Raw genomic sequence first — 63,059 nt, forward strand, 5'->3', positions numbered from 1 at the left:
AGTGCTGCATTTTTTTCCGCAATGATAATCCGCAGCGGAAATTTCCGCAGCATGTGTATTTTAAGCGTTTCTGCAGCGTTTTTGCCGCTGCGGAAACGCTTAAAAAAAAAAGCATCGTGGACACAAAGCCCAAGAAGCATTTGTGGTTCCTAACATTTTCTTTCTTTAGAGTTAACCATACCGGATTACGCTATCAGGTATTTTGCCTTCAAGCAGCGCATCATCAGAATGATACGCCACACCAACTGGTTCTTTGGGAGAAAAAAAATATATAAATACACTGCTCAAAACAATAAAGGAAACACTTAAACAACAGAATATAACTTCACGTAAATCAAACTTCTGTGAAATCAAACTGTCCACTTAGGAAGCAACACTGATTGACAATCAATTTCACATGCTGTTGTGCAAATGTAATAGTCAACAGATGGAAGTTATTGGCAATTATCAAGACACCCTCAATAAAGGAGTGGTTCTGCAGGTGGGGACCACAGACCACATCTCAGTACCAATGCTTTCTGGCTGATGTTTTGGTCACTTTTGAATGTTGGTTGTGCTTTCACACTCGTGGTAGCATGAGACGTACTCTACAACCCACAGAAGTTGCTCAGGTAGTGCAGCTCATCCAGGATGGCACATCAATGCGAGCTGTGGCAAGAAGGTTTGCTGTGTCTGTCAGTGTAGTGTCCAGAGGCTGGAGGCACTACCAGGAGACAGGCCAGTACACCAGGAGACGTGGAGGGGGCCTTAGGAGGGCAACAACCCAGCAGCAGGACCGCTACCTCCACCTTTTTGCAAGGAGGAACAGGAGGAGCACTGCCAGAGCCCTGCAAAATGACCTCCAGCAGGCCACAAATGTGCATGTGTCTGCACAAACGGTTAGAAACCGACTCCATGAGGGGGGTATGAGGGCCCGACGGCCACAGGTGGGGGTTGTGCTCACAGCCCAACACCGTGCCGGATGCTTGCCATTTGCCACAGAACACCAGGATTGGCAAAGTCGCCACTGGCGAGCTGTGCTATTCACAGATGAAAGCAGGTTCACGTTGAGCACATGTGACGTGACAGAGTCTGGAGACGCCGTGGAGAGCGATCTGCTGCCTGTAACATCCTTCAGCATGGCCGGTTTGGCAGTGGGTCAGTAATGGTGTGGGGTGGCATTTCTTTGGAGGGCCGCACAGCCCTCCATGTGCTCGCCAGAGGTAGCCTGACTGCCATTAGGTACCGAGATGAGATCCTCAGACCCCTTGTGAGACCATATGCTGGTGCGGTTGGCCCTGGGTTCCTCCTAATGCAGGACAATGCCAGACCTCATGTGGCTGGAGTGTCAGCAGTTCCTGCAAGATGAATGCATTGAAGCTATGGACTGGTCCGCCCGTTCCCCGGACCTGAATCCGATTGAGCATATCTGCATATCTGGGACATCACGTCTCGCTCCATCCACAATGTCACGTTGCACCACAGACTGACCAGGAGTTGGCGGATGCTTTAGTCCAGGTCTGGGAGGAGATCCCACAGGAGACCATCCGCAACCTCATCAGGAGCATGCCCAGGCGTTGTAGGGAGGTCATACAGGCACGTGGAGGCCACACACAATACTGAGACTCATTTTGACTTGTTTTAAGGACATTACATCAAAGTTGGATCAGCCTGTAATGTGTTTTTCCACTTTAATTTTGGGGGTGACTCCAAATCCAGGCCTCCATTGGTTAATAAATTTGATTTCCATTGATTATTTTTGTGTGATTTTGTTGTCAGCACATTCAACTTTGTACAAAACAAAGTATTCAATGAGAATATTTCATTCATTCAGATCTAGGATGTGTTATTTGAGTGCTCCCTTAATTTTTTTGAGCAGTATGTATGTATATATATTAGTCTGATTTGCCAAAGTTCACATTTTCTTCTGATGGACTTTGACTGTAAGATGACTCAGAATGTCCTCTGCCGAAGCTGCTTTTCCGTTGGCTGAATGTCAAATCCGTGTAAATAGCCAAACTTTTATCATTCCCAAGCATTTAAATTTTTTTCCAAGTAGTGGACAACTGCTTTAAGTCAAGTGAGGCTAAAGCTTTAAATGTTTTTATGGATCCAAAGTGGAGTGCTGGACTTTTCCACTACTAAAATAGGTTACATGGGCGCCTCACATGGCAGTGGAGCTTTCAGAACAGCAGCCGGGCAGTTTTAAGATGCGATTAACCAAAGATTAATCTCATATCTGCAGGTTAATAGTGTTTTTTTTACATGGCAGGTTCCCTTTAAAACAAAGTGTAAGATAGCATATGGAGCCATAGAAATCGTTGCTTTAGGATCATACTGATAGACGTTGCCCCCAAAACCACAGATGTATAAGCAAAGATGCAGATAGTAAGTAAAGAGACGTATAGTCCAACTTGCAGTTCTGCACTTACTAGCCTTTATCTGTATGATAAAAATGGTGTTGCATGCATAGAGTAGCAAAGACTTTTTTTTTTAAATACATATTAACAGCAGCATTCATACATATAAACATATTCACCCACATTTATAGTACATGTATTCACAAAGGGAAAGTGAAAGTATTAAATTAAAGAAGCTCTAGCCCAAATAAAATTTTTACTATGCATAGTATAGGTATAGACAACATACATCCGTTCTGGTCCCTTTCTTTCATCATCATAAAATTGCTACTACTATGGACTTTTCTACGGAGAGATGTTGACGCCCGTCAATCTAGCCGAACGGCACTGGTAGAAGACTCTGCGGCCGATCTTCTGAGTTACCTCATTTCCAAATGTTTTCTCTGAAACATGACAGAATTTCAAAGTAAGGGTATGTGCACACGATGCAGAAAATTTCTGCATCATTTCTGCATCTCCCTGGCAGAAAAAACGCATGCAGATTGTGCATGCGTTTTTCCTGCAGAATACATGAGGATCCACATGCGGATTCACATGCGTTTCCGCATGCAGATTGACAAGCACTTTCCAGGCGATAGCATCACTTGGAAAGTGCTTGACAACTAGGTCACACTGTATAAATCCATGCAACCGGCATGGATTTATATAGTGTGACCCGAGAGAATGGTTAAAAATAAAAAATAAATGTATACTTACCCTCCGATGGCCCGCGCTGTCCTGCTCAATCTGTTCTCCCTCGCCGTCAACTTTGAATTGAAAGACCTGCCGACGTCAGCGTCACGTGACCCGTCACATGACTCTGACGTCAGCGCAGGTCCTTCAACTCACTGCAAAGTGTCGGGAACCAAGAAGGAGCGGTGCGCGGGCCGACAGAAGGTAAATATACATTTATTTTTTATTTTATTCTTTTTTTACAGCTTTTTTAACGGTACCTAGGTGTGGATGAGACTCTCCTCTCATCCAGACCCGGGTACCATCCGCACATTAGAACGCGCCAATAACGCAAGTACAGATGCAGTCTTGCAGAATTGGCGCGTTCTAATGCAAGTCAATGGCGGCGAAAACGCCGCGTTTACGCAAAATTAATTGACATGCTGCGGATTTTTGAGCGCAGCGTTTACACTGCGGAAAACTCAGCATCATGGGCACAGCACATGCGGATTTCAATTGGGGAACATTGCTGCCCTTCTACCATGCGTTTTTTAATGCGTTTCCGCGGCATTTACGCAACTGCAAAAACGCCACGGAAACGCATTAAAAACGCATCGTGTGAACTCAGCTTAAAACATACATGTTTGTAATCAGGTGGTCCGTCTGTGATTAATACTGCCCGTGGTTAAGGCAGCATGAATCACTTGACAGGTTCCCTTTAAAGCATGCTTTAAAAAAAAAAAGTTAGGCTTCTTTTAGGTGAAAACCCATTAAGCAATTTATATTTTACCCTCATGTTAAATAATGTTTCTATGAACATTTTTATTTATTCAAAATATTTTTGCTGAAGCCATTGAAAACAAATGTATTTTTTATAATTTAAAGGAGTAGTCCACTACTTGGACAAAGACTCAAAATTCATATGCTTTTTCCCCTGTAAAGTAATAACACCTATACTCTGGTGCTAGCGCCATTCCAGCGTTGTGGGCACTGGCTTTCCCGGGGACTGCGTGACGTTATGTCAGGCAATCCTTGTGGCCAGTTAGCACTGGCTTCACTCTCCCTGCCGTCGCACAAATCACATAAATCTAGGGGAAGTCAGAGCTGCTGCTCTCTCACTTCCTCCAAATGTATATGATAATCCAAAGGAGAGGAGAGTGAAGCCAGCACTGACTGGCCACAGGGATCTCCTGACATAAAGTCACGCAGTCCCCGGGAAAGCCAGTGCCGACACCGCTAGAACGGCTACAGCACCGGAGGTAAGGATAGGTGTTATTATTTTACAAGAGGGAAATATAGGGGTTGTCCAAGTAGTGGAGAACTACTTTAATTCATTGGGGGGGGGGGGGTATTTCACCTTTCTAATTACTGTACTGAGAAATTATTCATTTGGAATACATATACTGTATATTACAAATGATACAAACATTGAAATGCATAATCATGAAGATGATGTCCATTCCTTCTATGTCAGCGGCAGTGGAAGTTGTTAGCCTATTATTTCTGAAAGAATGCTGTCCCCAGAGAAGTCATTGATTATGGTGGTAATTTTGTGAAGATGCAAAAGGAATGGTGGCAGGGTCGGGTGATACGCCGGGTATGTTTACTGTACATATGCAATGTTTAGTCAAATTTTCAGTTCGGACTGGAAGGCTTTACTGTTACGGCACAATTATACTAGATAATCTAATAAAATCAATAAATGAACTACGAAAAGTTCTACATAAGCAGTAACATAAATTATACTCAGGCCTCATTCAGATGTCCGATTTCCACGTATGAGTGCTGTGTTTTTCACAGACAGGTGAACGACCCCATAGGCTATTTTTTGTCTCGGTTCACGGAAAATATTGTAGACATGTCCGATTTTCATCTGATGGTTGGATCAAAGTCAGCAATGCAAATCAATGGGTTTAAAGAAAAAAAAAAAAACGGATTGCACTCGGATGACAACTTTGATCAAATTCTGATCAAAATGAATCGGTCTGGTTTAATCGTATGAGAAAAAAAATCGTCCATCTGAATGAAGCCTCAGTCATAGCAGTTGGGAAAAATTATTTCCATAGGACTTTTAAGCATTAGTGCAACTTGAGGGTTGTTTGTTTTTTTTTTCAACTAACTTCTAGATTCGTAACCTTATTGGTAACTCTGGACCGTCGAGGAATACATTCCAAATCAAATCGGCTTTCATAGATAGTGGGGCATATCTGCCAATGATTGTTTCTGTAAATGCCTAAATAGGTGTACACATCAGGCTTGTATGTCAGTAAACATTTTACACCTGAACTTCGAATGACAGCATCGGTTTGCATGATACTTTCTTCATCGGTGAAGTCTTGAGTATACACACATATCACGTGCTTACTTTCAGGATGGTGAGGACTCACTTTAGCAACGTTGAGCCGACCTTCTACTACGGCAGTAGCTATTCCACGCCAGGCGTGGTCAACTTTAAATCCAGTATCTAAATGCATAAGCCATTTTCCAGAAGTTACTCCGTAATTAAGTGCTAACTCGCGAACAAGTTCATAATTAACTGTGCGTCCTGTACTTTGGAGTTTTTCCCAAGCATCCTGAAGGTTCTTGCCACCTTCAACCTGTGGACAGTAGCCTGGGCCATAAACAGCAATCCACCCTACTGGACCAGATCCTTCTTCAGAATCTCCAAAACGTGGAACCCTGGAAGGGCGATATGTTTCTAACCACTCATGAAATTCTGCTCGTGGAGTTTTGCGGGCATCAAAGATTACCCAGGGATCCATATCTGCAGCCATGGACTCAGCAGCATGGTCTTCTGCTCCTTTTGATACTCGCTCACCCTCCTCACAATTTAACATGTTTGCACAACTGCAAGGATAAAAGATATAAAAAAATAATATTAATATATTTATAAAAGCTAATCATGCAAGAATACGAACGATCCTTTGTTTTTTTTTTCTTGAGGTGGGGACCAAACCTCATTGTTGGGCATGCCGGAGACCACTGGAGCGGAAGTCACGGTGACTCCAATCGCCTGCGCACTGGAGCAGACAAGTAAAATAGCGCAGGGAGGAAAAAAATGCGCCTTAAGCTATAGGCACATGGGCGGGATGTGACGTGCAGGGGAGGAATATTTTAATTAAGCATATAGGCGGTCATTTCTTGGCATCCCCCGGACACCAAGCCCAGGAAAAAGGATTTTATAAAAAGCAATTTCACAGCCACAAGACCGCTAATATGGGACATACAGGTAAGTATAGATTTACACTTCTATCACCTGTGCCCATATTAGCGCTCTGATGGGTGACAGATTCCCATTAAAGTGCTTCTGCAGAAAGACTGGAGTCAAAAATGTCACTATGTAGGAGTAAATCAGGAGCAAATACAAAGCAGGTGATGGCTGTATTATACTGCAGGACTGGCCCACAGGGGAAAAGGAGAATCCTCCGGTGGGCCACCACCCACATATATGAGCAGTACTTGGCATAATGTAATTGAATCACTATGTACAAAGGCAGCATCTTATTCATTTAACCCCTTTCTAACGTCGAGTGTAATAATACGTATCTACGCCCTGGGCCTATTGGACCAGATACCTATTATTACACCCTGGTGATCGCCGCCGGGTGTCAGCTGATTCTAGCAGTTGCTCTCACTTATTAATGCTGCCGCCAATCACTGAGCTCAGAGGCTCATGCCATCTACCTTGTTAGAGCCGTTGATCTCACTTATTAATACTGCAGCCAATCACTGAGCTCAGAGGCTCATGCCATCTACCTTGTGAGAGCCGCTGATCTCACTTATTATTGCTGCAGCCAATCACTGAGCTCAGAGGCTCATGCCATCTACTTTGTGAGAGCCGCTGATCTCACTTATTAACGCTACAGCCAATCACTGAGTCAGAGGCTCATGCCATCTACCTTGTGAGAGCCGTTGATCTCACTTATTAATGCTGCAGCCAATCACTGAGCTCAGAGGCTCATGCCATCTACCTTGTGAGAGCCGTTGATCTCACTTATTAATGCTGCAGCCAATCACTGAGCTCAGAGGCTCATGCCATGTATCTTGTGAGAGCCGTTGATCTCACTTATTAATGCTGCAGCCAGTCACTGAGCTCAGAGGTTCATGCCTTGTATCTTGTGAGAGCCGTTGCTCTCACTGATTAACTGCAGCGTTATCATCGAGACGTCAGAGCTGGAGACAATAAGAGACACTGGGAGCAGAAGTGGAGATTCAGCGCTGGACCCGGGGAGAGTAAGTAAAGCATATATATATATTTTTGTTTGTTTTTAAACAAATAGCAGTTTTCTTAAACCAGTAAACCCCGTTGAGCCACCTGCGGCTTTCTGATCTTTCTACACTTACAGCGCAGTCACGCGGTTAGGCAGCGCAATTTCTTTTAAGCGAAAACAAGTTGCAAGACAAAACACAAGCAGATCGGAGGCAGCGGTCATGTGACTGACAGCAGCGGTTACTGACAGTAAACAAAACTGTAAACGTCAACTTATAGGCGCATTGTGTGATCTTTCTATTGACAGCGCATCTCTGTTCATAAAAATGGCAAAAAAAACGTCCCCGAGCCCGGTCATTAATTAGTAGGGGGCAGGTGGCCCCTCACTGCTGGGGGGATGTCTGCCCCTTTACCTCCTTCTGTATCACTCCCCAGCCCCTCACACCAATACAACAGCAGTAGCAATAACACCATGAGCGCAGACATGACAGGAGAGAAGTCACACAAGTCTTACTAGAGGCGAGACTCCGCTGTAGCCGGTCCTCAATATTACACTTCCGGTACTAGGCCCTGTTGCCTAGACGACGTTAGCCATCTTTGTGGGGCGGAGCTTCTACAGGTTTGTGTTATTGTAAACTTTATTAACAAGCGAAATTCAGTGCCGCAAAGGAAGTCCCCTCCTACTTTACGCCTCACGAATACAGAACTTTTTTTTTTCTTCAATAACTTTAATAACAGCTACTTCGCGAACAACCTACTGCAGTCACCAGGAAGCATCTTTTTTTTTTTCTTTTTTTTTTGACAATAGAACAAAACTTTATTAAACCACTCCCGGCGAACATCGCTTGCTAGTATTCTCGGCGGTTGCGGTGTGTGGCTCGTTCTCGGGTCTCGCTGCCCCCGGTGGGTCACAGTCGTCCTCCTCACTCGACGATGCCGAGCAAGAAGAAGAAGTACAACGCCCGCTTCCCGCCGGTGGGTCTGCGGCCTAGTTCTTCATTACCTGTCGCATTTCCCAGGAGGGGGAGGGGACATGTTTATGTCCTCCACGGGTTAATTGTGTTTGTAACTATCGCACCGTGTGACTGCGCGCCTCCTGTGTGTTGTGTGGAGCGCCCCAGCCTTTCTCTATGGCCGCTGCTGCCTGCGACTTTCTGTCCTGCTGTTGTGTGTCTCTCATTGGCTGGACTTTGCGTCCATCTTTGTGTTCTGTCCCCCCCCCAGCTCGAGCACTGGATCTCCTACCTCCTCCATTACTGATCTGGTCACTTTCTGGCCTGTGTATTAACCTCTTCATGACTGGAGGATGAATCATTTTGGTGCTTTTTGCCTCTTCTTCTTCCTAGAGCCGCTACTTTTTTTTTTCTTTCTTCTTTTTTTCACCCACATGGGTGTGAGGGAATATTTTTATTTATTTTTTGTAGCTTAGGTATGTTTAGGTTGTAGTTTTTTGATGACGCTGTTCATTTTAACATATAATGGACTGAAAAAAAAAGAGAAAATTCCAAATGCGGGGAGGAAATAATGTAATTCTGACATTTTGATTTCATGGGTCTCGTATGTTCAGCACTTATTGTGCCATGGCCGCATGATTCTCCAGGTCAGTATGCTTAAAGGGATTGTCCACTACTAGGACAGCCTCCTTCTTGGACTAAATGTTTGGACCCGCTAAAATAAAAAAGCCTATAATCAGGGCCAAACATTTTGTTCAAGAAGGGGTTGTCCTAGTACTGGACAACCTTTTTAAAGGGGTGGACCAGTTAAATTTAAAGAGGTTGCCCACTACTTTTACACTGATGTCCTGTCCTTAGTATAGGTCATCAATGTCTGATTGGCGAGGGTAAGACCCTCGCCGATCAGCTGCTGTTAGTGGTGGCTGCCAGTACTCCCTTACCGAGCTGCTCCATCTACTTGTAGTGGCCGCCGCAGGGTACTGCACATCCGCCTCCTATTGATTTGAATAGGAGATGGATGTGTAGTACCCTGCGGCGACCACTACAGGTAGATGGAGCAGTTCCTTAACTGAGTTCTGGCCGACACGAATAGCAGCTAGGGTGCTGGGTGTCGGACCTCGGCCGATCAGACATTGATGACCTATCCTAAGGACAGGACATCAGTGTAAAAGCAGTTGACAAGGGTTGTCTGGGACTAACATTGATGGCTTATCCTTACGATAGGTCATCAATGTCTGATTGGTGGGGGTGCGACACCTGGCACCTGCGCCGATCAGTTGTTACTGGTTTCAGCCGGAGCTGCACAGTTCCATCAACTGAATAGTACTGCACATCCGCCCCTTATTCAAATCAATAGGGGGGATGTGCAGTACCCAGCCGCGGCCACTATTCCATCGATGGAGCTGTGCAGCTCCGTAACTGAGTACTTCCGGCCGCCGCCGACATCCAAAACAGCTGATTAGCTGAGGTGCCGGGTTTTGCACACCCACCGATCAGACATTGATGACGTATCCTAAGGATGAATAAAATAGTGCCAGACAACCCCTTTAATGTAATAGTCTGTTTCTGGGGTTGATCACTGCTCTCCCTGCTCACCACGTTCTCTACTTTTCAATGCACATTGACAGTGCTCGCTGTTGTTGGCTTGTCACTTCTCATTTGAGATGGCGAGGGAGTGCATTGTCCCTGCATTCAAAAGAAATATAGCAACCGCTGCATGCTCAGTACAGCAGGAACTAGACCGACCTCTGAAACAGACATCACTGATGACTCTTCGTTTCAGGGTGGGGAAAGCAGGCTCTGCCCCCTGATGATGTCCAGTTTGAATAGCCCAGCATGCACTAGGGATTCTCAGACAAAATGCCACCAAAAGCAGGGAGGAGTCGGTAATCCAAACCTCCGACTCCTCAATTTCCATGGCTCTGACTCCCTCATACACGGCTTATGTTTAAGTGATACATTTACTGCAGCACAGATTCATCTCAGCTAAAAGTCCAGATCAGGAATAGGACAGACATTTATTTATTTATTTTATTCACTTATATAGCGCCATTAATTCCACAGCGCTTTACAGACATCATCACTGTCCCCATTGGGGCTCATAATCTAAATTCCCTATCAGTATGTCTTTGGAGTGTGGGAGGAAACCAGAGAACCCGGAGGAAACCCACACAAACACAGGGAGAACATACAAACTCCTTTCAGATGTCGTCCTTGGTGGGATTTGAACCCAGGCCCCCAGCGGTGCAAGGCTGCAGTGCTAACCACTGAGCCACCGTGCTGCCCTTATTTATAGAACATTTCATAACTTTCCCAAATTCTTAAGAAAAAATATTCCCCACAAACTGCATTGAACTACTGTACTCAATTTAGGAGTTGGTCCATTTTATACCGCCTCCGACTCCACAGCCCTGACCAAAAGGAAGTGGAAAAAAAGGGGAAGCGGTAGTGAATTTTTAACTAAACTATTTTAGAAAAGTGATTACATTGCATTAAATAGAAACATTTAGGATACAATTTTGGTTTTGGACCACCCCTTTAAGTGTGTGTGTGTGTGTATATGTATGTGTCTATGTCTATGGAGCCCTTCTCAATGGTTGTCCCTGGGAGATCTAGCACCCGCAGGCTGCATTAGTATTTCTTTGGAATATGTGATATATATATATATTATATTATATTATATTATATTTTTCTTTATTATCTGTTAGAGCACTGTAGCTGCATTATGTGTATGTATAATATATATACAAACTCATACACAACCCCAATACAAAAAAAGTTGTGACTGTGTAAAATGTAATGGAAACAAGAACACAATGATATGGAAATCTCTTACCACTATATTTTATTCACAGTTGAACATGTGGACACAGATCAGAAGTTGAACATCGGACATTCTTCCGTGTCATTTGACAAAAAATAATTAGTTTAGTAATTGATGACATTCCAAAAATGTTGGGACAGGGTTAACAAAAGGCTGAAAAAGTAAGTGGTACTAATGACAAATAGATGAAAGGTCAGTTTTCAATTAAGTCACTTGACTGTGTATAAAGTGCATGATAGAGAGGCAGAGTCTCTTCTCAGGAGTAAAGATGGTTGGAGGTTCATTCATATGTGGATCAATTTCAGGAAAATGTTCAAGTTAAAATTGCAAAGTCTTTGATTATTCCACCACCTACAGTGCATAATAACATCAGATATTCTGGAGAAATCCATGTGGACAAGGCCAACAGTGAATATTGGATGCTCATGATCTCCGGGCCCTCAGGCGGCCCAGCATTATAAACAGGCATGATTCGGTCATGCAAATCATTGCTTGGGCTCAGGAACACGTCCAGAAATCATGGTCTGTGAACACAGGCTGCCAAGCAATCTACAAATGTAAGGTAAAGCTCCGTCATGCAAAGAAGAAACCGCATAGCTCAATCCAGAAACGCTGCCGTGTCTTCTGGGTTTTAGCTCATTTCTAATAGACTGAGGCAAAATGGAAAGTTGTTCTGTGGTCGGATGAATCAAAATGGGAAATTCTTAATGGAAACCACAGACGCTGAGTCCTGTGGATAAGGCAAAGTTTTAATTCTTTTGTTCTTGCAGATTTTCCCCGGGATGTTATTCTCTATGATTTCAATGTCCCTTATTATGTTGTGGGGCCAGATAGGAGAGCGGAGAGATATTGGGACCTCCCCACATCTTCTGATCACTGCCTCTCATTCCAAAATCACTAGCGTGGAAGGTTAAAAAAAAAAAAAAAATTGGGGAATACCGGTTTTTGGAAAATTCGAGTAGAATTCTATTCTTTCTACTGTGGACGCAAGAGGAGAGGGACCCGCACTTTCAGCATCTTTGATGGTATGGAGGCTGCATTAGTGCCTATGGCATCGGCATTGCACACTTGAAAGGCGCCATCAATGCTGAGCATTATATAGAGGTGCTAGAATAACATATACGCCATCCAGACAATGTCTATTTCAGAAAAGACAGTGTATATTTCAGCAAGACAATGATAACCCCAAACTGCATCTATCACAACAGCATGGCTCGGCCGAATAAGAGTTCAGGGGATAAACTGGCTGCAGACAGTCCGGACCTTTCACCTATAGAAAACATTTGGCGCATTATGAAATGAAACAAACTCCTGTTGCGACTCCCGGAGTGTGGGAATCCAAAATCGGTCAAGAACGGGACAACGTTACTCTCCCAAAACTCCTTCGACTTGTCTCCTCACTTCCCAGACGTTTACAAACTTGTAAAAATAAGGAAGAGAGGAAGCTGCACGATGGTGGACACGGCCGGGGCACAGCTTTTTTGGGATCTGTCGCCATCAATTTTTTTAAGGCTATGTGCCCACGATGCAGAAATGCTCTGGATTTTTCCTGAGCTTTTCAGCATCTCCCTGGCAGAAAAAAACGCATGTGGATTGTACATGCGGATTGTACATGCGTTTTTCCTGCCAGGGACATGTGGATGTGAATCGTTCTTCACTGGCATTTCCACATGCGGGTTGACAAGCGCTTTCCAAGCGATTTTAGCATCACTTGGAAAGTGCTTGACAACTTGGTCACATTATATAAATCCATGCAAACGGCATGGATTTATATAGTGTGACCGAAAGAATGGTAAAAAATAAAAAAAATAAATCTATACTTGCCTTCTGATGGCCCCCGCAGTCTTGCTTCGCTCCGTCCTGGCTTGCCGGCAGCTTGCGGTACACTGAAGGACCTGCCGTCACATGACTATGACGTCAGCGCAGGTCCTTCAGTCCACCGCGATCTGCCGGTAAGGGAGGACAAGCGCATCGGGGGCCATCAGAAGGTAAATATAATATTTATTTTTTATTTTATTTATTTTTTTTACAGGTTCTATGGTATCCGGGTCCGGAGGAGAGTCTCCTGTCCTCCACACCCGGGTACCATCCGCACATTGCAACGCTCCGCATGTACAGATCCAGTGATGCGGAATCCATGCGTTCCAATGCAAGTCAATGGCGGCGAAAACGCAGCACTTCTGCAAAATAATTGGTCGTGCTGCGCTTTTTTCCACAATGATAATCCGCAGCGGAAATTTCTGCAGCATGTGCACAGCACATGCGGATTATCATTGGGAACATGGCAGGCCTTCTACCATGCGGTTTTTACGCGTTTCTGCAGCGTTTTTGCCGCTGCGGAAACGCTTAAAAAACGCATCGTGGGCACAAAGCCTTAATGTGTTATTTTTTTTTCAAATGAAATGGTAAAGTGTCCAACGTTCTACTTCTGATCTGTGATCTATGTTCTCTTGTGAATCAGTACGGACGGCTGCTGGTCTGTGCTGCGATTCAGAGCAAAAACCGGGAATGCAAGTAATAAAGCCAAACAATAATTTTTTTTTTTTTACATTTTGACAACCATATAAGTATTATATATTTATGTGAATGTGGTGGCAATGAACCTAATTTAAAAGTAGTTTTAAATTGGTTAATAAATATTGAAGATATATACACACACACACACACACACACACACACACACACACACACACACACACACACACTTATATATACTATTATTATTTTTTTTAATTTTGGATTATAGGCAAGGATCAAGAAGATTATGCAGACTGATGAAGAAATAGGCAAAGTTGCGGCAGCTGTTCCTGTCATAATTTGTATCCTTTGAGTATATTAATGCATGCCTTTATGTATTATTAATGTTCTTTTTATTTTTTTACTTGTACAATATACACGTGCAACTCCCAGTTTGCAAAAAGTCTTTAGCTTTAATGTCTAAGTAAATGTTAAAAAGTTGATAAAATTCCAGCGCCACCTTCTTTATCTACATAGTGAAAAGATGACTTTAATGAATTAATAATTTTAACTGTAATCCGACAAATACATACAACCCCAAAGTCATTAATGCTTTATTATCTGCCTTGTTCCTGGGTGCCGTAATACACTGAGATCCGCACTGAATCTTTTGATGATTGGAAGTTATTTTCCCCATGCATTCCTATGAGCTCCTCAAAGAATGGACTAATTGGGGGGGGGGGAGGAGAAAAAAGCTGTATAACTCTATGCAAAATTTCTAAATATCTTCATTTTTTCTTTCACTTGCTTAACTCTGAGAACGGACTGCTTGCATTGAAGAATCATTCTTGATTATGTAATGTACAATTTTATTGAAGGACTTTTTTTTTGTTTTTAAAGGGTTGTCCCATTTCATATTTTTACCTATAAATATGCATAGTGTAGCCATCCCCAATCTGTGGCTGCCCTTTTTATTTATTTCTGCATTTTTATTATTTCTGATTTGGTGGTTTTATAAATTAACATTTATTAAAAAATCTGTTAAAATGCTGACGTGTGTCTCTAATGGCCCTCTCTAGCAAAAATCGGGTCCAAACTTGTAGATTTTGGAATCCCTGCATGCAAAGCGGGATTCTCCCACACTCTGCAGCCCCTCAGTGTAAGCATGAGATCTCATGCTTTCCTTGCAAGAAGGGCCACGTTCTGCATGATTGAATCCCACAACCTGGACTTTCGGACTTGACTTTTGCTATAAACTCTGGACCTTTTTAGGAGGCCATTAGGGACATTTACCAGCATTTTTTTTATTTGGCAGTTTCACTAATTAACATCCATCTGAAGCTGCCATTGTTTTCTTAAATATGAAGGGTACCCCCCCTCCGTATTGGTGATTTTTACTCTTTAAGTTCACGTAATACAAAATAATGCCTAATTTATAGGTTTTGGGTTTTCTTTGAGAATTTATTCCCTTTAAGGGGAGTTTTAGAAGCACCAGGTCCCTGGGGAGTGATCTTGGCAGCCCCGGGTGGTTGATCTTGGCAGCACCGGGTCCCCGGGTGGTTGATCTTGCTCCGGGTCCCTGGGTGGTTGATCTTGGCAGCTCCGGGTCCCTGGGTGGTTGATCTTGGCAGCACTGGGTCCCTGGGTGGTTGATCTTGGCAGCTCCGGGTCCCTGGGTGGTTGATCTTGGCAGCTCCGGGTCCCTGGGTGGTTGATCTTGGCAGCACTGGGTCCCTGGGTGGGTGATCTTGCACTTATGGAAGTCATATCGTTGCTTTAGAAACCTGCTGGATAGGTGTGAATAACATTTTTCTTTATGTTCACATACTAAAGATGTGCGCGGAGAACCTCGGTTATGGCTTCTCTTAGCAGAAGGTCCCCACACAAGGACCTGCTCTTACTTTGTTACAGATTTCGGAACTGACAGCTGCCCCATATAAATGATTAAACTCCTTGACGTTTCATTAGCCCGTGCACTTGAGCTATTCCTGGAGTCGCTATTGAAAAAAGCTTGTCAGGTGACACAGTCTCGAAGTGCAAAGACCATGACTACTTCACACCTGTGAGTTTTTCTTCTACTATACGAAAATCTTGACTTTGTTGATTGTCAGTGTAATTAAAGAGGTTGTCCACTACTTTATCATTGATTAGGTCATGAATGTCTGATCGGTCGGGGTCTGACACCCAGCACCCTCGCCGGAGACCCTGATTCCAGTGATGTATGACTTACTTATTGGCAGCTTCCTGTGTACACTGTGAGCAAGCTACCAATCAGTGGTGGGGATGGGGTTACACAGCTCATGAGTATGGAGGACTAAATGGCAGCAGGTTACTAGTCCTCTATTGATAATCTCCTGCTGATAAAACATTGATTTCATCAAAATTACAACAAGCAGCCCAGTAAGTGACACATCGCTAGAATCAGAGTCTCTATTTTCACATACTGCTCAGATTAGGGGGCAAAAAACGTGGTGACAGCCACTATCCCTTTAATTAAGGGTTCACATCTTTTTATAATATTTTAGATAATAAATTATAAGCCCTATTTATATTAAAAGGATGTGCTCATCTTCATTCTTCAGGAGCGCACCGCTCCTCTGCCTCCCTATTTCCTGCTTGCTGGGCGGTACACTCCTGAGATTGATAGTTCAGACCGGCAATGTGATCGCAGGTACAAATTCCCAAAGGGTGATCAAACAAACAAAAATTTTTTTAAAAAAAAAACAAAACAAACTTTAGCCCCATTAAAAATAAAGGAAATAAGAGGGAAAATAAATATATTATGGTATTGGTGTGTCCGTAAACGTCCGATCTATCAATACATAATAACAATTGACCCATAAAGTGTAAAGCCGTAAAAAGAAAAAAAATCAAAAGGCAGAATTGCGGTTCTACAGTCATCACTCTCCGCTCTCAGATTTTCCCCTCATGACCCAAAAAAAAAATGCAATAACAAACTATCAAAATAGTACCCCAAATTAGTATCAATTAAAGCGGCCTCTTGCCACGCAAAAAAATCGGAATTAGTCTTACTGGTAATTATGTTTCCAGGAGTCCACATGACAGCACCATAGGAGCAGTAATCCCATATCCTCTGTAGGGACAGGAAGCACAAGAGGTTAAAAGCCCTCCCACCCCCAACCTCCTCAGTGATTTTCCAAGAACCACATTGGCTGGGTACAACAAAATTTTATTCTAGACTGCTTAGACATATGTTAAAGTCACCTACAGTAGCAATATAGGGAGGGAAATAAGGGTGCTGTCATGTGGACTCCTGTAAGACTAATTCCGGTTTTTCAGTACGTCCCCATGACGGCACCATAGGAGTATACCCAAGAACTCCATAGCTTAGGGTGGGATAATTGCCTGAAGTACCTTCCTACCAAACGCAGATCTCTGCTGTGAGAGAACATCTAGCTTGCAGTGTTTGCAGAAAGTAGTATGTGCTGACCATGTGGCTGCGGTACATATTTGTTCAATGGTAGCCCCTGCTCTAGTTGCCCATGAGGTGGAAATTGCTCTGGTGGAATGGGCTTTGATAGTTTCAGGGGGAGGCTGTCCTTCTGAAAGGTATGCTAGATTAATCATGGATGTGACCCATCTAGCTAAGGATGGTTTTGAAGCCTTCCTACCTCTATTTTTCCCCCCCGAACTGTATGAAAAGATTAGAGTCTAATCTCCAGTTCTGAGTGGCTTCCAAATAGGCCAACACTGCTCTGCGGACATCGAGATGGTGGAACTCTTCCTCCCTCGGATTTCTAAGGTTTTTGCAGAATGATGGAAGGGAAGAACCACTTCTTGGTTTAAGGTCATCGATGACACCACCTTCGGGGAGAAACTTGGATCCAGTTTGAGAATGATGCAATCATCCCAAATCTGCATATATGGCTCGACAACAGAGAGAGCCTGGATTTCACCCAACCTTTTAGCCTTGGTAATTGCCACCAAGAAGACCCTTTTCAGAGTCAAGTTATTTATTTCTAATTCATGAACTAGGCCGAAGGCAGGTTTGCAAAGGACTCTGAGGACAAGATTCAGATCCCACGGAGGGGAAGAAATTCTCTGGGTAGGCTTAAGTCTCTGGATTGCCTTGACAAATCTGATTATCCAGGGATGCGAGGAAAATGTGTCGAAGAAAGCACTTAGTGCTGCAGTCTGCACCTTCAAGGTACTGGGTCTAAGACCTGTGTCAAATCCCGCCTGCTAGAAATCCAGGATCGCAGGGATGTCTGGTTGAGAGGTGTCTACCGTCCTGTTGAACTGACAAAAAGTCCTCCAGACCTTTTTAATATATGGCTTAGGTTACAAGTTTTCTACTAGCCTGCATAGTCTGGATCACTCTGGCGGATACGCCTTTGGTCTTCAGGATCTCCCTTTCAGAAGCCAGGCTGAAAGCTGGAGTTTTTGAAGATTCCAATGCAACAGTGGACCTTGCGTCAGAAGATCTTCCTGTAATGGTAAAATGATTGGGTCTTCCAACGCTAGATGACGTAGAAGGGAGAACCAACTTCTCCTTGGCCAGAATGGGACAATTGCCATGACTGTCGCCCGATCTTCCTGAATCTTCCGCAGCACTCTCTGAATTAGGGGAGCAGGTGGGAAGGCATATGTTAGACCCTCTCCCCAATACTGAGAGGGCATCCACTGACAGAGGATGATCTCCTGGGTCGAGAGAGAAGAAAGATGTCGTCTTTGCATTTGTTCTGGATGCAAACATGTCTATGTGAGGCTGACACCATCTGCAAGTCAGTTGGAACACCTCTTCATTCAGTTCTAATTCCAAAGCCTTCATTTGTCGCCTGCTGAGGTAGTCTGCCTCTTGATTGTCAGATCCCCGAAGGTGAACTGCTGAAATGTAGCTCACCATCTTCTCTATACCTAAGAATATCCTGTTGGCCAGAGACTGGAGAAGTGGATGTCTTGGTCCGCCCTGATGTGTGATGAAGGAGACTGCCGTGATGTTGTCCGACAAGATCTTCACATGTCTGTCTCTCAAGACAGCCCGGCTTCTCTGTAGGGCTTCCCAAATCACCTGTAGTTCCCGAAAATTCGATGATCGGGTCCGAATTTCTGTGGACCATGTTCCTTGAAGATAACACTCTCCCACTCAAGCTCCCCATCCTGAGAGACTTGCGTCTGTGGTCACTAAAAGACATGTTTCCAGAATACACTGCACTCCCTTCTGTAGATTCTTCTGGTCGAGCCACCTGTGTAGAGAGTCCTGGACGTCTCTGGACAAAGACATCTTCATGTCTAGGTAATTCTAATGTCTGTCTGTCACTTCCAGGATGCATTTCTGTAGAGGCCTGGAATGGAACTGGCTCCATCTGACGCAGGTGATGTATGATGTCATGATTCCCAAAATACTCATTGCCTTTCGAATTGAAAGGTTTTTTTTTTCTCTCTTGCAAAAGAACGAATCCTTTGTAGGATTGAGATCATCTTGTCTTCCGGGAGAGAAGACGTTCGTATTTGCGTATTTGGGAGTCGAGATAGACTCCCAGGAATATGCGTGAAGTACTTGGGACAAGATTGTGAACAAAGAAAAATCCAATTAAACCCAGGCTGGTTAATGTCTGTAGGACAAATTCCAGATGTTGCGTCATACCTAGAGGGGATCCTGCCACCAACAGGAAGTCGTCCAAGTACGGAATGATGGTAATATCCCTGAGTCGGATATAGGCTACCACCTCTGCCATGATCTTCGTAAAGATTCTGGGAGCACATGAGAGGTCGAAGGGAAGACATAGGAACTGGTAGTGTAGAATCTGACTGCCTGATGGTAGTGCAAACCTCAGATATTGCTGACTTGAGGAATGTATCGGCAGGTGGTAATATGCATCCCTGAGGTCCAGGGTGCACATTACCGCATCTGTGTTTATTAGAGGAATGGCTGATCTCACTGATTCCATGCGGAATTTTTTGTAGTGGACCCATCGGTTTAGGGGCTTCAGATTGATAATTGTATGGAATTCCCCTGATGTGTTTTTTTACTGAAAATAGAGAGGAGTAATGGCCCCGATGTTGGTCGTGTTCTGGAACTGGAACAATAACCTTCTATTGTAGAAGCTTCTCTATGTCTGCATGTAGATGGGAAAGTGAGGTAGGGGAACCCTCTGTCAGGTGGAATTTTTGAGGGGGATTTGAGAAAACTCTATCTTGTAACCCTGCGCTATAGTTGTTGGCATCGGGTCACTCAAAATCCCTGGATACTAACTGTTTTAGAAAAACCTTAATAGCCATTGCCGTTTTGGACGGGAACTAGTACTGGGCTGGTATTTTTTTTATCTTTGTTCCCCTTATTAAAACTCCAGTTTGTAGACCCCCCCCCCCCCCTTTTTCTGAGTGTTATATTTACGGGAGGGGAAAGGTTTGCGAAAGGGCCGCTCCTTCTTTTTCTCCTCAGGGAAGCCCTTTTTTTTTTTTTTATCGGAGGCTTTTTCTAGTATGTTATCCAACACTGGTCTGAATACTGTGATCCCTGAAAATGGAATGGAGCACAGCTTGTTCTTAGAAGCTGTATCCTCAGACCATGTCTTTAACCAAACAACTCTTCGGGCTGAGTTGGAAAATGCATTATTTCTGGCCGCAAATCTGACCGATTCGTTATAAATAAAAATAAAATACGTTGCCATTTTTAATAGGGGCAAATGATTGAAGGAGAGATTCCCTCTGGCTGCCATCCCGTATGTGACCCTCTAGCTCCTCTAGCCAGACTTTCATGGATCGGGCAATAGATGTAGCAGCGACATTCGACTTAACTGCCACCGAGGCTTCCCAGGCTTTTTTCAAAAGTCCATCCGCCTTCCGATCCATAGGATCTTTAAGTCCTGATGAATCCTCAAAGGGGATAGAGGTTTTCTTGACCACCTTGGTCACTGGGACGTCAATCTTAGGAATAGTGTCCCAAACATTGGTGTCTTCTGGATCAAAGGAGAGTCGGGCGCGGAAGTCTCGTGGAATAGAGTCTCTTCTCTGCATCCTCCCATTCCTCCAGTATCATGTCTTTCACATGAGCATTAACAGGAAAAACCATGGATCTCTGGGTTCTAAGACCACCAAACATCTCATCCTGAATGTTACTGCTCTTCTCCGTCTCTTCTACCTGCTTCGTGTTTCGGACAGCTCGTAGAAGAATATCCATGCCATCTGAGTGGAACATATACTTTTTCCGTTCCCTGCCCTGAGGTGGACTGATGGTCTCACTGTTGTCTGAGTCGCCGGATGGGTCGATTTCACCCTCAGAAGATGGTGCTATATCTTCTCTGGGTCTTTTGGGTTCCTGGACATCCTGGACCCCTGAACCTGGGGGCTGCAGAGACTTAATAGAAGCCTGAACTTCTTCTTTGATTATACTACGCATCTCATTTAATAAAGCCCCGTGCTCCTCCTTTAGCATGGAGGCTCTACATTCAGCACATAGACACTTTTGTATATGAGTCGGGAGGTTTGATGTTACAATCCAGGCACCTCATGGATTTCACTGTGGCCTTTTTCCCTGCATCCTTCTTTTTTTCAGAAGGAGGTGGTAACTGCACAGAGATATCCTATAAAAAAAAAATATGGAGGGCCTGGTAAGGACAAGTTCCATTAACCATCTGAAATGTAATGGTACACTTACATGACTGTGGGTCGATACAGGGAGGGTATCGGGGTGTGACACATCAGCCATTGTGCTGCCAGGGGAGCCGAAGCTGTAAGCCTGCCTTTGATGCTCCCCAGCCCCCCTTTTTATACCTTACCTGGTCATCCTGTCATGTTCTCCTGCTCCACTGGCGTCTGGTCGAACCGCGCTTGAATCTCCCGCGCGACCGCCGACCAGAAGTCGTCATCCCCGAACTTCCGGTGTCGACGCCGGGCGGTCCTGAAGCCAGGAGAAGCCAGACCCGCCCAATGCAGGACGCCGAGAGCCCCAGCCATAGGGAAGCGGCACCCGGAGGCTCCAGCACACCGGATGGCTGAGGGACTCTCGACAGGGAGTGTCGGCCCAGGACCCACTGGGCGGCGGGAGGGAGAGAGCCGCGGCCCCCCCGATCCCCCGGGGCCCTTGTGAGTAATACGTATTTCCGCACCAGTGCTCCCTGCACCAGCGCTCCTCCTGTACTCCCTGTCCTGTGTAGGGACAGGAAAAACACTGAGGAGGTTGGGGGTGGGAGGGCTTTTAACCTCTTGTGCTTCCTGTCCCTACAGAGCATATGGGATTACTCCTCCTATGGTGCTGTCATGGGGACGTACTGGAAAATACATCGACAGAAAAATAAAAGTTACCAGGTCTCGGAAAATGGTGACGCAAAGCAAAAACTTTATTTTTACAAACTTCTGAATTTTTGTTTTCTTTATTTCGATGGAAAAAAAAAATCTATGCAAGTTTAGTAGCGGCACAATCGTACGGACCTGGAGAATGACGACATTTCAGAGTTATTTTTAATTAAGAACGAACATAGTAAAAACAAAACTCCCAAAAAATCTTTTCAGACTTTGTATTTTGATTTATTTATTTTTGCAATTTTTCCCATTTCAGCCCATTGAATTGGTGTCATTCTAAATTGCAAAAGCGAATCTTCATACGGCTGTGTCGACAGAAAAAGCTATGAAATATTCTGCATGATTAGATCTCAATCTAGTGCTATCGGCGGCATGCTGCTTAGTATTGAGCGAGAATAAATCCGCACACTGCTGGGGTTTTAAATAGCACTTTAATTGAGCTTGTTGTGCACACAATATTTTTATCACGATGTAGAGAGAAGTTCCTCGTGCTGTAGAGCATATGTTAAAGTGGATCTGTCACCATATTTCACCGTGCAAACTGTATATATTATTAATCTGATTTTAGACCTGATGAGACTGCTGTACTTACCTTATAAAAATTCTGAGATGTATTTTTTTTTTATCATTCTCCTAGCAGTCCTGCTGAAGAGTGAGTCCAAGCGTGTTCCGTCTCTGCCCACCCAGCCTGATTGACAGCTGCAGCTTCTTCTGAGCAGTGTGAGATCTCAGCAGGAAGGAGGTACACTGAGGAGCTGTCCATCAGGCTAGGTGGGCAGAGACTGAGTTTAATATTTCAAAAAGCTGTTGTGCCATGGAGTTTCCAAGAAAGTACACCAGCCTCATCAGATCTAAGGGATCCATGTAATAATACATAGGCGTTGAATTTGCTTTGGTAGACTAAAGTTCATCAGAGTGTACCGGATTATAGAGGGAGGTGCTGTTATCACCCATGCTGTGGATAGACGATATATTGTTTTCGTGTCCAAAACCCCATAGTTAAGGCAAAAAAAAAATGCTCTTTACCTGTAGTTATATGGAAGAGTGTCTAAAGGGAGAAATGAAGATTTATTCTCCTTGCAGCTCCTCGCTTCCAATCATCACGGCGGTGCTGCAGAGCCGACTGTCGCTCAAAGGGCAGGAGAGTGATAACTGCGCACCCACTATGTAGTGAGCAGTGACTGTGATTGCTCCAGGCACCATCCCTGATGACTGCAAGCAGCTGCAGGGAGAATAAAACTAAATTTTCTCCCTGTACCTGAGCTTCAATTAACCAGCCTAACATGGTTTAAATGCCCTTTACCAGCAGGTAAAAAGCATTTTTGTAGCTGACCTGTTTGCTTTAAGTGTACGGTATCAACTTGTATCGATACTTTGTCAACTATATTTGTTCTTGACATAACGGCACGCTTTTTTACTTATTGTTTTTTATTTTTTGACAATGATTTAATGCCAAGCTATCGCTTTCCATGAGTTGCTCTATTTGCAAAGGGTTTGTTGGAAAAGGATTGCTATTATTCCTGACTTTTTATTTCCTAATCACCTCTGTCTTCATCTTTACAGGAAACAGTGTATAGAACTCGAGCAGCAGTTTGACTTCTTAAAGGATCTGGTCGCCACTGTCCCAGATATGCAGGGAGAGAATGAAGACAATCACACGGAAGGGGAAAGGGTGTCGCGGAGGTAGCAAGTTCTTTTCTTTTAGTAATAATAGTAATTGCCATTATTATCTTTTACAGTACAAACAGAAGGAAAGGTTTCTGCTTACAATCTATGAGACTTTACTAGCCACCACCTAGGTTTTGCAGCTCCTCCTGCATTTGGGGACACTGCACTCAATATCAGCTCTGTAAATTAATTTAGGAAACCAATTCTTTCAGTTTCAAATGACCGCGCTCTTGTCGATGGCAGGAGCAATGTCATCAGAGGCAACACGTAAAACAGGCTGATGGCACACGAACAGGAAATTAGCAGGGGAACAAGGAAGTTGTTGCACAAGGTACCTTTATAGTTCCCCCTCTAAATTCCGTTAGGGTATGTTCACATGTTGCCTTTTTTTTTTTTTTACACGCGTTTTTGTTGGGGGAAAAAAACGTAGCGTTTTACTGTAAAGCTGTTTAAATACTGGCGAAGTACCACTGGAAACCTGTGGCCGAAGGAGCACGAGCAGGAACAGCAAGCGGTAGTAGAAGTTCTCGAAGTTGTAGGAAACAATCCGTAGATAGGTGAGAACAGTCTGGGTAAGAATGTTCAAGAACTGGAGACTGAAACAAGACTAAACAGCTAGACACCATACTCAAGCAATGAGTGAGATCCATGCGGCTTTAAGTAGGCCCAAACAGGAAACAAGATGGATCCCACAGGTTCAAAATCTTCTTAGTAAAGGGCAATTGCAGAATACAACAGCAGCCTCCAGTGGTAAGGAGTGGGATTGCAGCACAATTAAGGTGAACAATAGCAGCCACAAGTGGTCAAATTGTAAAAGGACAACAGGAATCCTGACAAAAGCAAAGTGAATGAGATTTTTGAAATCTCATCCACACATTGCTTATTCTTTCCTTGCAGATTGAAAGCTGCATCATATCAATTCTTGCAGCATTTTTGCAGCAAATTACACCCATACTAATAAAGGGGGAAAAATATGCAACCAAAAAAATGCCTTTTTTATGTAATATTTTTCCTGTAAAAACGTCCGTGTTTGCAGCAGGTTTTTCTGTGTGCTCATAGTTTTATGGCACTTCCTCAACCTAAACCATTTGTGCTTTGCAATTGCGTTTTAGCTTTTAATCGTAAAAACTGATTTATATTTTTATCTAAGGGGTCGAAAACCAGGAAGCAGTCGGAAAAATGGAGGTACGGCAATGAAAGGAAAAGATAAAAAGCAATCAGAAACGGACTCTGAGCAAGAGGTGAGCATATGTTTTTTTTTCAAACAAATGTTTTGGGGATAAATGGGTACTTTACGGCTATTTTTTAGAAACCTTGTATAAAAATAAAAAAAAAAATTCTTTTTTCAAATGTTTAATAATGGTTTTTTTTTTGTTTTTTTTTATCAACATTTGTGATTTTTGGGGGTATTTTGTTCATGTATTTTTCCCATAGGTGTCTCTGTAAGACATTAAGATATTACATATTTTAATGAAATATTTATCCCAAAAACTATTTTGAGCTAAAATTCTGTGAAAATGGCAATCTAAGAAGTATTTGTATGAAACCAGCCTTAAAGGGATTATTTGCTTTAAAAAAATATTGAAGATCCAACTTTGGGAAATGTCATCAATATCAGATCGGTGGGGGAGAGGGGGTCAGGACATCTGGCACCTACTAATTAGCTGTTATAAGTCCTATTCAAGAACTCTGATCGGTGGGGATGTCATATGTCCGACACCCTCCGATGTGGTATCCATGAGCTATAGATCATCAGCTTCTTTGGACTGCACGATCCCTTTTAAGGGCTATGTATTCTATGGGTTAATCAGAAGTTTAATTTTAACAGGAGGACTCGGAAGGCACAGAGTCGGAAGTCGAAGAAGAAATTTGTCCTGCCCCACCTGCAAATATTCAATCCCAAGTCTCATTTCAAAGGTAACGTATGTGACGTGACCTGTACAACCCTTATTACATGAAATGTCACCGACCTGCATTGGTGACCACTGGGTACATATTTTTGGGCATTAGAGTTATACATGAATGTTGGGGGTGGGGGGGGTATATATTTATATCTAATATTAGTATTATTAGTATTAATATGATGGTATATTAATATATTTAATAATGAGATAGAGAGATATGTTTAGGTGTTTCACCACACTTTAACTCCTTTTCATCTTTTATTTCTTGATTCTATTATTTTTTTTTTTTTTTTTTTTTTTTTTAGTCCCCCTCCCGCTCCAACCTTCCGACATTTTCAGTCCGTACCGGTCATGCCCTCGGCACCTGCTGCTTTGCCCACTATGCCAGCCCCATCGCTGCCCGCTGGCTGTGACGAGGAGGAAGATTATGATTCGTAGCCTCCGGACAAAACAATTCAAATTCCGTTTTCATTTATTTGCTTATTTTGTTTTTTTTTTTTTTTTTGGTTTTTAAATTTGGGCCCAAGGGCCCCTGGGTGGGGTTGGGGGTGGGGGGGTGGGGTAAATGTGTTCTTAAGTTTATTAAAAAAGGAGGTGGAGGAAACAGACTTTTGTTGTTATTTCACAAGACTTGGTTGTCATTCACATATCATGATGATGCTTCAAAAAGGATAACTATCAGAAGAGACCAGGGAAAGGTAAATGTACACTAGGATTGTGAATACAGATTTTAATGTCCTTTCATACGAAGACTTGATATTTTGAAATTACAAGACAAGTGAATAATGCTACATTTTTTTACCCATCCACTTCTGATTCTACTCGGATTCATTCTTGTCTTGAAAAATTTGTGTGTATTTAACAGAGTTAATTTTTCTGTTCATTCAGTTCAATTTTTGGCTATTGAATGACTGATTTAGAGTCTTGGCTTGCAAAATAGGATGAGACTTAACAATCGGTGTTTCCTAATGCAGAGGTGGGGGGAGGCTCCTGCTGCAGCCATTGTATTACAGCCACACGCTATCTATTGGGGCATCTTTCTCTTATACAGCACATACTTCAAACAGAAACCTACTTGATTAAGCAAAGTATTATGTTTTGTTTTTTTTTATCTTCCAGTATGCACTCCTGAAGAACCTTGCTAAGGCGAAACGTGTCGAGTGTGATATTCTGAGTACTTGTGACAAATTGAATATAAAGCTATTATGTTATTATTTACCTGCAGTGTATTTGTCCTCTTGGAGTTTTTCTATTGATCTATTGGATCAAGGTGCTGATCAGTGGGCACATTAATAAGTCTTTTAAGGTGTAACACAACCAGCCTGTGCTGAGTCGGGGAGCCGTTTGCGACTTTAGGGTGCCATCCTTTGCGGCAAGGCAGGGGCAGAACTAGGGTTGTAATAGGGTACTCTGACATCAACTAGTTTATCCCCTTGGTGGTATTTTCTCCCCTCTTGGACTTTGGTTATTTTATGAAAATACGTTTGATGGGCTTGATATACATTCAGACTAAATAAATATTGGATAGATCTTTTTGCAATGTCATTATTTAATTTCTATTTGTGGATCTTGACGTCTATTTCGCTATCACTAATTTGTGCTTTTAATTAATATTTAATAAAAGTAATGTTTTAATAGGTATATATTTCTGGGAGCCCTTTTCAAAAATATATACAAGTATACTCTGTATATTACAGCCACAGCCAGGATGGTGAGGAAGAATAGATGGAACATGGCTGAACTTCACAATTTCTTTATTTTTCTAATAGCAATCAACAAAACATGCTCAATTAAGGGAAAAAAAAATTTATGGGGGGGAAAAAAAAAAATCAGTTTAACAATTTTTATCCATTTAAGGATCTCTCCAGTTTTTCTTACTATGTTTTTTTTTTTTGTGTGTGCGTTTAACATGTGAATGTACATACCTATGTCACTATGTAAATGCAAGCCTATGAGACTTGCATAGGACTGCATTGGTAAAAACAACTTCTGGCCTACACAGAAGATGCAATGTGATCTGGCTGTTCACATTGGTGGTCAATTGGTCCAGAAGAGGAGCAGAAGAAGGTAGCGATCGATAAGTGCACCATGCACGTAAAAAATATATATATATATATATATATATATATATATATATATATATATATATATATATATATATATATATATATATATATTTCAGACCCCTTTAAATTTTTTACTCTTTGTTTCATTGCAGCCACTTGGTAAATTCTAAGAAGTTCATTTTTTTTCTCATTAAAGTACACTCTGCACCCCATCTTGACTGAAAAAAAACCCAGAAATGTAGAAATTTTTGCAAATTTATTAAAAAAGAAAAACTGAAATATCACTCAACTACTCTGTCAAAGAGTGGATCAACAAAAAAATATATACTTACACTGTCCATTTTAATGGTAAAGGAAAATTCCTTTCAATTCCTATCGGGGGCTTTGGTGCACCCTTGGTGTGGCTAAGGACTCTCCTGCTTCTGACTGAGCAAGTACTGACTAAAAGTTGCCCTCATGTATACATTTGTGCACTGACATTGCCCTGTAGCTCACACAGTGTAGTTGGGCACATTCTTGCCAAGGCTCCAATCTGAAGCTGCTCACTCTTACACCTACGAGTTTAGCGAGTTGTGGCCGCAGGAAGGCGAATGTGCTCACCCACACTGAGGAGGGGGCATAGCGGTGCATTTTTAAGTCCTTTGTGGTGCCTAGAGTGCACCGAGGCCCTTCATTTGCATTTAAAGCAATTTTCTTAGACACTGTACCATTAAGATGTACAGTATTAGTATGACAGTTTACCTTTTAGGCTTTTCTTAAACATTGTAAGGTTCTCCTCTATCCCTTGGCTGTCTTCACATTCACACAGCTAGCAAATGAACCGTCTGAGCTACAGATATGCATCCTTGTTTAAGTTTGGTTACCTTGAAATTAGGGGAAGTCTGAGTTGCTGTAATTTGCTCTTCTTGGACAGACTCGGTTTAAGACCACATTAGAAGGGTTTTCCAGGCTACACATGCAGGTTTGACTGCAGATTGCAATATGCACACTGTAAGGACTCCGCTTTTTCTCCAGCTTAAAGTGAATTTGTCAGCAGGTTTTTGCTATGTAATGTGAGAGTAGCATGATGTAGGGTCAGAGACCCTGATTTCAGCAATGTGTCACTTACTGGGCTGTGTTTTTCTCTCTCAATATAATCCAGTGTTTTATCAGCAGGAGATTATCACTACAGGACTAGGTGTGTCCTGCCTCCTAGTCCAACCATGCCCCCACCACCAGTTTTCTCCCAATGCACAGTATACACAGAAAGCAGCCAATCAGTGTGGGTGGGTTTATACAGGGCTCATCATTCTGAGCTCTGATAGATCTGCAGTAGAAAAAACTGTGATTCGATTACAACTGCTGCACCCAGTAACCTAAGTGACACATCGCTGGAATCAGGATCTCTGTCCCTGCATCATGCTGCTTTCAGATTATATAACAGAAACCTGCTGATTGATTCCCTTTAAGTCATTGCAGGACCACAAGTATGCGATTTGCATACTTGTGGTCACCTGCTAACTATCACCTTTTCATACGTCTCTCAATATACTGATGAGAGGCTAGGCGGGACGTGACCGCAACAATACAAATCATATACTTGTGGTCCTGATGACCTCTCAATCTGGAAAAAGAGCAGTGCCCTGACAGTGTACACTTTGGTTAATCTTGATGGCTTGCAATCTCCAGTCTCCTAGAGTGACTGCAGAAATGTGTGTAGCCCGGAAAACACTTTTAAAGGGAACCTGTCACCAGCTTTTCCAAATACAAAAGTACTGTATGTAAGTCCCCAATCCCCTCTGCATAGCACAAATGACCTTTAATTATACAACTGTGCAGTCCGATAGGCATCTCTGGTCTTGATCCAGCACCTCCTCTCTTCTTGCAGTTGTCGTCCTCCTTCCCTGCTTCATGTGGTTGTTGTGTCCTATGTCAGTCACACAGTGTCCTCCATCGCTCTCCTGCGCATGCGCACTTCTCTCTGTCCTGTCGAGGGCAGAGCAAAGTACTGTAGTACGCATGCTCCGGCTTTACTTCTGGGTCATTGTCGCTTTTTGGTCTTGTTCCAGCACATGCGCACTACAGTTCTTTGCACTACCCTCAGCAGGTGACCGGTTCCCTTTAAGGATGATCATCAATCTTTTTGAGATTGTGTAACATATTTAGCGCCCACTTTGCTGGCATTATTTAAGGCTGACGATAGAAAAATCTATGTAGCATTTGTTTAAAAAAATTGCTGGTTTTTATTACAGTTGAAAACGTATGAACTGAAATGCAGCAAGCAAATTATTGTCTGTTCTCCATGAGAAGCCGTTAAAATGCAAAGAAAAAAAGTAGCATTCATGCACAGTGTTGCGATATGGAGGCTTCGGATACCTCTTGAATAGTTTTTTTTTTAAGCTTGTTGTAAACAAATGCTTTAGAGTTTTACAAAGACGAGTGTCAATCGCTCCCAGTCAGTAGCAGCGGCAGCAGCATACACCACAGAGATTCTTTTGGTCACTGTCTATATTGCTGTTTTTGTTTTTTTTTTGGGATCATTTCGATGATCAGCCATGCTAAACACAGCGTTATACTTTTGTTGGTGCCACGTGAAATCATCCCCAGTAGATTAGCAGGATTGCTGCCTTGTTATATGAAATTTCAGCCCTTCGAAATAGTTGAAATGGCTTTTTAATGCGTTTTTTTTTTTTTTTTAACCGTATTCAGATTTAATCCCATATTCTTCTGATGTTCAGCCTATTCTCAATCCTCTGGTATAGGTCTATTCCAGAATTTAGTATCAAAATGTGACAAGTTTGACTTAATCCAGTTTCTTCCGTTCTTTTGCCTTTTAACCATTGACAGCTAAACAAGCCCACAACATGATGCAAAAAAAGCAGCAGTAGATGACCGATGCCAAAAATGCGATCGCTAGCCCAATGTATTGTACAATAAGGGTCCAAAATGCAAAGAGGTACACAACATGATGGCACTGTCCCTGGTACGAGAGATAGTGACGGAAAACCCAAATGCTTCCTAGAAGAAGAATTCACAGTTAGATGCAATATAACACTTTCAGGACAAAAAAAAACATTGCAATAACGGCGTAGTAATCAACATCTGTCTGGCTAATATCTGCTCTAAAGGCTAATATAGCCATTTAACTTTTGTTAATAGTTTTATAATACAATACCATACACTTCTCCTTTTCTAGCTAATCCCTAAATGTGTATTTTTCTTTTTTACATCACTTCCTGTGATGTTTTATTTGACAGGAGTCTCAAACAGGAGGCTGGGGCTGCACTCACTCCCTTCCATCGTCTCCTGGAACAGGACTTCATCAAGGGGCAGCATTGCAGTTACTTTCTACAGTTTCTTGCATCAACGCCTCCTCTGAAGATGTCCTGGATCCATGGTCATGTTCATAGAATCTGTGGGAAAGGTGAGTGCAGCGCCGGCTCTCCTCTTCCTTGTACTGGCCGATACTGATGCTGAGGAGTATGTGATCATCCTCTTCAGTCTACTGTAAGTTCTGTCCCCTCTATGCACCGTGATACACAGATTAAGTTTGAAACGTATCCCCTATACCGATCACTGGGGGTCCAACTACTGAAACCGCCACCAATCCTGAGAACCAGGGCTCTTAAAAGGTTGACGATGCTCACTTCTGCTCCATTCTTCCTCAATAGGTCCTCCAGAGGTAGCCAAGCACTACATTCAGCTGATCTTCAGCACTCCTATTAGAACGAATGGAGTGGAAGTACACCTGATCAGCCACTTCTCCATCCACACAGTGCTCTTGAGAGCCCTAGTTTTCAAGATCAGTTAGCCCCCCATCAATTGGGAAGTTATTCCCAGTCCCACAGACACAGATAGGGGATAACTTTCAAGCTTGAGAATACCCCTTTTAAGCTTTTCTTCCAATCTACACTCTAATAAAGCTCACCCAGCCATTTCCCCTCTTAAAACTTAGAAGCAGATGCTTTCCCCTCTGTACACTCTGATCTGCCATATACATCTTCCTCTCCTCCCTACTGGGATCTCTAACACTGATGTGAAGGAGCGCAGGAAGAGGTAATACTGTCGGTTGTGCTATGCTTACCCGTTATCAGCCAACAGAACCAGAAGATGGACAGCGTGGAGAAGAACAAGAAAAACAAGATTAACTTGTCACTTGACAGTAGCGTCACAAGTGCGCATCCAATTAAGAGGAATAGTACTCCTTGCACCAGCACGTAGACAGGGATGTGTTTCTCCAGCGCACACTCACCCAAGTAGAATGTCCCTGTGTGAAGGCAAATCATTAATCCCACTCCACGTACAACATATCCTAAAAACGTAACTAATTGGTGCTCTGAAAAAGGCTATTACTATTAAATATTGCACGGAATGTATATTAAGGTAGGCGAGTGTTTCCTAACCAGTGGTTCTCTCGCTCCCAACTATTGATAATTGCAGATACTATTTTGCAATATTAGCACTAGTGAGTTTTTACGATTCCGAGAACTTGGTACTCGCCCAAGTAGAACTAGAGGAAAAGTGATACAATGGCCTTATGTTTATTAAGCGTCTTCCCTTTAATCATTTATAAGCTTCATCTACATGTCGACAGCTGGCTGGTCTGTTTCAATGACTTTACGTTGATTCCAGACGATTTTTCTTGGCAGATTCTTTTTATAGGGGTTGTCCAATTTGGACCGTTCCTACTTGTTAGAAGTGTCCCTTGACAATCAGATCATAACAAAGTGTCCTCTAGATAAAACCATCTATCATCTTATATCTATGAGGAAACCAGGCAGAAGATGTTCAATTTAATTGCGCTGCCAACAAGGGAGAAATTAAAGGGGTTGGCCACTTTATCCTTAGGTTAACCAATGTATTGTGTGGCACTTACTAATATATAAGTATTACAAGTAAGTGCATCCTTCCTCATAGACTGCACTGCTCTCCAGGACTCACAATGGCTGCAGATGGAGGAACAAGTGACCAGATGTGTCCACCAGCATTCAGCTTTCCCATGTACTGTGTTTTTCAATTGAAAGAGATTGATGGAGAGGTCTGTAGGGGTCGACCCTGCTAAGGGTCGGATCAAGACTCCTCAGCCCGTGCGACCCTTGCACTCCTCCATCAGCGGCCAGGACCGATGTGCGGAGGATGCCACTACTAAGTGACTAGGTCAATCTAAAATATTAATTGGGTTTCCCTGTTTTTTTTTTAAATACTAAAGCAAGTCCTACACTTTAGATTGCTATCAGTCAAATAACAGCGGGAACATTTCTTCCAACAGATTGAGCAAAAGAATAAGCCACTGCCAGACTCCTCGCTCACAGGAACAAAGACATAAAGGGGCTGTCCGGTTTTAGGACACAAGTCTGCAGTCACATTATGCGACTGCAGACTTGTGAATCGTCACAGCGCTCTATCAGCATTCCCTGGTTCCAGCGCCGATCATGTGACCAAAAGTATGTGTTTTGCATGCTTCCAGCCACATTCCGACTAGACGTTTCTGGCCTCACTCAATACACTGCACTCAGAGAGGCCATTCAAGTCTAGTTGGCACGGGACCGCATGTATGCAAATCACATACTTGGGGTCACACGCCCGCCGCTTCCGTAGTGACTGCAGACCTATAGCCTAAGGCTGGACAATCCCTTTAAGCATGTTGAAGTCCAAAATGTCCAAAATATTATTTTGGGGCAACTCTTCCTTCATGCTGTGAAAGGATCCAATCTCTCTCAGCCAGAGTCTAATTAGAAAGGTGCTAAGAAGCCCCAAGTCTTACTAAAGGCCCCGTCACACTAAGCGATGCAGCAGCGATCCCGACAACGATACGACCTGTCAGGGATCGTTGCTGCATCGCTAATACATCGCTGGTGAGCTGTCAAACAGGCAGGCTCACCAGCGATGAGGGGAGCAGCGATATCGTGGAAAGAATCGTTCCACGATGTCCTGCTCCCGTTCCAGCCTGCTGCTTAAGCAGGAGCAGGCTGGTAACTATGGTAAACATCGGGTTACTAAGTGCGCGTGTGCCCCTAGTAACCAGCTGTTTACCATGGATACCACTCTGCTACCGTGCGCGGGAGCCTCCACTCACCGTAGCAGAGTGGTATCTATGGTAAACAGCGGGTTACTAAGTGCGCGCGTGCCCCTAGTAACCCGATGTTTACCATAGTTACCAGCCAGATCGTTGGTCCCGCTGGTCACACACAGCGATGTGTGCTGGCCAGCGGGAGGCCAACGACCAAAAAATGGTCCAGGACACTTTGCAACGATCAGCGACCTCACAGCAGGGGCCTGATAGTTGCAAAGTGTCACACATAGCGACAGCGCTGGTGAGGTCGCTGGTGAGTCACCAAAACCGTGACACAGCAGCGATCTCGCTAGCGATATCGCTTAGTGTGACGGGGCCTTAAGAGATACAGTTGAAACCAGTTTCCATACACTATATAAAAAGACACATATGGATGTTTTTCTCAATATCTGACATGAAATCAGAATAAACCTTTCCCGTTTTAGGTCAATTAGGATTACAATAATTTTTAATATTTGCAAAATGCCAGAATAATGAGAGAGAGAGAATGATTTAAGGCATTTTTATTACTTACTGCAAAGTCAAAAGTTTATATACACTAAGATTACTATGCCTTTAAACAATTCTGGACTGCCCATATGATGATGTCGTGTTTAGAAGCAACATCTGAGTTAATTAGAGACACAACTGTGGATGTATTTTAATGCACACCTTAAAATCACTGCTTCTTTGTGTAGCATCATGGGAAAGTCCAAAGAAATCAGCCAAGATATCAGGAAGAGAATTGTGGACTTGCACAAGAACAAAGACCTTAATTTTTGGAGACATGTCCTGTGGTCTGATGAAACTAAAATTGAACTTTTTGGCCATAATGACCATCATTATGTTTGGAGGAAAAAGAGAGAATCTTGGAAGCCTAAAAACACCATCCCAACTGTGAAACACAGGGGTGGCAGCATCATGTTGTGGGGTAGTTTTCCTGCAGGAGGGGCTGGTGCACTTCACAAAATAGATGATATCATGAGAAAAGAAGATTATGTGGCAATACTAAAGCAAAATCTCAATACATCAGCCAGGAAGTTAAAGCTTGGGCAGAAATGGGTCTTCCAAATGGACAATGACCAGAAGCATACTGCCAAAATGGTAACAAAGTGGCTTAAGGATAACAAAGTCCATGTTTTGAAGTGGCCATCACAAAGCCCTGATCTCAATCCTATTGAAAATTTATGGGCAAAGCTGAAAAGGCTGCGAGCAAGGCGACCTACAAACCTGGATCAGTTACACCAGTTTTGGAGGAATGGGCCCAAATTCCGACCAACTATTGTGAGAAGCTTGTGGAAGGATATCCCAAACGTTTGACCCAAGTCATTCAGTTTAAGGTACCAAGTACTAATGAAATGTATGTAAACTTTTGACTTTGGAGTAAGTAATAAAAATGCCTTAAAATATTCTCTCTCTCATTATTCTGGCATTTGAAAATATTAAAAATGATGATAATCCTAATTTAAAACGGGAAAGGTTTATTCTGATTTCATGTCAGATATTGAGAAAAACATCATATGTGTCTTTTTATATAGTGTATGGAAACTTCTGGTTTGAACTGTATATAATGAAATGTGGGAAAAGTAAATAAATGGTGCAGTGTGGCTAAATCAATGCAGGTATAAATCCTCGGGTGCTTACTCGGGATTGTTTTTGTCTAATAATTTTGTTCAAACTTTCAAAACCAATATATTTGAAGATAAAAAAAAACAGGCAGGAATGGAAGACATCTGAAAGGGGATAATACTTTTCCAGAGAACAAAAGTTTTTTTTAAATAAAGTAAAATGCAGATAAAACAGTAACTTTCCCCATCTTGTAGCAAAGCAATCGATTCTTTTCTAAATTTGCATTTCCTTTTAAAATTGGTCATATGGTTACAAAACAAATTGCAATCAACATGATACCATTAGTCTGAAAAGTGATCTAAACCCCCCCCCCCCACGCTCCCCAAAAAAAAATATGTCCATTTTTCCATAAGAGAAAGGATGCAGATCTTGGACGTTATGATACAATGGATCTAGGCAGTTCCCTATTTAATTTCAGACCTTCATGGAAAAGGATCTTACGCAATAGGTGATAACAGAGAGTAACGGATAGGTGTTAAGTATTGGTTGTTAAAGAAAGACCTTTTAGTATTAACACCTTGAATCATAAAATTCAATCTCTTTATGATGATCATTGGCTCATAAAAGTTTATAAAGTTAAAATAGCGCATTTAAGGAGTAGTCATAAGTGGGTCAGATTGCAAAAAGACTGATTTCTACTGCGACCATTAAGGAGATGCTTATACGGCCTATAGTTTTTCCTCCCAAATCCCCCATGTTCGAACGAGTTTAGGAAAAGGTGAATATTTTGGAAGTTTTATCTCCTAGAAGAGAAAATTATCAACATGTTAAAATCTATCCATAGACATCTGTCCAGTAGGGAATGGTTGGGACACCCCAATACCTCTGATTAGGCGTTTATTCTATACTGCCGAAGCTGTAAATACCGTACAGGGTTATATGGATAGGCTTGCCAGCAATGCTGCACAACCAGGGGCGTAATGATTGTGGTTGCATAGGGAGTGACTGGGCCCATGCGTTAAGGGGGCACGCTGACACCAGCGCCTATTTCAGCTGGATGTGCTTCCAAAGATGCATAATTATACCAGAAAGGGGTTCAGAATAGAGGACATTATTACAGGAAGGAGCCTGGGAGGGGGACATTATTATAGGAAGGGCCCCAGGATGGGGGCACATTGTTACTCAATGGGAAACATTATACCAGAAGGGGCACAGGATGGGGGATATTATACCAGGAAAGGGACCAGGATGAGCATAATTATATCAAGAAGGGGCACAGGACAGGGGGCATTATTACGGGAAGGGGCCTGTGATGGGACATTATTACAGGAGGGGGCCCATGATGTGAGCATATTATTACATGATGGGGGATATTATTCTAGGAAGGGGCCCAGGATGAGCATAATTATACCAAGAAGAGGCACAGAACAGGGGCATTATTACAGGTAGGGGCTTGGGATGGGGGCATTATTACAGGAAGGGGCCTGGGATGGGGGCATTAGTGGACATTACTATAGTAAGGGGTCCAGGATAGGGGGTATTATTATGGGAGGGTGCCCAGGATGGAGGTCATTATTACAGGAAGGGGCTCAGGATGGGGGATATTATTACTGGAAGGGGGCCAAGATGTAAGACATTATTACAGGAAGGGGCCCAGTATGGCGGACATTATTACAAGAAGGGGCACTGGGATAAGGGACTTTATTTCTTGAAGGGGCCCAGGATTGGGGACATTATTATATTACAGGAAGGAACCCATGATGGGGGATATTATTCCAGGATGGGGCCCATGATGGGAGACATTATTATGTGGGGGTGAACATGTATGTCTTTACAGGATCGAGATTTTGCATCACTGTGCACAATGATAGATGGGGTTCAATTTAGACAAGAATACAGTTATAAATATTAGGGCAAAAAAATAAATATACTGTTTGTACCCGAGTCTGCAATGGTTAGGAATTTGGGCATAATAATAACAAAATAAAGCATTCAATGCTACATCAAAAGCTAAAAAGATATAGTCTCATATTAGCAAAGGAATAACTCAGATAGAGAAATGTATTTTTACACCTTTTATAAAGCACTGGCACTGATACATTTTGAATGTGAAGTCTTAAGAAAAGTCATAAGAAAGATAACAAAGAGACGGAGAGAAGCCAAAGAATGGAGAACTAAATTAAGGTAAAGAAGTTAAAAAGCTGAGTTGTGATAATGATATCTAAATACGAATATGATAATAAGAAAAATAAAACAATAAATTAATCTTTTTGCAGGCAACTCTGATAACGTGAGGACACTGTTTGCAGTAAAAAAAAAAAAGTGATTTTATCGCAACGTATGATTGCATTAAATTACTGCCAAAGTCTTTAAAGCTACAGAATATGTTTTTGGAGGGATGTGGAAATAACCAAAAATATAGATAGATTTAAACAATCTATTTGTCCATTTCCAAAAATTAAACAACAGAAAAAAAGTTTCTAAAAACACTCAGACATTTCAGTCTTAGGACTCACAAGCTTTAAGGAAAGTTGGCTTCTGTAAGGAATAAAAGACATTCCCTCCAGGCGGGAGCCGAATGGACGAAAGAATGAAAAGAACAAATTTATAAAGTTACAATGTTTCCAAACTCCACACAGTACACGTTCTTTTGGATCCTTTTATGGATAAGGATAAGGAAGCAATAGCTGTTGCATCTCAGCTGTGGATATGAGTTTATTAAAAATAAAAAAAATACTCCACCCTCCTGTTTTACCATTTGCATTTCCAGCCTTAGAGACAACATGTTTGTGTCCTACAAGACTATGAGTCTCTGCTTTGGCAAATATCATTTCACTCTGTGCTGTGCCAGATTATGATCGTTCTCATGGGTTGAGAAGTAACAAGCATCTGTTTCTTCTGTGCTAATTCCTCCTTTAGATCCCTAGTTTTCCATCCAATATCCTGTGTATATCTTGAAATGATCTTTATCAGGATCTCGGTCAGGACTTCCTTGCCCTTCGTGCATATCTCTAGTTGTAGTCTATATTAAAGGGGTTTTATCAAACTGCAAATACTTGTAAAAACAAACAACTTTACAATTTCCTCTTTTCAAGAATGGAAGGATTTTTAATTTTATTGTTATTTATTATGTATTACTGTTATTCATTTTATTGTTTGCTGCTACGTTACCGGCCACCTCTGCAGTCTATCAGCGGTGGCCGGTCTCCTAGGCAAGGAGGCAAGCTGCTCTGAATTTGCCATTTTTACACTTTTATCATCTTATTATGTCCCCCCTCCCCATCTCTTCTCATATAGACTTCTTATAAATTAAGAACTCAGTAACTTACCAATGATGATGAAAGAAATCCCGGCTATGCACAGCACGGCAATCCCAAGACACACACCCACTGCAAAAAAAAGAAAAAAAATCAGAAATGAGTGTTTAATACTTAATCTCCTACAATATAAGGCTGATAGAATTATATTAAGATATATATAATCCTGCATAAACGCTAACAAAATAAATAACTGATTTATTGACCTGTTTACGCAGCGCAGAACGGAGTGTGGGCTGCTGCTGTTGGAGCTTATGTGTGGCACGCATGGCAGAAACCTACGCAATGCTAAACAGAAAAGGGCAGTGCGTGCTAATTTCTATACTGACTAATTATCTAAATGATGTGGGAAAAGGAAAGCCGGGGATGGAAAGCAAAACTTGTGACTACAGCTGCGTCTAAACACAATGCAGGTAGTCATTGAAGTCGTTACAAAGAGTAATTTTAATGAATTACGAATTATGTCTTGCTGATAAAATACGAGGCTCTATTCACATTGCTGTTTTCTTTTGTTCAGTGCTTTCTCTCGGTGGGGGAATATTTTAGCAGAGGATCCAAATGTATTTTATGCACGAGGCACAACTTGCTTGGCTTTGACTATTCCACTACTTTTCCTACTAAAGTCAATTCGGTAAAAAAAAACAAAACAAAAAAAGTCACTGCTTCCAATCCAAGTCTACTTGTTAAAAATAGCCTCTTTATTTCCTTGGAAGAAAAAAATTAAATGATGGTGACTCTTTAAATCTTTATATTGGGTGAAGCATAGTGGGTATTTAAACCATTAGGTGTCACGCTGGTGGGTGTGGACCCACATTCACGGACCAGGGAGAGTCTGGAGGGGAGTAACCAAGCGAACTCTTGGGTTTTCACTAGAGCACCCAATGGTGGGGTTAGACCTGAGCCACAGATGGACGCCAGGTAACACTCAAGGACAGATCCTGGTACCGCAGCAGCTGATCCCAAGGGTCAGGACAGTAGACACGAACTCGGAGTCCAAAGCTGGACCGGATTCTGATGTAACAGATATTGGAGCTGGTTCAGACGGGACCGACTCTGGTGCTGGTACAGATAATGCGAGTCTCAAGCACAGGTCCTGGTTCAGGTACCGCCAGAGCGATTTCAGGATCAGGTACTGCAGGAGCGGATTCAGGTTCAGGTACCGCAGATGGGGCTTCAGGTTCAGGTACCGCCGGAGCAGATTCAGGTTCAGGAACCGAAGGAGCGGATTCAGGTCGAGGTACCGCAGGTACCGCAGGTGGGGCTTCAGGTTCAGGTACCGCAGATGGGGCTTCAGGTTCAGATACCGCCAGGGCGGATTCAGGTTCATGTACTGCCGGCGCGGGTTCAGGTTCATGCCCGCAAGTGTGGCTTCTGATTCAGGTACTGCTGGAGCAGATTCAGGTTCAGGAGCGCCGGAGCGGATTCAGGTTCAGGACCGCAGGAGGGGCTTCAGGTTCAGGTACCGCCAGAGCGGATTCAGGTTCATTTACCGTAGGTGGGGCTTCAAGTTCAAGTACTGCTGGAGCAGATTCAGGTTCAGGACCGCAGGTGAGGCTTCAGGTTCAGGTATCGCCGGAGGTGCTGGGCTGTCTCCAGGTGATCATTGTCCCAGGTGATTACTCAGCTACTTAGCTGGGCTGTTAGTCCCAGACCTCTGCCAGCTGTAGCTTCAGATAAGTGTGTTTGGTTTTCTCTGTGCCTAGTGTTTTGCTTGATGATCTTTCGTTGCCTGACCTTGGACCTCGTTCTGACCATCTGTCTGTTTAACCCCTTTGTTCTGATCCGCTACCTTCCTGGTATTTTAACTTTGGACCATTACCTGACTACGCCTTTGCCTCTTCCTTCTGTTTATGATGTACCCCCTGGCTTTTGACCTCGGACTCCTTGACTATCCCAATTCACGGCTTGTCCGTGAGAAGTGACTCAGCGTCACAGGCAGTACTCAATGTGAACTGCAAAATGATGAACATTGCAGTCATGGACCTAAAATGAATGAGTTTTTGCCAGAATTCTGGAGTAAAATCTTGATAATTTGCCCAAGTGCATTCAGAGAGGCAGAACATTCCTCAGACGACCATTAATAATCTCAGCGATGGCAGCCAAGGTTGTAAGTGCAGGTATTTCTGCATGTGGCACTCATACTCCATACTGAATAAATCGAGATGTTTTGAAAATGTTGTTTCCATTTTTGCATCATTTCCATATTATTAACTTGTTTATCGATCCTGCAATTTCCATAACCCCACGACTTTTCCTTCTTGGTGTTGCAATTTCAATGTTGTGGAGTGTATATTAGTGAAATCTTTACTTTTGGATTCATTGGAATATTTTAGGAATTCATTCCTAGCAAACCTGGAATCATACTTAGAAGGTCCACTATATTTTGGAATATTCTTCTTACGCCCATCTCATAAAAAGGTTGTCTAAAGAATTCTTGTGAGGAGCTCACCGTTCTGCCGTCTCCTGGCTTCCTGATTGCCAGCAGTGGTGCTCTTCTTACGACTGATATTTAAAACCAGCGGTTGCGTTGCCAACACAAACTGTGCACTGTCTCATGCTGTAGCTTTACTTCTGCATCATTAAAGGATAGCAGGGGCACTGAAGCTAGCTGATCTAATAATCCAGACAGTTTACGAGCAGCACTTGCAAGCTCTATAACAAATAGCTTGTAAGCACTGCACTCCTTGCCTAGGAGACCAGCCACCTCTAATAGATTGCAACAATGGCCACAGGGGTCGACATACAGTGCAGACCAAAAGTTTGGACACACCTTCTCATTTAACGATTTTTCTGTATTTTCATGACTATGAAAATTGTACATTCACACTGAAGGCATCAAAACTATGAATTAACACATGTGGAATTATATACTTAACAAAAAAGTGTGAAACAACTGAAAATATGTCTTATATTCTAGGTTCTTCAAAGTAGCCACCTTTTGCTTTGATGACTGTTTTGCACACTCTTGGCATTCTCTTGATGAGCTTCAAGAGGTAGTCACTGGAAATGGTTTTCACTTCACAGGTGTGCCCTGTCGGGTTTAATAAGTGGGATTTCTTGCCTTATAAATGGGGTTGGGACCATCAGTTGTGTTGTGCAGAAGTCTGGTGGATACACAGCTGATAGTCCTACTGAATAGACTGTTAGAATTTGTATTATGGCAAGAAAAAAGCAGCTAAGTAAAGAAAAACGAGTGGCCATCATTACTTTAAGAAATGAAGGTCAGTCAGTCCGAAAATTCACCCTACACTTATAGGAAGGACCTATAAGACAGCTGTTCGTTGAGGCCGTGAGGAGCCATTGTCCGCAGCCTAAAGATCCACTTCATCTCCCTTTGCAGAATCAGTTTGTCCCAGTCGCCCCCTCTTGGCGGGACCATTACTGGTGATGGACAGCTCAGCCGCCCAATCGGAGACTGGGATGTGCTGAGCTGTCAGAGTGTTGAGTGACAGTTCAGCCGTCCAATCAGGGTCAGGATGTGCCGGGGCTTCCTCCATGTGTCTGTTATTGGAGTGATTACCTGGCTATTTAGCTGGGTCTCTGCCTCCAACTACTGCCAGTCATAGCTTTGCCCAAATGCTGTGCGCTTGCTCTGTTCTCTGTGTTCCTGTATTTGATCTTTGCTGCCCAACCCTGGACCTTGCCTTTGATCATCCTTTTGCCTAGCCCTTTTGTCTTGATCCGCTACCTTCCCGGAATTCTGACCTCGGACTGTGACCTGACTACACCTTTGCCTTATCCCTTTGTTTATGATGATCCCTCTTGGCATCTGACCCCGGACCTCTTGACTACCCAGCATCACAGCTTGTTTGATAATGAGTACACAATGGCATTAAAAATTCTTCTGTTCTTGAGAACGGAGAGGATTTTTAATACGAGGTAAATTGCAAAGTTGTCTGTTTTGACAAGTGACGCGCCCCTGGGCCTGTGTCGCGCTGCGATGCGCACGCGGGAGCTTACCCGGAGCCGGATCTCTTGAGGGTTGTAGTCTCGTGGCGGCGACCCGGTCCGTGCCCAGGGAGTCAAACTGAGCGGCGATGTACTAGCAGTAGATGGTTGGTGACTACGCCACCCGTTGAATGCAGCTATGGAGCTGCCGCTGCAGGGCAGACCGCTGAGGCCGGTGGAAGGATGGTGCAGCGTGGATGGTATAACCCCCAACGGGAGGGGTATGGCCTCAGGGCAGCCGACGTGGATGATGGGGGTAGCAGGAACCACTCAGAGACGGTGCGGTGTAGTTCAGGGTCTTTACTGGTGACAAAGAAAGACCCTCCCGGAGTACTTGCTAGTGATAGGGGCCTGGTCAGTCCTTGAGCAGATGGGATTTCCCCTGGCCAGGCGGAGTTGTAGGCCTTCCCAACTAACTGTACTCTTCTGGCTACCTTGCTAGAGGCGGGAATAAGTAGCCCACGTCCCTGAGTGTACCGTGTGGTGCTCACCCGTATGGCCGGTGACTCGGGGCCTTCTAATGGCTTCCGCTCCACGATGGCGGTGCTGGTCCCACGCGTGTGACCGTGCCTTCGGGCTTCTGGGCCAGAGGACCTGAAATCCTCTGCCGGACGGTTTCTGCTGCTGGGTAGGAGTTAGTCCCCACAGCCTCGGACTCCGGGTCCGGTTAGAAATCTTCTCAGTCAGGGCGAGCTCTGCAGCTGCCAGCCCCTGACTCGTTGTAACACTGCTCCCCACAGAGCTCCTGATGTTTCTTGCTATGCTGCTTCTCTTCTCTACTCTTGTTCTGTCTTCTTTCTCACTCACTCTGCCTCAGCCCCGGGTTTATATAGGGGAAGTCCTTCCCCTCCCAAGACTGGGCAGGAGGTGTGGCATGCACAGGATCCCTGACCAAAGGACCTCCCACCTGCTCTCAGACGTAATATCTCTATCACTGTGGCAACCAGACCCCTGGGGTGTCACATTCCCCCCTAGTGAAATTTAGTACTCCGGGACTAAACATATTTTTTTTAGAAAAACATAACAAGGTATAGCAATAACAATACAATAAGAAAAACACATAAGATGGTTACGGCGTGTCCGCAACCGGGTGCAGTTTTGAAAAGTAAGGTGTCCATTTCACCAAAACAGGGAGACGTAACCAGGTAGGGGCCTGTCCTGCCCCGAGTCCTTAACAGTCTTTAGTCCATCCTGGGTTACGCTCCAACTATGTACAAGGATTCCCGGTAAATCCACCAAGGACTCCTAAAAATAACTGGAAACACAAAATTATACACAAGCAACAATACACAGATAAACATAAATAAAACAATTTATATACTTCAAATCCTCCAGCGTGCGGGTAACTGGCCTCTAGTGGCCCTAGTGGACCTACGGAGCTGACTGTCTGGCCCTGAACTACAGGGTGTAGGAGCTGTCAAGGGTAAACTGGGCAGCTGTCTACCGGCTCTTTGTCTCACTAGGGGTACGGCAGGCTCACTATAAGCAGAGGGTTGATCCTCCTGTTCTGCTTGTGTGGAGTCTTCTGCCTCCTGGACCGGCTGTTCTTCCAGCTCTACCTGTTGCTCCGTAGGTGCTTGGGATGCTGGTTGGAGGAAGGTGAGTACGGGTACCACAACTGCACCATTGACTTGAGTCCAAGACCGAGGGAAGTCCCCGAGCACAGTACTAACCATATCTTCCCTTTCCTCTACGGGTCGATGGTCTTCTTGTTCCTCTTCAGGGTTCCTCAGTTGTTCGGGACACTTCTTCAGGTGGTCCCGGGATACAATGGCGGTGGTTTCCCCTCCGTCTTTACTGATGGTACAAACCTTCGGGTTCTCGTGGCTTGAGGGCAGTACGGTGTACGGGTCCTTCTCCCACTGGTCATCCAACTTGTGGAGCCGTCTCTTCCTCTTCAAGACCTGCTCTCCGGGTACCAGGGGAACAGCGGGAGCATACTGGTTGTAAGTTTTCTCTTGTCTTTCCCTAGCCTGACAGAGACTTCGCTCCACGCTCTCCTGTACTCTCCGGTACTGCTGCTGCCTCTCTGTGTCCCAGTCTGTTTCTGGTGAAGTGTCCTCGGGTGTCAGGACTCCCATTTCCAGGTCAACAGGTAACTTACCAGGTCTTGCCCTCATTAGGTAAGCCGGGGTACAGTTGGTGGAACCTACCGGGATGTGGTTGTATAGGTCCACCAGATCGGGCAACTTCTCAGGCCACAGACTGCGTTCTTCCAGGGGCAACGTTTTTAGAAGATCCATTACCACCTGGTTCATTTTCTCACAAAGTCCATTAGTTTGCGGATGGTAGGGTGTCGTCCTTATCTTCCGGCAGCCATACAGATTGCAGAATTCCTGGAAGACCTCCGCTTCAAAGGCAGGTCCCTGGTCCGTCAGCACTTGGTCCGGGTACCCGTGTGGACGGCAAAAGTGCTGCTGGAAGGCTCTAGCTGCTGTTTGAGCCGTTAAGTCCTTGACGGGGACGACAACCAGAAACCGGGAGTAATGATCCACGATGGTTAACGCGTAGACGTAGCCACTTCTGCTTGGGGTCAGTTTTACATGATCCAAGGCTACCAGTTCCAACGGTTGCCGGGTGACGATGGACTGCAGGGGAGTCTTCTGGCTGGCACGGTCCTTCCTTCTCAGGTTGCACGGGCCACAGTCTCTGCACCACTTCTCAATGGTTCCCCTCATGCCTACCCAGTGGAACCGCTCGCGCAGCAGGAACTCCAGCTTCTTCCACCCGAAGTGCCCAGCTCCGTCGTGGTATGCCTCCATCACCATGGCTGCGTCCCTTCGTGGCACCACTACTTGCCAGAGTAATTCATGCGTCCGGGAGTTAACCATTCTGCGGCACAACTTCCCTTTGTAAAGGAACAGTCGACTCTTCTCTGCCCATAGTTGTTTGGCTTCCTCCGGAGCGTCTGGTTCAAGGCGAGCCTCCGGCCGAGTCAGCATCTCCTTCACCAGTCGGACGGCAGGGTCGCTGTCTTGCGTTTCCGCCCAGTTGTAGTGGGGTAAGGGGTTCAACGTAGCAGTCTGCTTACTCCTTACCTGGTGGGAATACTGAATAGTCCCATGACGGTGGAACGCAGGGAGTTCAACTTCTTCCAGTCCCTCCGGATCTTCTCCTCCGTCCGGCAGGTTGGGCATCCTGGACAGGGCGTCCGCGTTGGTATTGGAGCGTCCTGCCCGGTATTTGATTGTGAACTCGTAGTTGGACAGACGGGCCATCCACCTCTGCTCCAGGGCACCGAGTCTTGCCGTGTCCAGGTGTGTCAACGGGTTGTTATCCGTGTACACGGTGAACCGGGAAGAAGCGAGGTAATGCTTAAAGCGCTCGGTGACTGCCCATATTACGGCCAGGAACTCTAACTTAAATGAGCTGTAATTCTCGGGGTTCCTTTCGGTGGGTCGCAGTTTTCGGCTGGCGTAGGCGATTACTCGTTCCTTCCCCTGCTGGATCTGGGACAGTACGGCTCCTAGCCCGATGTTACTGGCGTCGGTGTAGAGGATAAAGGGCTGGCTATAATCCGGGTACGCCAGGATTTCGTCCCCCGTGAGGGCCATCTTCAGCTGGCGGAAGGACTCTTCTTCCAGCTCCTCCCATTTGAAGGGCGGCTTCTGGTTCTTGGCCTTCCGGGACTGGCCTATCAGGAGGTCCTGCATAGGTGCTGCCTTTTTGGTGAAACCGGGAATAAACCTTCGGTAGTAGCTTACCAACCCGAGGAACTGCCGCACTTCTTTTACGCTGGAGGGGCTTGGCCATTCCTTAATTGCGGTGATCTTATCAGGGTCGGGAGCCACTCCGTCAGCGCTCACCACGTGTCCCAGGTACTGCACCTTTGGTTTCAGGAGGTGACACTTGGAGGGTTTCACCTTTAGGCCGTAACTTGCCAGAGCTTCGAACACTTCCGCCAGGTGTTTCAGGTGGTCCTCATACGTCTTGGAATATACGATGACATCGTCCAGGTACAACAGGACCGTCTCGAAGTTTCTGTGGCCCAGACAACACTCCATTAGTCGTTGGAAGGTTCCCGGTGCGTTGCAGAGTCCGAACGGCATGCAGGTGAACTCGCTAAGTCCCATCGGGGTGGTGAATGCGGTCTTCTCCCGGTCCGCCTCTGCTACAGGAACCTGCCAGTACCCACTAGTGAGATCCAAGGTAGAGAAGAAGTTAGCAGATCTTAAAGCAGCCAATGACTCCTCTATCCTTGGTAAGGGGTACGCATCCTTGTGTGTGATACGATTGATTTTCCGGTAATCTACACACATCCTCATGGTGTTGTCTTTCTTTCGGACTAAGACTAGTGGAGCTGCCCAGGGGCTACAGCTATCCCTGATCACCCCAGCCTCCTTCATGTCTCTAAGCATCCCCTTGGCGTGTTGGTAGTGTGCAGGGGGTACGGGTCGATACCTCTCTTTTATGGGAGGATGGTCTCCCGTGGGGATGTGGTGTTCTACCCCCTTGACTCGCCCGAAGTCTAACGGGTGTTTACTAAACACTCTCTCGTACTCTTGAACCACCCGATAGACTCCCTGTTTCTGATGTGAGGGAGTGGAGTCAGTACCCAAATGTAGTTGCTGACACCAGTCCTCCTTTGTTTTCTTAGAGCCGTTACCTTCCTCCGGGTGAGATGGAGGCAAGGGTTCCACAGATTGTATAGCATTTTGGTTAATGGTATATAATTTGGCTAGCGTGGCATACCGGGGCAGGTACACTTCCCTCTCCCCGATATTGATTATGCGAACGGGCACCCTCCCATGGCGTACATTGACCACCCCCCGTGCTGTCAAAATAGTGGGCCTACTGTCTGAGTAAACTGGTTCTACCATTGCCTGGTAATCTCTACCTCTCAGACCAATTGCTGCCCGGCACCAAATCATCATTTCACTTTTTGGGGGCATGGCAATAGGAAAAGGGTCACACATTCTTACGCTACCAATCTCACCGCCGGAGAGTTCCACCTGTTGCCGTCGCATCAGTGCCCGGATCTCTTTCTGGAGCACCCGCTGCTCGCCGGAGCTGGCGTTCTTGGCAACCTGCTGTAAAAGGAAAATCACCTCTGCAAGACAATTTTCAATTACATTAGTTCCTAGAGTTATTTTTGGGTGACTCTCATGTTTGTCAATATCTACAATGATCAGTCCCTGTGCTGCCAGTTCGACTCTACCGATTTTGATGGTCACCTCTTTAAATCCGATCTGTGGCACGGGCTGGCCATTGCTGGCGATGATACTCAAGTCGTCGTCAGGGTAGCGGGTAATATCCGAGTCATTCCAGTACTGCTTAAAGAGCACGTACGGGATGGTGGTGACCTGTGACCCGGTGTCCAGTAGGGCACTCATGGGAATGCCATCCAGTACCACAGGCAAGACTGGACGTCCTCCCACATATCTGTCGCGCCAGTTCGATGGGCCTGGTGATCTTTTTCCTGGGGGTTGGCCCTCTACCCCAGGTTGTGCCCGTTTAAAGAACAGTACCTTGCCATATGTCCAGGTTGATTGCAGCGGCGGCAGATGGGTCGTCCGTCCTCGCTGTATCGGTCACTGGGTCTTCCTCTGGCCGGTGGGGTCCTCCTTGGTCGACGCCACGGGATGTCCTCCGGTCCGGATGCCAACTGGATCTTCCCTGGGGTGGAAACCTGTAAAGACTGCACAGTTCGGGTTAGCGCAGCAACGCTCTTAGCTAGCTCTTGGACCTGATGGCGTAGGTCTGGAGCCGGGTCATTGTCCAAAGCCTGCGCATCAGCTCCCACAGGCCCTGCCGACAAGGGCGCCGCCTCCTGGTGGTAAGTGATAGCTGGGCGCCTGTGGGTCACAACGCCACCCGGTGCCGGTTCTCGGAGCACCCGGATGGCTCTGTCCTTGAACTGTGCAAAGTCTAGATGGGGATCCTGTAAGGCCATTGCCCGCAACTGGGTTCGGTGGGCATTGCAATATAAACCCTCTATAAAGTGTTCAGTCAACAGCCTGTCCTCGTTTCCCACCCCATCAGGGTCGGTCTGCTTTATGGCCCTCAGGGCCTCTTGTAGGTTTAGTGCATAGTCCCTTATACTCTCATGCGCTCGCTGCTTGCACCCGTAGAATCTAAGCTTAATCTCGGCTGAGGTGCGGGTATCAAAGGTGTCCTTCAGCCGGGTTAGTATCCCTGCGACAGTCTTCCTCCCAGGTGGCCAGGATTTTACTTCCCTTTTGGCTGCCCCAGTTAGTTGGGCCACCAGGATGCTCACTTTTTGCTCTTCTGTGAGGGGGTACACCTGGAAGAGGCTATCCAGCTTTTCTCTAAAGTCATGCAGGGTATGTGACTCCCCTGAGTACTGGGGTAGCCAAGCTGCTCCCGGGATATAGGGCATGGTGAAGGGCATAACTGCAGCAGCGGTGGCGCTGGCGGGGGTTGAGGCAGTGAAGCTCTCCTCCGTATCCGACATCTTCCTCCCCCCTAGTGGACCGTGGCCTACCTTGCGATGATCCTGTTCCATAGGCCGCGGCTCCGCAGTGGATCGTCAGGGTTGAGGACCTTCCGTCGCGCTCCGGTGACGTCGGCGTCTGCTGGGCTCCTTCCAGGACCTTACGCAACGTCCGGACGTGAGGCGGGGCTTCAGTTCTCGCGCGCTTTCGGAGTCCACGCCCCTCTTCTTCCCGCGCGGCGTCCTCAAGATGGCGTCCAATGGCGGGAAAACTCCACGGATGGCGGGAAGAAGGTCGAAGATGGCGCCGGATGGCGGGAAAACTTCGCGGATGGCGGGAAGAAGGTAGAAGATGGCGCCGGATGGCGGGAAACCTCCACGGATAGCGTGAATCTTCACCACTGGTAAGTTTGAACAGTCTTTGCTTTTCAGGCACGCAGTACCCGGTGGTTGCGGGCACGAGATCCTGCCGACTACGCCAAAGTTGACGCGCCCCTGGGCCTGTGTCGCGCTGCGATGCGCACGCGGGAGCTTACCCGGAGCCGGATCTCTTGAGGGTTGTAGTCTCGTGGCGGCGACCCGGTCCGTGCCCAGGGAGTCAAACTGAGCGGCGATGTACTAGCAGTAGATGGTTGGTGACTACGCCACCCGTTGAATGCAGCTATGGAGCTGCCGCTGCAGGGCAGACCGCTGAGGCCGGTGGAAGGATGGTGCAGCGTGGATGGTATAACCCCCAACGGGAGGGGTATGGCCTCAGGGCAGCCGACGTGGATGATGGGGGTAGCAGGAACCACTCAGAGACGGTGCGGTGTAGTTCAGGGTCTTTACTGGTGACAAAGAAAGACCCTCCCGGAGTACTTGCTAGTGATAGGGGCCTGGTCAGTCCTTGAGCAGATGGGATTTCCCCTGGCCAGGCGGAGTTGTAGGCCTTCCCAACTAACTGTACTCTTCTGGCTACCTTGCTAGAGGCGGGAATAAGTAGCCCACGTCCCTGAGTGTACCGTGTGGTGCTCACCCGTATGGCCGGTGACTCGGGGCCTTCTAATGGCTTCCGCTCCACGATGGCGGTGCTGGTCCCACGCGTGTGACCGTGCCTTCGGGCTTCTGGGCCAGAGGACCTGAAATCCTCTGCCGGACGGTTTCTGCTGCTGGGTAGGAGTTAGTCCCCACAGCCTCGGACTCCGGGTCCGGTTAGAAATCTTCTCAGTCAGGGCGAGCTCTGCAGCTGCCAGCCCCTGACTCGTTGTAACACTGCTCCCCACAGAGCTCCTGATGTTTCTTGCTATGCTGCTTCTCTTCTCTACTCTTGTTCTGTCTTCTTTCTCACTCACTCTGCCTCAGCCCCGGGTTTATATAGGGGAAGTCCTTCCCCTCCCAAGACTGGGCAGGAGGTGTGGCATGCACAGGATCCCTGACCAAAGGACCTCCCACCTGCTCTCAGACGTAATATCTCTATCACTGTGGCAACCAGACCCCTGGGGTGTCACACAAGCACTTTGCAATTTTCCTTAAGATGAGACAACCCCTTTAATGAAACCTTTAATTGTAGCAGATGACGCTGCTCATGTTGAAATAACATTGCGCTAAATACAAATTCAAATATTTCCTGAATTGTGGGTCTGATTTCACCATTTACTTAGTACTACAATATAAATGAAGAAATGAATAATTAAGCAACAGGAATAACTAACGAAAGTCAATTGTCAGCAGTGGTTTTGTGAAGCGGAGTCTCTCGGCACTTTTCTCTGTTACACAATTGTGATTTCAATTCTTGTTCTTTCTACTGAACTAATCCCCCCAACGGCTCCGAATAGATTTCACAAATGAAAGCCGTGTGAACCATTCTGGATTTACAGATTATTCTCTCTCCACCCTGATAACCAGAACAAGACTAATACAACTTCCTTGTAACACTTACCTACTTGTCAATTTATTTTATATATCTTTCTTCGACCCTATAATTACGCACACGTTAATACTTGACCGTGCTGCTGTATGGCGATGACACCCATGATGTAAAACCTCTTACAGCATGCTGTTTTATGTTTTTGGACTCTATTGTGACTTTTTTATATATTTGCTCATTTTAAGTCTGTTGTTATTTATTTATATTATTATTATTATTTATTTTTTTTTTTTTTCGTTCATTATTTTTATACATTATTTTTATACGCCTATATGATGCATGTGTTCAGTATTCTCTGTCCACCTCCTACTGAATAATACTTACATTATTACTGACAAGTTATCTATTTTCTACACTAAGGAGCATCCATTTTTTAGGTTAGCATGAGAGTGTAGAAGTCAGCATATGCCCTTAATAAAGGACATTTGAGAAGAGGTAAAAATTTCTAAATTACTCATATTAACATTCAATTCATTCACTTTAATAGAAGCTGATTTATAGTACCCAAGAATGGCCACTACACAGTGTACAGAAACTGTATGAGACTGACCACTAGGTTATGGCTAAGGGACATATTTGGCCCTGAAACGCGTAAACCGATGTCTGGGACCTCTGCTATTTCTGCCATTTTTTCTACTGTCGGTTGTCTATGCTTTTTATGATGGTTTTGGAATAAAGTTTGTTGGAGTGTAACCTTTTGGTGATGGATTCTTTACTACACGGTGTACACAGCTCACTTGCAGTACCCAAGAATGGCCACTACACGGTGTATAGAGCAGACTTGAAGTACCCAAGAATGGCTACTACACGGTGTATGGAGCTGATTTGTAGTACCCAAGAATGGCCACTACACGGTGTTCGGAGCTGACTTGCAGTACCGAAGAATTGCCACTATGCGGTGTTTGGAGCTGACTTGCAGTACCCAAGAATGGCCACTATACTATGCACGGAGCTGACTTGCAGTACCCAAGTATGGCCACTACACGGTGTATGGAACTGACTTGCAGTACACAAGAATGGCCACTATACAATGTACGGAGCTGACTTGCAGTACCCAAGAATGGCCATTACATGGTGTACGGGACTGACTTGCAGTACCCAAGTATGGCCACTACACGGTGTATGGAACTGACTTGCAGTACACAAGAATGGCCACTATACAATGTACAGAGCTGACTTCCAGTATCTAAGAATGGCCACTACACAGTGTACGAAGCTGAATTGCAGTACCCAAGAATGGCCACTACATGGTGTACGGAGCTAAATTGCAGTACCCAAGAATGACCACTACACGGTGTATGAAACTAACTTGCAATACCCAAGAATGGCCACTACACTGTGTACGGAGCTGACTTACTTGCAGTACCTAAGAATGGCCACTACATGGTGCACGGAGCTGACTTGCAGTACCCAAGAATGACCACTACGCGGTGTATGGAACTAACTTGCAGTGCCCAAGAATGGCCACTACACGGTGTATGAAACTAACTTGCAGTACCCAAGAATGGCCACTACATGGTGTACGGAGCTGACTTACTTGCAGTACCCAAGAATGGCCACTACATGGCGTACGGGCATTAACTTGCAGTACCCAAGAATGACCACTACGTGGTGTATGGAACTAACTTGCAGTGCCCAAGAATGGCCACTACACGGTGTACGGAGCTGACTTGCAGTACCCAAGAATGGCCACTACACGGTGTACGGAACTGACTTGCAGTACCCAAGAATGGCCACTACATGGTGTACGGCGCTGACTTGCAGTACTCAATAATGTCCACTACACGGTGTACGGAGCTGACCTGCGGTACCCAAGAATGGCACTATAAGGTGTACGGAACTGACTTGCAGTACCCAAAAATGTCCACTACATGGTGTACGGAGCTGACTTGCAGTACCCAAGAATGGCCACTATACGGTGTACGGGACTGACTAGCAGTACCCAAGAATGGCCACTACACGTTGTATGGAACTGACTTGCAGTACCAAAGAATGCCCACTATACGGTGTACGGAGCTGTGGTTTTCCAGTTCATTGTTTACTTGCAGCCACCATGAACCTGCAAACAGCTAATCATTGTGGGTGCCAGATGTCGGACCCCCACCCATTTGATATTGATGACCTATTCTAAGTCAAGGTGCAGACAAGCGTATTTTCTGTCCGAATGCGATCTGACAAAACATTGGATTGCACCCGGACCAGTATTATTCTATGGAGCTGTGCACATGTCCAATTTTTTCCTCGGACAGAGACGATCCGAGGAAAGAAAATTGCTGCATGCCTAAGTTTGATCTGATATTTGGATCGCACTTGGCCATGTATGTGAATGGGTGCATGGAAGATATCAGACTGCACTCGGATGACATCTGAGTGCAGTCCAATTTCTGCGCACCAATATAATGCAGAAGATGGATAATTTTTTTTATCCAACTTCTCCTCATCTGAGAAATTTGGATCACATTATGATCACACTCTGATCAGAGTATGATTTGCCTAATTGGCCCAATTCTCTCGGATAAGAAAATCTACAACCGTCTGCACCCGCTCTAAATATAGGTCATCAATTTCTAAGTCCTGAAAATGGCAAATGGAATAACTACATCCAGAAAAGATGTAGTTGTCTACTGCAGCTTTGACTATGTTTCTTAAAGAGGATCTGTCACTTGGTAAAAAAAATGAGCTAAATACCTGAAAAAAATCCCTGAGCTCCCCTGAGTCTGACGCTCTTTTCCATTTTTTGCTGCGTCGCTCCATTGCAGAGATATTCATATTTGTTGCTCTTGGAGCGCAGTATGTGAAATTTCTGCTTGCAGACTTTGCCAATCACAGCTTGGCAGTATAAGAGACTGCTAGACTACTAGATCAGCTGCTTTGAATGTCAGTGTGTGGGATGGAGGGGTGAAAGTGCATGTGCCCAAAAAAGATTCTGAAAAAACATCCAGTTGGTCTGCAAGCAGAGATTTCACATACTGCACTCCAAGACAACAAAATGTGAATATCTTTAAAAGGATTGACTTAGTGCAAAACGGAAAAGAGTGGCAGAATCAGTGGAGCTCAGGGATTTTTACAAGGTATTGAACGCGATTTTTTTATCACGTGACATGACAAGTCCTCTTTGATTACTGCATTTCTTTGTCTAGTCCAGGGATGTCAAACTCAAATACACAGAGGGCCAAAATTAAAAACTTGGACAAGGTCAAGGGCCAACCTTGATATTTATTAAAAAAATGTCTACAATTGAGGAAGTTTTACCATCAAACATAACTAACCTTTTCATATGGAAACATAATTTGTTTGTCTCACAAACAAAGTACATTTTAATGAATATATGTTAGAATAGGATTAGCACATAATCACAAATGGGGCATACTGGAAAAATATAATAAGTAATGCAAGAGCAATAAAAAGCATATGGCCAAATAGCCTAATTTAAATATGTAATAAAGGATAAAAAACCCTGAATAAGTAATACAAATAAAGTATGATGCCAACAAAAGTGCCCTCCGAACAGTGTAGGATACCCCCACAGTGAATTCCTCCACAGTACCCTCCACATTCATGGTATGATGACTCTACTGTACCCCCCAGCAAAGTATGGTGACCCATCACAATATGATGCTCCAACCGTGATCCCCACACAGTATAATGGGTCCCACATAGTCGTCTATACAGTATAATGGGCCCACATAGTCCTCCATACGGTATAATGGGCCCACATAGTCCTCCATACGGTATAATGGGCCCCACATAGTCCTCCATACAGTATAATAGCCCCACATAGTCCTCCATACAGTATAATGACCCCACATAGTCCCCCATACGGTATAATGGGCCTCACATAGTCCTCCATACAGTATAATGGCCCCACATAGTCCTCCATACAGTATAATGGGTCCCACATAGTCCCCCATACAGTATAATGGACCCACATAGTCCTCCATACAGTATAATGGGTCCCACATAGTCCTCCATACGGTATAATGGGCCCACATAGTCCTCCATACGGTATAATGGGCCCCACATAGTCCTCCATACAGTATAATAGCCCCACATAGTCCTCCATACAGTATAATGACCCCACATAGTCCTCCATATGGTATAATGGGCCCCACAAAGTCCTCCATACAGTATAATGGCCCCACATAGTCCTCCATACAGTATAATGACCCCACATAGTCCTCCATACAGTATAATGACCCCACATAGTCCTCCATATGGTATAATGGGCCCCACATAGTCCTCCACACAGTATAATGGGCCCCACATAGTCCTCCATACAGTATAATGGGTCCCACATATTCATCTATACAGTATAATGGGCCTCACATAGTCATCTATATGGTATAATGGCCCCACATAGGCCTCCATACAGTATAATGGGTTCCACATAGTCGACTATACGGTATAATGGGCCCACATAGTCCTCCATACGGTATAATGGGCCCACATAGTCCTCCATACAGAATAATGGGTTCCACATAGTCGTCTATACAGTATAATGGGCCCCATATAGTCCTCCATACAGTATAATGGCCCCACATAGTCCTCCATACAGTATAATGACCCCACATAGTCCTCCATATGGTTTAATGGGCCCCACATAGTGCTCCATACAGAATAATGGCCCCACATAGTCCTCCATACAGTATAATGGGCCCCACATAGTCCTCCATACAGTATAATGGGCCCCACATAGTCCTCCATACAGTATAATGGGCCCCACATAGTCCTCCATACAGTATAATGGGCCCCACATAGTCCTCCATACAGTATAATGGGTCCCATATAGTCGTCTATGCGAGATAATGGGCCCACATAGTCCTCCATACAGTATACGGTAATTACCCCACATAGTCCTGCATACAGTATAATGACCCCACTTAGTCGTCCATATGGTATAATGGCCCCACATTGCTGCTAATTGACACACCCTTGCTGGATCTTTAAATTCATTCAGTTTCTCCAGAGAGTTGCTGGTGATAGAGTTAATGCCTCTGTTCAGGTCTGGAATTCTAGCAGTCGGCTAGATTCTCCTTGGAGTTCCTTTGTGGATTGTAGTCATTATCTCTCTGGTGTCTTCTCAAAGCTAAGTGTATCCCCTTGTCTGTTTCCCTGGTTTATCTTTAGTTGCAGTGGGGCTGACTAGTGCTCATCCCTCCCCCTCCCTACCTAGGGCCTAGCTCTAGGGTCAGCCAGGGCTAAGGTATCCTGCTCGGTGATAGGTGCGGAACCTATTTAGAGATGATAGCGGAGTCAGGGTGTTGTTCGATATGCTTAGGGGTCTCCACCCTCCCTTTCCCTAGTTGGTGGGCTTCTCCCCCTTTCCCCATCGTCGTACGCTGGGTTCTTCCCATACCTAGCATGACAATGCAGTATAATGGGCACCACATAGTCCTCCATACAGAATAATGGCCCCACATAGTGCTCAATACAGAATAATGGGCCCCCATAGTCCTCTATACAGTATAATGGGCCTCACATAGTCCTCCATACAGTATAATGGGCCCCACATAGTCCTCTATACAGAATAATGTCCCCACATAGTCCTCCATACAGAATAATGGCCCCACATAGTCCTCTATACAGTATAACGGGCCCCACACATTCCCCCATACTGTATAATGGGCCCCACATAGTCCTCTATATAGAATAATGTGCCCAAATACTCCTCCATACAGAATAATGGGCCCCACATAGTCATCCATACAGTATAATGACCCCACATAGTCCTCCTTACAGAATAATGGGCCCCACATAGTCCTCTATACCTTATAATGGCCCCACATAGTCCTCCATACAATATAATGGGCCCCACATAGTCTTCCATACAGTATAATGGCCCCACATAGTGCTCCATACAGTATAATGGGCCCCACATAGTCCTCCATACAATATAATGGGCACCACATAGTCCTCCATACAGTATAATGGGCCCCACATAGTCCCCCATACAGTATAATGGCCCCACATAGTCCCTCATACAGAATAATGGGCCCCACACAGTCCCCCATATAGAATAATAGGCCCCACATAGTCCTGCATACAGTATAATGGGCCCACATAGTCCTCCATGCAGAATAATAGCCCCACATAGTCCTCTATACAGTATAATGGCCCCACATAGTCCTCGATACAGAATAATAGCCCCACACATTCCTCCATACAGTATAATGGCTCCACATAGTCCGCGGCTTCGCGGGCCAAATTTAATCACTCTGAGGGCCAGATTTCAGTTTGACATGTGTGGTCTAGTCCAATGTGTGATCATGCTCTGCGGAAATCCTGTGGCAATGTTATGCAGTCACTGTACTATAGTATTACTTTGCTACTGTATGGTAGTATTATCTTTTTAAGTCAATGTATGGTGGCATTATTTGATCATTCTATGTTGATTTTTTATGCGGTCACTGTGTGGTTGTATTACTTAGTTATTGTATGCTGGTTTTATTATTTTTTTTAATCACTTTATGTTTATATAATACAAATCGCTTTGTGGTTGTATTATTGGGTGATGAATAAGGAAGGTCGCCTGCATTTTCTAAACCTGATTATAACCAATAATTTAATTAGTATTAATATTGACACAATGTAAAATATTAACATGATCAAGAGGTCAATCTGACAATCTGAATTTTAAGACCAAAGTCCATGTGCCTTTCACTATGCCTCAGTAGAAACCCATACAAATGCTGCAGTAAAAAAATTCTGATATATGGAATATATTTTAAATCTACAGAAAATGTTTGCAATTAAAGGGAATCTGTCAGTAATATCAACTACCCCAACCACAAATATGGGCATATAGGTCTTTGAAAAGTAAAACCATTGACACCTTTATATCTTCTATCTGTTGCTGCATTCCCAAGGACATTGCGTTCATCTTCACATACAAATGAGGCATTAAGTGCTATGGGCATGACAAAGCGTACTTAAAGGGGTTGGGGGGCACAAGTCTGCAGTCACTCTATGTTACTGCAGAATTGTGAATCTTCACAATGTGCGCTGTCCGGATTCTCTGATGCGGGCACTGGGAGATCACATGATGCAATTTGCATACTTCCGGCCACATTCCAACTAGACATGTAACAGAAAGCAGATTGTTAGCTGAAGGGCTTGAGAGCGGCACAATAATGAGGGTCAGCAGGAAACAGTGAGACATGGTGGAGGCTCCTTATAAGTTTGGGGCTGCATTTCAGCAAATGAAGTTGGGGATTTGGTCAGGATTAATGGTGTCTTCAATGCTGAGAAATACAGGCAGATACTTAGCCATCATGTAATACCATCAGAGAGGTGTCTCCAAATGTATTCTGCAGAAGAACAATGACCCAAACATACAGCCAATATCATTAAGAATGATCTTCAGTGTAAAGACGAACAAGTGGCCCTGGAAGTGATGATCCAGCCGCCACAGAGCCCCAATCTCACATCATCCAGTCTGTCTGGGATCACATGAAGAGACTGAAGGATCTATAGAAGATCTGTGGTTAGTTCTCCAAGATGTTTGGAACAACCTCCTGTCGAATACCTTCAAAAATTGTGTACAAGTGCAAGTACCTAGAAGAATTGATGATTTTTTTTTTTCATCAAAAGGCGATTACTCCGGATATGTTCATTCGTTTTGCATTTTGTTAGTTGGTAAAAAAATAAACTTTTAACACTTCTATCTTTGAAAGCATTTTTACTTTGCGGCATTTTTTCCACACCTGCCTACCATTTTTGCACAGTACCTTATCTAACCAGTAAAATGATAGAATTTTCCAGGTAAAATTGCTTTCTTGCTGTTGCATATATCTACGTGTGCATTACTACACCTGTATATTTCTGTAAGATAGCTGGATTTATGATTGTTTGGGGCCTGCACATCAACTAAATGAAGCTCAACCTCTTAATTGAATGGAGCCACACATAATACCTAGACATCTATGGAGACCCAATATACCCTTGAATTGCTTTAAACTCATAGAAAGGAACACAGAAGTTTCTTCGTATGGAGTCCGACAGAAAAAGAACTGTGCCACGAGGCATGGGAGTTCTTTGTTAGAAATATTGCTTTAATCTGACAGTAAGGTTGTAATATGCTGTCATGTTATGGTATTAGGGTGCCTCAGGGTCAATGTTGTGTGCATGAGTCATTTATCAAATTACGTTTAGAAGCCAGTCCTGTAGTTATAAGGGCTTCTTCACATCTCGTTTTGGCCAAACATGTGGTATTTTGGTATTTAGACTCTGTATATCCACAGAATAAATCAATGTATTCCTAGCTAAAATTATTTGCTGACCCTGCATACGACAAAGCAGAGTCCATTTGGCATATGCCAGGTCAGTATGTGTCGGCATACTATTTTTGTGATGTGAAATTAGGCTATTTTATACAAAGGTGTACAGTAAAAAAAAGCGTACCGCCTCTTATCCTGCTATATGCATATATTGAGGTCGGCTGACACAAGGTGAGGTTTTAATATTAGAAGGTAGGACAGTACCAATTGGGTCACCTTGTCGTGGTGGGATGGCTTTTATGCTTTTTTTTTATTAAAATAAGGTTAACTAAGTACCCTATGTTATTTATTTTTACTATTACTATTTACTTATTCACTTACTACAGGGTATATTTTCATTTTATTTTTATCTTGGATTTTGTCTGTTGAGTGGCCACAGTGTGAACCTGTTCTTACACATTGCACGTATTCCAACTTCTGTTCCAGCTCATTTCTTTGATTTTCTTGTAGTTTCTTGTACTTTGTACAAAAAGGGTCGCGGTTCCCCCATTTTGAGCTAAGCAGTCCATCTATATAGCTTCCCATGGGCAGGTGTCTGAACAGTCAGGCCTGGGTCCTATTCTGCCCCCATCTATATTGAGGTCGGCTGACACAAGGTGAGGTTTAATATTAGAAGATAAGACCATCCCCAATTGGGTCACTTTGTCACAGTGGGATGGCTGTTACCCTTTATTAATTAAAATAGTGTTAACTAAGTACTGTATGTTATTTACATGTACTATTACTATTTACTTACTGCAGGGTATTTACTCATTTTGTTTTCATCTTGAGTTTTATATGAATATACTGTAGGGCACATTGCAGCGCAATGCCAATGAATCGCACTGTGCAATGAAAAAAGCTTAAGAAATGGAAACCTTAGTAAATAACTATACACATAACTATTATCATTGATGCAGAAAAAGCACTCTGCATCCTTGAAGAGAAACTATGATCAGAAAATGATCATGTTTTTGCAGTATAAATGCATTTTTTATTATTTTTGGCATTTTTTTTTTTCATATTGAAATCTGTATTAAAAATAAAAAATAGAAATCTTGCAACTTCGCACCAACCATTGGGCTATTTTAGACTGTAACTTCCTATTTTTTCAGGAAGTAAACATGAACATTAATCACAATGAACAGACACTGGCGCTATCTGTATTGGAGCATCTAATGAGCATGTGCAATGCTTTTTGTGTCAGGAGGGTCAGCTGTGACATCGCCTATTGAAATTGGTGGATCATGTATTATCAGCTGTGCATAGAGGAGTTACCTGTCGCCGATAATTTCTGTCAAGCGCTGAGGAATTAATGGCGCTATATAAAAATAAATAAATTGTATTTCTGCCTCTGATGATAATGAGTCTGCTGAAAAGTCTTCCTAAAAGTAGGAGTCTAAAAAAATTGCAAGATTACTAATTTTGCATTTTAAAAAGGATCGTAATATGAAAAAAAAAATTGCCAAAATGTTTTTAAAAAATACATGTAAGACAAAAACCTGATTTAAGGAATAAGTCATTTTCTGATGATGGCTTTCATTTAACAGAACTAATCTATTCGTCACATAATTGCAATAAAACATTTAATCTTTCATTTAATAATGTAGCGTTTCAGAACATTATAAAAAAAAATCACAAGTAAAAAAATATCATGAATAAATAATCGTATAGCTGCATTCCCTTCGGTTTGTTTTCGGTGCGGCTGCTGTACACAGTACACTGGGGAATGACAAGGTCCATTAAGGTTGTCCAAGTTACCACATTGTTGCAGTAGTATATTGTAATACACTCTTGCACATTGTTTTTCCAGCAGAAATCTGGTGAATAACCTTAAAGGGAATATTTCAGCAGGTGTTTGCTACCTCATCTGAGAGCAGAATAATGTAGGGACAGAGACCCTGATTCCAACAATGTATCACTTACTGGGTGCAGCAGTTGTGACACAATCAGAGTTTTCAGCAGAGCTCAGAAAACTTCCCACAGCTTTCTGTGTACATTGTATATTGACAGAAAGCTGCTAATCAGTGGTGGGGGTGTGGTTGGACTAGGAGGCACTGGGGAGCTAGTCTGGCGGTGATAATTTCCTCCTGATAAAACACTCATTGTATTAAAACAACAGCACTCAGCCTAATAAGTGATACATTGCTGGAATCAGGGTCTCAGCCCCTACTCTCTGCTCTCAGACTACATTGCAAAACCTGCAGACAGATTTCCTCTAAGGCTGTCTTTAAACATCCATTTCCATTTTTACATCCATCAAAGTCGGACCGTTTTTCTCCCATGTGTCATCTGTTTTATATCCATTCACAACTGTCTTTTTCACACTCGTTTTTAAAAAGTGAAAGAGGGAAATTGTGTGAACTTTTTGTTCCATGGACACTAAGGACTTGTTCACATGTTGCATTTTCCCGCAGCATTTTACACTACCAGCAAAGTAAATGAGATTTCTAAAATAACATGCGCACGCTATTTATTTTTTCCTTGCGGATTTGAGCCATCAAAGCGTTTTTTAAAATCTGCAGCACGTCAATTCTTTCAACGTTTTTGCAGCATTTTTCTACCAATCAAATGGACAGGAAAAAAATGCAAAAAAATGCATAAAAATTGCACTCAAAAACAAGAATATTTTACTTATGTACTTTATTGGAGCTGAAAAAAAAAACGCCAAATGTGAACATACCCTTAGAATTGGATCATTTAAAAATGGATGAAAAACGGATTCTGCTTGGCAACTACCTAGGTGATGATTGACAAATCTCTCTCATAGTGATGGACCAATTAAGGACAGATCCTTAAAGAAAGTCTGTCAGCAGTTTTTTCTATGTCATCTGAGAACAGCATGATGTAGGGACTGAGACACTGATTCCAGCGATATATCACTTACTAGGCTGTGTTTTAATAACATCAGTGTTTTATCAGCAGGAGATTATCACTACAGGACTAGGCGTCTCTTGCATCCTAGTCAACTGCTTTGTATAACACCGCCCCCACCACTGATTGGCAGCTTTATGTGAATGCTCAATATATACTGAAAGTAGCCAATCAGTGGTGTGGGCGGGGTTATACAGGGTTCAGAATTCTGAGATCTGTAGCACGTAAAACAGTGATTGTATTAAAATGACAGCAAACAGCCAAGTAAGTCAGAATCACTGGAATCAGCGTCTCACCCCCTTCATTATGCTGCTTTCAGATTACATAGCAAAAACCTGATGAATGATTCCCTTTAAAGTATATTTTATCTGAAACGCTGAAGAGTTTCGAGAGTAATATACCTGGCTGCAATCGTTCAGCTAAACTGATTTATACTGCCCAAACCATGGGTAACAGGTTGCATTTATACTCTATGGGTCAGTGTGCATTTTAAAGGGAATCTGTCAGCAGGTTTTTGCTATGCAATCTGAGGGCAATATGAGGTTGGTGCTGAGATACAGATTTCAGGGATGTGTCACTTATTAGGCTGAGTGCTGTTGTTTCAGTACAATGACTGTATTATCAGCAGGAGATTAACATTACAGGACTACATCTCACCTGCATCCTGGTCCATCTCCACCCCCACCACTGATTAGCAGCTTGCTGTCAATAGACTATGTACATAGATAGCCTGGTGTGGGCGGCGTTAGCTTTCTGAGCTCTGCTGCATTCTACATTTAAAAACTCTTATTTTGTCACAATTGTTACACACAATAAACTAAGTGATACATCGCTGGAATCAGGGTCTCTGTCCCTACATTGTGCTGCTCTCAGATGAGATAGCAAAAATCTAGTGACAGATTCCCTTTAAAAACGCTTGATAAAAACGAATGGGTGAGTGTAGCCTTAATAAAAAAAAAAATTCTTGCTGAATAGTTAATAATTACTTACCAGTGTAGAGATCTGGCTTGCAGCATACTTTATTCTGGAATGCAAAATAATAAAAAATAATCATCAGATTGCTGATTAATATTCCTTGTCCAGGTTGTCTGCATTTCACTAGTCGCAGACGTCTACACAATGATGATGGCAACAGGTGGAGAACTGTGAAGACTTGGAAGTGATGTCTCAGATGAGACGTGACAGCATTCCACCACTATCAGCGCAACCCTGAGACTCAGCGGGAGTCTGTACAAAATATTTAATGACATTATTATCATCCAAGAAAAAAAAACTATGATTACGTTAAAGCTCAGAATTCTGTTCTTTGCAGTTTCTTCCTATCAGACCCCCCGAAAAATGATGTGTAAATTCTTACCCCTGCCATTG

General features: G+C 44.0%; 2 protein-coding genes across 3 annotated transcripts; one reads left to right on the forward strand and one right to left on the reverse strand.

Moving 5' to 3' along the window:
* Positions 1 to 4,431: 4,431 nt before the first annotated feature.
* Positions 4,432 to 7,971, reverse strand: CUNH11orf68 (chromosome unknown C11orf68 homolog). Its single transcript, XM_073658431.1, has 2 exons — positions 7,775 to 7,971; positions 4,432 to 5,897 (listed from the first exon to the last, which is right to left on the reverse strand). Exon 2 carries the CDS (start codon positions 5,885 to 5,887, stop codon positions 5,162 to 5,164), a length of 726 nt encoding a protein of 241 aa, XP_073514532.1. The 5' UTR covers positions 5,888 to 5,897; positions 7,775 to 7,971; the 3' UTR covers positions 4,432 to 5,161.
* Positions 7,972 to 8,042: 71 nt separating this feature from the next.
* DRAP1 (DR1 associated protein 1) lies at positions 8,043 to 25,859 on the forward strand. Of its 2 annotated transcripts, XM_073658433.1 has the most exons (8): positions 8,063 to 8,235; positions 11,069 to 11,198; positions 13,784 to 13,856; positions 15,463 to 15,556; positions 23,323 to 23,442; positions 24,578 to 24,668; positions 25,256 to 25,344; positions 25,637 to 25,859. In XM_073658433.1, the coding sequence occupies exons 3-8, from the start codon at positions 13,802 to 13,804 to the stop codon at positions 25,767 to 25,769; spliced, it is 582 nt and encodes a 193-aa protein (XP_073514534.1). In that variant the 5' UTR covers positions 8,063 to 8,235; positions 11,069 to 11,198; positions 13,784 to 13,801; the 3' UTR covers positions 25,770 to 25,859. The 2 variants fall into 2 exon arrangements, with proteins under 2 accessions (XP_073514533.1, XP_073514534.1); XM_073658432.1 differs by lacking the exon at positions 11,069 to 11,198 and having other exon boundaries at positions 8,043 to 8,235; positions 25,637 to 25,856.
* The last annotated feature ends 37,200 nt before the right edge of the window (positions 25,860 to 63,059 follow it).

The sequence above is a fragment of the Phyllobates terribilis genome, unplaced genomic scaffold (assembly GCF_046119375.1).
Source record: "Phyllobates terribilis strain yellow unplaced genomic scaffold, ASM4611937v1 Scaffold_13__5_contigs__length_258822181, whole genome shotgun sequence".
Taxonomy (NCBI): Eukaryota; Metazoa; Chordata; class Amphibia; order Anura; family Dendrobatidae; genus Phyllobates; species Phyllobates terribilis.

Coding starts and splice junctions, on each gene's coding strand:
- CUNH11orf68 (XM_073658431.1), bottom strand. CDS start 5,887: ATGTTAAATTGTGAGGAGGGTGAGCGAGTATCAAAAGGAGCAGAAGAC.
- DRAP1 (XM_073658432.1), top strand. CDS start 8,194: ATGCCGAGCAAGAAGAAGAAGTACAACGCCCGCTTCCCGCCG. Junction 13,857..15,462: donor AGCTGTTCCTGTCATAATTT/GTATCCTTTGAG, acceptor ACGTTTCATTAG/CCCGTGCACTTGAGCTATTC. Junction 23,443..24,577: donor GGGGAAAGGGTGTCGCGGAG/GTAGCAAGTTCT, acceptor TTTTTATCTAAG/GGGTCGAAAACCAGGAAGCA.